The sequence below is a fragment of the Ursus arctos genome, unplaced genomic scaffold (assembly GCF_023065955.2).
Source record: "Ursus arctos isolate Adak ecotype North America unplaced genomic scaffold, UrsArc2.0 scaffold_37, whole genome shotgun sequence".
Taxonomy (NCBI): domain Eukaryota; kingdom Metazoa; phylum Chordata; class Mammalia; order Carnivora; family Ursidae; genus Ursus; species Ursus arctos.
This window is the reverse complement of record NW_026623053.1, coordinates 2,833,897-2,894,844: the sequence shown is the minus strand read 5'-3', so window position 1 is coordinate 2,894,844 and position 60,948 is coordinate 2,833,897. Positions and strand designations below refer to the sequence as shown.

The window sequence follows — 60,948 nt, the reverse complement described above, 5'->3', positions numbered from 1 at the left end:
AATTTAGTTTTTGCATACATAAGGTTAGACTTAATGCATTTATTTAATAATGAGGAATGTTTTGGGTTAAAGTAGTAATTAGGAGAGTCATTCTTTTCTCTAAACAACCTAAGACAACCCCTTTGGCTCTATCTTTCAGGTTAGATTATCCTGTGATGGTGAAGAAGAAAGGTCATAGGAGAACTTCAAATGCTGAGTAGTCACATTTACCAAATAACCAATGTTTGCCCACTGCGCTCAGTTCTGAAGTAGAGAAATCTCTCTCTCTCTCTCTCTCTCTCTCTATATATATATATATATATAAAGTACTTCATATCTATATAAAAGTACTTTCAGATACACTCACAGTGATCTTTCCCATTCCAGAGATGAGGATAGCAAGGCACATAGAGAAAGAGCATTTATCTTCGGTAAACAGTTGTATGCTGTGATCAATTACCACTGATTTACGCTTAAGTAAACATTATACTCATTAGCTTAGAAATACTTGCACAACCAATATTTTGCCCATTCAGTCATTATTCTGTATTCTCAGTCCCCAGAGAATCAGTTTTATCATTTGGTGTGATGATTCTTTTTTTTTTCTTTTTTAAAGAGTTATTTATTTGAGAGAGAGTGTGCATGCCAAGCAGTGGAAGGGACAGAGGGAGAGGGAGAATCTTCAAACAGACTCTCCCATGAGCACAGAGCCTAATGTGGAAGTCTATGCCAGGACCCTGAGATCATGACCTGAGCTGAAACCAAGAGTCGGCTGCTTAACTGACTGAGCCACCCAGGTGCCCCTGGTGTGATGATTCTAAGGGCTAGTTTAAGACCTTTAGAGACCCTAAATAACTTAAAAACAGTGCACTCCACACACATTCAAACCACGAACAGTACTAACCCATAAAATAAGTATTAGGAATTGCAATGTTTCTGATTTTTCCATAGAGACTTTTATTTTTTAAAATCATATATAAAATCATTTTCAAAAAAGATGTGGTGTTCTTCTTTTCTGAGCCCTAAGCACAACCTTGACCTATGTCTTGGGTGTTCCTGAGTGACAAAGTTTCGATTATCAACACTGCAGTAGCAGCAGACTTTAACATTTAATTTCTGTTTCCTTTCTCCCCATCTTCTTATTTTAATTAGGAATCATTTTAATAGAAACATTTGAATTACCTAATATAGTCTTTAAACAACATCCAAAAAAAAAAAAAAAAAGTCCCCCTTAAATGGATTGTCAGCTTTGCTGAGTATTCAGAGTAGCTGAGTATATGGTGCTACTCTGATTCAGCTCTTTAGTTTTCATTCAAGCATTATATTGAATAAGTTAAATATCTCTGTTCCTCATTTAAAATGGTAACGAGAAGCTGAAAATAAAAGGCAGTGCAATGAGAACTATCAGGGACATGTACATCAAATTTAATAAAAGGATTCTTTATCCTTGGTTGAGCTTTGGCTTTATTCTTTTGACCAAAAAAGAACATTGGAATCTTGATATAAAAGAGAAGACTGTAAAATGGAGTGTAATGACTTTAGAGATGAACGTATTGGTTCATGTATTACTTGGCATTGAAATTTAGAATCTCTTAGAAAACCAAATTTTCAAAACCTATTAAAAACACATAATTAATAATTTTACCTGAAACAATTTCTCCTTTTGCCATTAGTAGTAGCAGTATTATATGAAGATATGCTTTAATCAATACACTTTGAGCAAGAATTTACCTGATGGTTTTCTTTTTTTTACAACTTTACATATTTTACTATGTGGTAGGTGATGGTTATTTCTATATTTGAACATTATTTGCCAATATAAAATGGCTTATCTAACATTCCACTTGAAAAAGTGAAAGGCATTACTTCCAAATTCCCCCAGAAGACATATTCAATCCATGATGTATTAAGATATATTGTATTTAAAATGATCACTAGCATTATATAACATCTACATATTTTAGAGCCAAATTGAAACAAACACAATGGTGTAATAAAGTACAGTACCAAGGAGGTTTAATTATAGTTTGAGATGTCAGTTTCTATCTGACCGATGAAACCATTTCGACTGACGAAAACCATGAAGGGCTTCAAGTTGGGGCACAGGGAGGCGGATTATATGGCCACAAGAGGGCAGCAGATGGTATAAAACTATTCAACTGAACTGATGCATATGGAAAGATTACAGTAGTGAAGGTTTTCACTGTAAAACCAGCCTTTTATAAGTTTTGGTCTCCCAAGTAGGAAGCATGAAAACACACAAGGTGCTTTTACTGTAACAATGCCTTATTTTCTACCTTTCAATTAGGACAACAGGAAGTTTAGCAAAAGTAACCAGATATTAACAAGAATGAGTAAATGAAAGTATTTGCTTCAACCACAGAAAAGAGGGTTTCAGGTCTCACAATGTAGCTTGAGAAATTCAGTTCTCAAGTAGCTAACATAATTTCCCAGTCTTAACCTAAGCCTTTCATATCATTTCATATGATTTTCTTTACAATTTTGCCTTTGTGTTTCTAGCCAAAATCCTTAAAGCAATGGAAAGAAAATTGGACCGAGAGTCAGGATACCTGGTTCTAGAGCAAGTTATTTCACCCTATAGACCAACTAGTCAAACTCTGTCATTTGACATAAAATACATACATATTTATTTGTGTTGCTTCCTATTACATAAAATACGAGGTTGGTTCATGGGGTCTTTTTCAGCTCTAATTTTAAAAATAATTACAATCCATAAATTCCATATTATCAGTGAGATCATATGATACTTGTCTTTCTCTGATTGACTTTCAGAAACAAGGCAGAGGATCCTAGGGGAAGAGAGGAAAAAATGAAACAAGATGAAACCAGAGAGGGAGACAAACCTTAAGAGACTCTTAATCTCAGGAAGCAGACTGAGGTTGCTGGAGGGGAGGGGGCTGGGGGGGATGGGGTGGTTGGGTGATGGACATTGGGGAGGTTATGTGTTGTGGTGAGCGCTGTGTGTTGTGTAAGACTGGTGAATCACAGATCTGTACCCCTGAAACAAATAATACATTATATGTTAATAATAAAAAAAAATAAACAATCCAGCACATTGGAATACATCTTAGGTTCTTTTTTCCTCATTCCTTTTGTTATGTGCTATGCCCTGGGAGAGAGAGACAGGCTTTCATCCTCTGAGTGGCTGACCTGTCATCTGATATATCTCCACCACACAGTTGGCCCTCTTGAATAATGGCTCCAGAGGAATTATTGCTGTGTCCCAATTTCTAGCCTGTCTAGATGAACCAGCTCTTTGAGAGATGCTCTCCCTACAGTGGAAATAAAGCTTTTCAGTGTGATTTTGTGTCTGCGTGTGTGTGCATCTGCACATGTGTGCACAGGCATGTGATTCTTATTAGATCAGAGCAATGGCCTATTTCTGGTAACAATGCTGCCTTACTCCAGATTACCATGACTCCACATTTCCAAGTCATTGTCCACTGGTTCTTCACCGTAGTCTCCCACACTCAGACAATCCATCCGGCCACTTCTACCCTAAGTGTCTTAGCCCAGGATACTATAACAAATTACTGTAGACTGGGTGGCTTTAACAATGCACATTTATTTCTTACAGTTATGGAGACTGGGAAGTCCAATATCAAGGTGCCTGCAAGTTCCATGTCAAGTGAAACCCCTCTTCTTGGTTTGCAGACAGAAGTCATCCAGCTACATCCTCACATCTCTCTCACATGTCTTCTCATAAGGTCACTAACCTCATTCATCAGTGTTCCCACCTTTGTGACCTAATTATCCCCAAAGGCTCCACTTTCAATACCATCACATTAGAGATTAGGGCTCCAACATACGAATTTTAGTGGAAGACAAACATTCAATTGATAACACTCAGCAAAGTGTGCTTGTGTGTGTGTGTATTATAGACACACATATGTCTGTATCTATCTATCACCATCTCCTCTTTCTTACTACTATTGTTATCATTCTAGCGTAGACTCTTATTAGTGTTCTGGGCTGTTAAATCAACTGATAATTTATTTCCCATCATCAGGCTCTCTCTATCCTAATCCATCCTCCAGATAGCTGTCAGAGGAATCTTCCTCAGCATGACTCTGATCATATCACTTGCCTCCTCAAAAACCTTAAGTGATGACCATTTTTTACCAAATCAAATGTGAACACATGGAAAAGTGATCAGGCCTTTCTGAAATATGACCCCTGGACAGAACACTCTGAAGAAGCAAAATGGAATTTAAAAAAAAAAAAAAAAAACTAAGCTAGGCACTGGAGAGCAAACAACTTTGTTCTTCATTTTTCTCATTTATAAAATTAGGTTAGATTACATAATCTTGCAGTCACCTTCTGAAATCAGTATTTTGTTATAGCTTGCAGCTTTAACCTCTACCTCTCTACTAGACACCTACTACCACCAAAAAGAACAAAACCAATGGGCATTTTAGATTATGAGCTCTACTTCTTCCAGCATGTTTGTATTCATAATGCCATAACTCATAAACTGTCCTTCCAGCCAAGGTGTCCATCAAAACCCTGCCTGTCATTAGCATTCTGCTCAAACTACCACCCAAAAGTTTTTTCTCTTGCCTCTAAATCTCTTACAAAAGGCACTGCATTCTCCATGTTTATGTCTTAGCTCCTATCTTAGGTTTGAGCTTCTATAGTACATACCATAGGTTAAACAACATTTATTTCTTACAGTTCTAAAGGCTGAAAAATCCAAGATCAAAGTACTGACAGATGTGGTGTCTGTTGAGAGCCTACGTCCTGGCTTATAGATGGCCACTTTCTCATTGTATCCTCACATGGTGAAAGAGAAAGAGAAACAGAGTGAACTCTCGTGTATCCCATGCTGTCATGTGTCTATTCATATAAGGGCACTAATCCCATTATGAGGGCTCCATCCTCATGACCTAAGTGCATCCCAGCATTCCCATCTCCTAATACCATCATACTGGGGACTAGGAGTTCAAAAAATGAATTTGTGGGGGTATAAAAACTTTCAGTTTATAGCAGCTCCCCTATTTAAATTAAGTGTCAAATGGGCAGAAACCATGTTTCTTTCATTCTTTTACCTCCCTTGGACCTTGTTCATTATAGTAAATCGAATGATTTACTACATCATAGGATATGAAAGTTAAATAATATAAGAGATTTAAATTTCTGATAAATACTTCAAATGAAATTACTATGGCTTGATGAAATTCCAGAAGAAAATTTACCTACCCCTGATGTGATGTTTCACCGAGACCCAGAGTTCTAAGGGTCACTGGAAGTTTACAGTCACATAGAGGAAAGAAAATTTCTATGTGACTTGAACTATTTCATCAAAAGAACTCCTCTACGGCAAATAAAAACTCTAAAGAAATGTATTTAATACAGTCATCAATGAGACCTTGAACAGTAGATATTTTTTTCTTTTAGGATTTTATTTTATTTATTTGTCAGAGAGAGAGGGGGAGAGAGCACAAGCAGGGGGAGGAGCAGGCAGAGGGAGAAGCAGGCTACCCACAGAGCAAGGAGCCCAGTGCAAGTCTCAAATCCAGGACCCGAGATCATGGCCTGAGCTGAAGGCAGACATTTGACTGAGCCAACCAAGGCATCCTGAACAGTAGATATTTCAAAGAGTGAAATTTATTTCATAGAATGTTGAGAAGAGGGGCGCCTGGGTGGCACACCAGTTAAGCATCTGCCTTTGGCTCGGGGCGTGATCCCAGCTTTATGGGATCGAGCCCCACATCGGGCTCCTCTGCTATGAGCCTGCTTCTTCCTCTCCCACTCCCCCTGCTTGTGTTCCCTCTCTCGCTGGCTGTCTCTATCTCTGTCAAATAAATAAATAAAAAATCTTTAAAAAAAGAATATTGAGAAGAATTTCTCTTTACAATAATTCCATTTTAAAACTTTAAAAATGTCATTTATTAAACACACATATTTAATTAGAAAATAAATTAATTAGGCTATAGAGTCTTCAAAAAATTTAGGCGGAGAATAGATGTTTTGACTTCAGTATACGAGAAGAAATTAACATAAAAAGAAGTGATTTAGGGGTACCTGGGTGGCTCAGTCAGTTAAGCATCTGACTCTTGGTTTCCTCTCAGGTCATGATCTCAGGGTCATGAGACTGAGCCCTATATTGGGACCTGCGTTCAGCACAGAATCTGCTTGAGGTTCCTCCTCTCCCTCTCTCTCTGCACCTCCCTCCTCTCTCTCTTTCTCTTTCTCTCTAAAATAAAACAAATAAATAAAATCTTGTTTTTAAAAAAGGAAGTGACTTAGATATGTCATATAATAAACATATGCCACTTTTCTTCTTCTGACAGTAGAAATAATTAATGATCATAACTCTTGGAAATAATATCTTAATTCATAATTTGTGAAAGTTAACCAAAACAAGTCTTGGAAATACATTTTTGCCTACTTGCCTCCCCAAAAAGAGTAAAAAGTTTAACATTAAATTTAACAACAACCAATCAAAAAAAGAACAAGGTAGGCTTTGCAAAATTGTATCAAAATAGCATCTAATTTAAACAATAACATTTTGGATAAAAAATACATAGACACACAGCACAAGACCATTTTCTTCAGAATATTCTAATTCATTTTTTTGCCTTTGGGATTTCTCCTACCTTCAAACCTTGTGCTAACACAGCATCCTTCTTCATTAGCCATGGCTTTCTAGGGGCCACAGGAAAAAGCAAAGAAAGAGATAGAGACTACTCTGACTTACCATGTCTTCCCAAAATTGCTCAGGTTCATTCCAGCATCACAGGAGAATATATAATCTAAGTTTAAAGGAGTACATTTGATAGTTTTACATGAAAAGATTTAAAACTCTTTATCCAACAAGTTTAACCTCTCTCCTCATAAACATATTTTCAAATATATGAAATTATTTAAATGAAATTATAATAAGCAAAAAGAGGTAGCAAAGGCACTCTGGACAATTTAATGGTGTACTAGACCTCTTGGCTCTTTGTCCAGGTTATGCTATTCATATATTCAGGGTCATATATTCATCTTCTGACTACATATAGTTTCAGAACTCTAGATGAACCTGATGTGACCCTGTGCCATGCTCTGTGGATACACTGATATATAAAACACAACTTCCAAGTGCCTACCCTGTCTTATGTTTCATGAAAATTCTGTCATTATATCCTTGCCACCTTAACCCAGTACCCTTGTGACCAAAAGCCTGTATGTGCAGGACAGCAATAATGTGTTTCCTATGAAAAATAGGCCAGTACCAATAGGCTGAGATATGGATTTTGAATTACATTAAATTTTCTCATATGAGGGTCAAGTCACTTGCATAAATTAGAAAATTGTTATTATGTGTGAAGTGGTAAAATATCATTTGAAAGTAGATTATTATAAGTGAAAGATTTATATTGCAAAATGTGGAGCAACTCCTAAAAGATATGGTTAATAAACCAATCAGTGATTTAGAATGAGAAAATCAAAATTTCCTCAATTAATGCAAAATATGGCAGCAAAAAAAGGGGAAAAGAACAGATGGGAAAAATTGTTTTAAACAAATAGTATAGTACAGATATGAACCTAATGAAATTGATACTTAGATTAAATGTAAATGATCTAAGTACCTCAATTAAAGGGGAGAGATTGACACACTGGATAAAAAGGCAAGACCTATTTGTTCTCTCTGAGAAACGCATTTTTAATACAAAGAAATAGATAGGTTAAAAGTAAATTCTGGAAAAACAGACAGACCTTGCAAGGAATAATAGGAAAGTTGGAGTTCTGTAAATATCAGACAAGGCAGACTTCAAAACAAGGGATATTATGAATGATAGCAAAAGATAACTCATAATGACTAAAGGGTCAACTCACTAATAGAACCTAAAAGCTCTAAGTGTATATATATCCAGTAACAAATCTTCAAAATACTTGAAGCAAAATATGACAACTGAAAGGAGAAATAAACTTCCACATTGCAGCTGAAGACTTTAATACTCTTGGCAGAAAATAAGGAAACTTACAGGAAACTTAAACAACACTGCCTACTAACTTCATCTAATTGACATTATAGAATACTCCAGCTACATCATCAGAGTGCACATTAGTTCCAAGAACATAAGAAACATTGATAAAGAAAGACCATAAAGCAAGACTAAATAAATTGAAAGAGACTGAAATCATAAGAGCGTATCTTCTTTTTTTTTTTTTTTTTAAAGATTTTATTTATTTATGTGACAGAGAGACAGCCAGCGAGAGAGGGAACACAGCAGGGGGAGCAGGAGAGGAAGAAGCAGGCTCCCAGCGGAGGAGCCTGACGTGGGACTCGATCCCGTCACGCCAGGATCACGCCCTGAGCCGGAGGCAGACGCTTTAACGACTGCGCTACCCAGGCGCCCCATAAGAGCGTATCTTCTGACCAAACCGAATTAAAATAGAAATCAATAACAGAAAAATATATAGAAACCCCTAGTATCTGAAAAGTTTAAAACACAAGTTTAAATAACTCTTGATTCAAAGAAGAAACTGCAAAAGAAATTAGAAATTATTTTGCACAGAATGAAAGTGAAAATACAGTATGTCAAAAAAGCAGTGTAGGTGGGAAAAATGTAATTTTAATTTTAAATGCTTAGATTAGAAAAAAGGGGTCTCAGATCAATGATCTAAGTTTTTGCATGAACAAACTAAAAAGGAAGAGCAAACAGAATACAATAGCAAAAGGTAAAAAATGTTAAAGACATAAGATAAAACAAATGTAACAGAAAACAGAATGGAGAAAATCAATAAAACCTTGCAAAAGACCCATAAAATTGGTAAATCACTTGCTAGATTTATCAAAACCAACAAAAACAACAAAACAAAAACGGAAAGAAGACAAAAATAGCAATGTTGGGAATAAAATATAGAACACTGCACATCTTACAGATACTAAAAGAATAAGAAAAGAATTACATGAAAACTGTCAATAAATTTGAAAACTCAGATGAGACAGACTAATTAACTAAAAGACATAATACAAAACTGATTCAGAAAGAAACTGAAACTCTATTCCTATATATGCTAAAGAAATTGAATTTTAGTTAAGAACTTTTCCATAAAGAAAAAACAGGTTCTGGCTGTTCATACTAAACAATTCTATCAAACATTTAAGGAAGAATGAATGCCAGTCTTTCACAAACTTTAACGAATAATTGAGAAGAAAGGAAAAGTTGTCAGTGAAGTTTATGAAGAAAGCATTACCCAGATACCAAAATCAGGCAGACTCTACAAGAAAATAATATCTTCATGGACACAGATGCAAAAAGCCTTCACAAAATATTAGCAAATGAAAACCAGCAATGTATAAAAAGGGTATTACATCATGAAGTTTATTTCAAGAATGCAAGTTTGGTTTAAGAGTAAGAATGTCATTCAAGAATTAATAAATGATGTTGCAAATAGCAAGACTTCCTTAAATTTTTTAAATAATTTTTTAAAATATTTACTTATTTATTTGAGCAAGAGAGAAAGCAAGCAGGGGGAGGGGCAGGAGAGGGAGAGAATCTCAAGCAGACTCCCCACTGAGCACAGAGCCTGATGCAGGGCTTGATCCTATGACTCCTAGATCACAGCCTGAGCTAGAATCAAGAGTTGAATGTTTAATCCACTGTACCCCCCCGACGCACCCCAAGAATTTCCTTATTTGTAAACATCAAATAATATTCCACTGTATTTGTATACCACATTTTCTGTATCTGTTTATCTGTTGATGAAACTTGGGTTGTTTCCATATTTTGGTATTGTGAACAGTGATTCAATGAATATGAGGGAGCTGGTATCTCTTTGAGATCCTGATTTCAATTATGTCCTATATATATCCACAGTGGAATTGCTAGATCATATGGTAGGTCTATTTTTAATTTTTTGAGGGACCTCCATACTGTTTTGCAGAGTTGCTATACCATTTTACATTCTTACCAACACGGTTCCAATTTCTCCACAACCTCTCTAATATTTCTTATGCTCGGTGAAATAAGCCAGTCACAGAAGGATAAATACTGAATGATTTCACTTATATGAAGTATTTAAAATAGCCAAACCGACGGAAGGAGAGAATATAGTACTAGAGAATATACTACTCCCCCTAAGGAATGGGGGAGATGGGAAGGTGTTATTCAAAGGGTATAAAGTTTCACTTATGCCAGATGAATAAGTTCTAGAGATCTGCTGTACCGCATACTAGTGCCTAGAATTAACAATACAGTATTGTGCACTTCAAAATTTGTTTAAAATGGAACTGTCATATTGTGGTTTACTTACCCCTCTCCCCACAAAAAAATGGGATACAAGAAAACTCTGGGAGGTGTTGGATAGATCTGTTATCTCGATTATGGGGATGGTATTATAAGTGTTTGCATGTGTACAAACCCATCAAAATTGTACACGTTAAATATACGCAGTTCTTTGTACATCAATTATACCTCAATAAAGCTGTTAAAAATAATAATAGAATCTATCCCAAAAATTGTTTAATGACGGAATGAGGTAATGTTTGTTCTATGCTTAGCATAGAATCTGGCATAAATAATCATTTAAAAATCACACAATAAAATAAAATAAAATAAAGTACTTTCAATAAAAAAGAACTAATAAATAACTTTAGCTAGTTATCAAAATATTAGGTGAATATGCAGAAATTATTTTTATTTCTATATCCTGGAAAAAAATGGAAACCAAAATTAAAACAATAACATTTAGAACAGCATCCAAATTCAATGGCTAAATTAGCAATTTTTGTAAGATCTGCACACTGAAAATTATAAAAGATTTCTAAGAAAAATCTAAGATCCAAATAAACGGAGAGATATACCATGCTGATGAATTACAATATTCAATATGGTTAAAATTTAATTCTCCCCAAACTGAGCTCTAGATTCTACTTCAGTACAATAAAAATTTGAACAGTTTTTTTTTGGTAGACATTAATAAGCTGCCTCTAACATTTATATGAAAATTCAAAGGATCAAGAATAATGAAAACTGAAGATAAAGAAAAAAAGTGAAAGAATTACACTACTTGATTTCAAGACTTATTCAAAGCTACAATAATTTAAATAATGTGGTACTGGCTTAAAGATAGAGATACAGATCAATGAAACAGAAGAAGGATTCCAGAAGTAAACCCACAAATATATACTTGATTTAGCAACTCACCCAATTTAGCAACTTATTTGATTTTTTACAAGTTGCTAGGGCAATTCAATGGTGAAAAGATAAGTGTTTTTCAAGAAACAGTGATAAAATAACAATATAATTATAAGGAAAAAAAACCAAAATCTCAAACCTTATCTTACACCACACACAAAAATTAACTTGAAATGGAGCTAGAATTAAACATAAAAGTTAAAACTATAAAATTTCTAGGAAATAAATTTTTGTGACCTTACAGAAGACAAATATTTTTTAGAGTCCATAAAAAGCAATAACATAAAAGAAACAATCAATTGAGCTTCACGATTTAAAAAAAATTCTCTTCAAAAGACATGATCAGGAAAATGAAAAGGCATGACACTAACTAGGAGCAAATATTTGCAATTAATATTTCTGAAAATGAGCTCGTAGCCAGATCCAGAATATTTAAAGAAGTCATATGTACCCAAAAAGGGGAATGCAAAAGTATCAAAAATGAAGCAAAACTTCACAAAAGAAGACATACGCAAAGCCAATGTTATAGGAAAAATGTTCGTTATTAATCTCCCAGGAAATGAAAATTTAGTGAAATACGAAATGAAATGAAGTGAAGTGAAATGAAATGAGATGAAAATGCAGTGAAATACCATTTAATAGTCATTAGAAGGGGGGGATAAAATTTAAAAGGTGGTCAATACTGAATGTCAGCTAGACTACGGAACAGCTGGGATTCGTACACATTGCCAGTGGGAATGCAAACTGGTAGAGTCACATTAGCACAGTTCGGAAGTTTCTAATAAAGTTCAGCATCCTCTTACAATATGAACCAGCAATCATAGGTACTTACTCAAAAGAAATAAAAACATAAGTTCAAATAAAGATTTGTACACAAATGTTTACAGCAAGTTTATTCATTACAGTCCCAAACTGGAAACAACCTAAAAGAACATCAGCAGGTAAATGGATAAACAAATCGTCGTACATCAAAATGAACATTCCTCAGCAGTTAAAAGGAATAAGTTACAAATGATGTGGATGAATATTTCAAACATTATGCTGAGAGCAAAAGTCAGACAGAAAAGAATACATGTGATACCATTTATTTAAAGCTGCAGGGAAGAAAATCTAATACATCGATTGAAAGCAGATCAATGTCATCAAAGGCTGGGGGACAGGGAAAGGTGATTAGGAAGGGGCACAAGGAAATCTGTTGGGGTCAGAAAATGTTGTATATCTTGATTATGGTATACAAACGTAGCAAAATTTTTCACTGCACTTAAACATTTACTATGCATCTTACGGTTTGTAAATTAAGCCTCAATAAAGTTATTAAAACTGCTTCCCCAAAAAATTGTGAGCAGGAATAACCTGGCAACTCTTTTTATTATATAATACAGGTCTTACTACTTCAGAGCCCACAAAGTTAGCACCACCCAAAACTAGGCAACAATGAACTCCATCTGAAATAAGTGGACTATGGCTGAAAGCAAACCAGTTCGATTTATAAATCAACTGGTTATTGATAAAAGTTCCCTAGAAATCCAAACTAATGATGCTTCAGAATTTCATTAACCAAATGTCGACAACATCTTGCATCCTTTTCTCTCACAAAGGAGACTGTTCTCCTTAACAGTAAGCCCTGAATCATAAAGTAAAAACCCAGGGAGTTTTAGAGGTCTGGTTCAACCTAGGTAGAAGGAGCAGACAGTCAGGTTCTTTGTATATTCAGTGATACTCTTGTTGGAGACAAGGGCCATTCTCCTGTCAGCACTGAATAAATGGCAAACCACAAAAACTCTAACCTTGATAACGGCTGGGTAAATTTGAGGAAGTTTAATTTCACTCAGAAATATAAAAGGATATGTTTCCAATCTGCAGTCTGTAAGAATACGAAAAAGAGCACAAATATGTTAACAGTACACTGGCCTCACCCCTTTGTGTTCTCAATCTATCCTTTTTTTTCAACAGCTTGGCAGAAAGAAGAAATATATCACTTATTTTCTGAGCAGGAAACAGACACAGCAAGAAAGCAGCCCACGAAGCAGAGACTCTGTGAGTGCCTTGTACAGTTCATCAGTGCACACAGATCTGGCCTCTAATGAAGCCATTTACATGCAGATGCAGGCCTGGGTGTGTGGACACCAGTCTCAACTCTGGGAATTGTTGTTCCATCTAATCAAAAGAAATTTGCACATGAAAGCCACATCCGTGTTCATTAACCCCACAGCTCTCAATATTGCTTCTCTATTATTCCTAACAAAACTGCAAACCTTCATATGATTAGGTACCCCACTTCAGAGCTTTATCTTCCTCCCATCCCCAACCCAGGCCTGCATCTGAATGTAAAACTGAATGTGGGCCTGTAAAGCTGAATAATTTGTAAATACACTTACTAAAAACCAACACCAAGCACCTTTTTCACATTGATTGGCCTACGCAGACACACTTTTTCTCTCTTCCTCAACCAAGGAGAATGAATCTTCTATGCTTACAATCTTATCATCACGGAAAATATAAAAATACTCTTCAGGATGGGAATCCCAAGACAATAAGGTTAATTGCCAACTTCATTTTCATGTGCGAACAAGATAAAAGTCACAAATTTGTCTAGTGGCAAATACGAGTCACACATTACAACTGAAATACAAAGGCCGTAACAGAGGTATTGGCAGCGAGTCCTAAAAGCAAAGCTCATAAGATCAGCTGATACAGGTCCATCGCACACTTAATAAGAATTACCTCTCCTGTCAATCGGGTGGATGTTAACTGTGCAGAGCTTGTGCCAATGATCTGGCTACACTGCCTTCTCAAAAGGAGTGACGCATAATGCGTGTGCCCATTCTTATTACCAAAGATCATCCTGAGCCTGGACTTCCCAATATATGTAATGAATGTATAGTAATAAATGTACTGGAATTGTTTATTTTGCTAGTAACAGCAAATTGAGTTTCTCTTTCTACAGAATTAGAAGAGCAAGAATAACTTAGCTTTGTTAATGCAATTCAGCAGTGACCTGCCAGGAAGTCTGGGGCTGAGAAGCCAGGCAGATCTTCCTGCCCACTCAGTGTCTGGCCTTCTTGCTAAAGCTGCCAACAATAGTCTCAATTAGTGCCAATTATGATTTTTTTAAACATGTGGACACCTGCATAATGTGAATGAGATGGAGAGTCCCATTTTCTATCAACCATCAAACAGCTGTCAGAGGTTGACAATTTTTAGTTGTTATTGTTCTGGGAAAATTCAGATTACTAGCCTAGAGGTAAATTTTTTTATGTCTCATTTGTATTAATGCTCTAAATCATCTAGATCCCTATTATTTCCTCTTCCATATTTACATATCTATTTTCAGACAAAAACACAGCTTATGGGGCCTCCATTAAACAAGCACACAAGCCAAAGTATGATTCTGTGTTTTCTGTTTACCGAATGACTTTAAATATTCTATCACTTGATTATCAGCATTGAAGATTTGATCGTAACTTTGAAGCCTAGCGAGTCCTACTATAGAAGGGCAGACTTGAGATTAAAATGTCAGCTAGAGTCCTGCATTCTTTAGAAAAAAGCTAAACTTTTAGTCCAAAATACATATTGCGTTTCTAAATCATCTGAGCTTTCTATAACCTCCTATAACCAAACTTTTGCATTTATGTTCCATGGATACATCACAGAGGCCACTGCAGAGCTTAAAACAAGGTGGGAGTTCACCTCCCACTTTCCCCAATTGCCATACCGAGCAGGTCTACTTTTCTGTAACTAGAAAAATACATAAGACATTTTTAAAGAAAGTTTCTGCAGCTAAAAGAATTTGAAATCACTGGCATATGCAGAAGAACGCAAGAAAGAAGAGAGGGAGAAACAAGAAGAAATCATCTATTATCACTTATGAAAGTAAAAGGAAACAGAATACGACACTATCACATTTTCTAGTGGCAGAAGCGCTCCTGTGGAATCACTTTATTGCTCCAGTTGATGGGAGAACAGTAAAACAACTGTTGGATTTCATTTTCAATTGTTGCTTACTTAGTCTGTAAGAATGTTTAGCAAGTAAATTTGCAAAAACTTTAGAACAGCCCATCTGCTCATTTTAAAGGATGAAGGAAAGGAAGGTTATTAGAAAAAAGAAGAAAGAAGGAAGATGAAGCGTTGGGAGAAATTTCTCGTTTGATATTTGTAAAGGATAGCTTTAAATAAAAAAATTTGAATTCTGGAAAACTCACTGGCGTGGGAAAAATCCAAAGGAAGTGATTCAAAAAGTAAAAAAAAAATACATATTGCATTTCTAAATCATTTGGGCTTTCTATAACCTCCTATAACCAAACACTTTCTATAGAGTTTCAGAATTCATAAATGCACAGAAGACCCATTAATTAACTCATACTTATTCAACCATTATTAAGCAATGACTAGATCCTAGACACTACACATTTACTGATTCCAAACACATTTAGTACAAAGACGGACCAGAGAGCAGGTAACTATGATGCAGAGTGGCAAATTATTTGATATTAGTAGGCACAGAGTTCTTCTATGGGGGTTTTCGGCCTAGGAGTCATAGATATCCTTTTCATAAAATAATGTTTAGGGAACAAAAGTCAGTAAGTAGAGAAAGTGGAGAATGTTGAGCCAGTTCAGGTGTATGACTGAAAAATAGTCCATATTTGTGATGTAACAGAAAAGAAAATACTGAATGTGAGGTTAATAATTAAGTCTTGAAATTAATTTTCCTCAAATTATTGTTAAACTATTTACTACAGCCAAATGATAGCTCTTCTTAAAGGAAAGAACTGGAATGCTAAATATCATCAAAGATCAAAAATCACATTTTACTTTTTTCAAGAAGAGCAGCAACTATTTGGTCTTATGTCAGCTGCAGTTACCTTCTGAAGAATATTTTACTAAGTAATTCTAAATAAAAACTGTGAAAGATGAGGAGAAGTTCCATAAACATACTGTAATTAGCATCTCTGTTGTTCTGAACTTGAAGAGCTCAAAACTGAAGTTGTAGGATAGGTGATCCTTGGGAATGGGGAGAGTTGCCAAACTTCTCACTGCAGTAGGTCTGTCATTATTTCCCACTATCAGGTCCACAGAAAATTAGTCTAGGAGGTGCTCCATGAAAAAAGAATTCTATGCTCAGTGAATTGTGGAAATTGTTTTGTTCCAAAACCCCTCTGTGGACATTCACAGTATATATAAAAACCGTAAGTTACATGAAGTCTTTCTTTAAAGAAACCTTCTTAGTTTTGTGTAATTCCGTATTTTCCCAAATCACTTTACTCCAGGATACTATTTATTTAACTCTCACACTAGTAAAATCCTATGGAATTGAAGTTTTAGGAAAACGCTTTGTAAAATTCTCAATTCTACCTAAGGTAGTTGCCTGAAATAAAAATAGTAGAGAAAGCATCAGACACTTCATTCATGGACATCATTGTGCACATGGACTCGAGGTAGGAAACAAATGACAATGTCCAAATATTCACAGCTTCATCACGTTATACCAGATTTTTAAACAACAGCTTCTAATCCAACTTTAAGTCTGTAGTTACTAAGGATGCACACAAGCCTCCCCTCTGTCCATCCCCTTATTAACGTTCTATGTTGGTGATGTTCTTTTGCAACACATTTTTTTTCAGAACACTACCATATTTGACAACACTAACAAATGTCACATTGAAACACTCCTTTCCTTTTATCGTTTTCCAGTGACATTGTAGATTACTCCATTCTCCAACTTCCTGCTCCTTGACCACTTTTCTTTATGCTATTTGCTGTTTTATCCTCCTCCATTTATAGATTTTATTCTCCAAGGTTCAAGTTGGGTTTCCCTTCATTCTGCTGTCTTTTTATTTCTAGCTGATCATCTCTAACAGCTTAAAATACTACTTGATGATCCTTAAATGCATATTTTGTACTTCCTCTTTTTCATATAAGCTCCATTCTCATATTCTGGGTACCTAGTATGGTCCTAAAATATAATAATTCAATACCAAAATCATCACTGATTTTATCATTGAAAGCAGTGATTTTCATTTCAATTCTCAGGCTTGACATTTTGACAATATTTTTCCTTCACACCTTACATCCGAGCAGATATCAAATCCTGATCATATTTCTTTCACTCACCTATTCTTTCCATTCTAATCATCCTTTCAAGCATATACAGATATATATGCCTCCTGCCTCCCCATATCTTATCACTATAGTCTCACACGTTGCTCTTCCCAAAATATAGACATCTTTAGGTCAGTATCTTGTCACAAATTACTTTATGATTATTTATTTTTTGGAAATATTTTGTACTACAAAGTTATAGAAACTCCATGTTATAAAGTTTGTAAGTCCAGAAAAGGACAAAAGAATCACCCAGAATATTCCTCACCCATTGATAACCAGAGCTAATATTTTTGTGTATTCTTCATTACTATATCAGTATCTGTTTTTAGCCTAATTTACTAAATAGATTACATTTTGGGGTCATAGATTTTCTTTCAGAACTTGGGGTTCAATGAGCATATCATGTTCCAAGAGGTATCATAATTCATTTAACTGTATCCTTATTGTTGGACACTTAGGCAAAGTTCAGTTTCTCGATGTTATTAATAGCACTGTAGAATATTCATTTTTAAGTCACCTCTGATTGTCTCCCCTCAGGATAGAGTCCCAAAATTGTCAAGGTTGAGTCAAAGAATACAAAAATTTTCAGAAATATTCAACCAATTTTCACTACCATCAGCAGGGTAGGGCTTCTTCCAAAACTTCTCATAATTCCTTAGTGCTCATTGTATAAATTTTAAAAACTCAGCTTGGCTTTCAAAATTCTGTCTAACCTTATTTCACACTACTATAAATATTCCATTGAGATCTTTATAGTTTCCTGACTGTCTCTTAAATACAACACACTCTTTTTTGATCTCATGCTTCTATTTATGTTACCTTTATTTCAAAATGTTTTTTAAATCTTCTTTCTCTGTCTATCTATACAAATCATGCCCATTCTCCTCAACACTTGTTTATATGGCACATCTTTAACTGGTTTTCCTTCATAAATCACTTTCCCCTTTCTCTGAACTCCTGTGTCATTATCAAATACTTTTGCTTTGATTTGAATTGTTCATTAGTTTGTATAAATTATTATCTGAGTTTTAATTTGAGGTTACCGCCCCTTTAAGTGTTTGAACATTTAACAAGATACTACACATCTGATAATGCTCAGTGAATGTGTGTTGAATGAATACTAAATAAGAGTTATTAAGATAGTAACCTATACATTAGTGAAACATCTAACTAATGTTATTTTCATTTCATTGGTTAATTATTCCTTGACAGCTGAAATTTTACCAAGACATTATAAGAGATCAACAAGTTAAACTTTATTTTCAGAATGTTTTCTCAATTATGTTTCTTAGCCTTTGTATGTTATGACAAGTTAAATCAGTTAAATTTCAATCAGCTTCCATCCTAAACCAACCCCCAAAGTAAGTCTTAGAGTGTACATTCTAAAGTTACTTCCCCAAAACATGGTGCACCTCAGAAACTGAGAACATTATTAGAGAGAAAATAAAAATAATAATGTATTCTTGGAAATTAAGATGATTTGTTTCATTGCAATGTTTGGTAAAGAACCAGAATATTTTCCCTGAGATTTATAATTTCATGACCATAGTCAACCTTGGCAGTAATTTAACTGTAAAAAAAGTCTTTTGAGAGTCCCTACAAAATTAGAAAAAGGAATAGAATTTGATTCATAAGGACATTTGGAAAATCATTAGGATATGAAAGTAAGATTTGTTTCTACAAACCTCTACCAAGTAAGTTTTGCACACTTTGATTATTTATGTACATTTTTGATTCCTTCCATATGTATAACCTCAAAGCAATCTTGGAAAGATGATTCTAAAATTACACTGTTGACTAAAATTATATTGTTACATTCTTTATTTCAGTAGACTATTTATAGATGAAATTTCATTTAGTTGTGTAAGACCCCTAGTAACCATTAAAAGAAAATTAGGTCATCTTGGGTTTTCTGATACAATGGAATTTTAGGAAGCATTAAGCTTACTCATAATAATATTAAATATTATATTAATAGCAGGGAAAGGATTGTTCCTACATCAAAATGATATAACTGGATATATTTTTCAAGATAAATTTTGAGATAAAGACTTTTGACCACACTCTGCTTCATGTTCCACAAGTCTGATTGTCTTAAAATGTCTAACTATGCAAAAAAAAAAAATTTAAGATCTCAAGTACATTCCAACTTTTAACTAATCAGAACATTTGTTTTATGTTTTTTTTCCTACTGATTATTAAAACAGACTATGAGTTTACACATGTAAAAACACTTGGTTCCACCTTTAAATGATTCCCCATGACCATAAAGGAATTTGGAAGTATTAGCAAGGAGCCGGATGAGGGGCTCAATCCCAGGACCCTGAGATCATGACCTAAGCCAAAGGCAGACTCTTAACCGACTGAACCACCCAGGCACCCCACATTTTTATCTTTAATAGTTATCTACCAGAAACAGTTGAAGAATGAGAACAAAATACTTAGGAGGGCTAAACCTCTGATTTCTGTGTTTGGAAGAGGACTGACTTTCTATGTCCCAGAGATTTTGTCATAGTTTTCCATGTGTTCTCTCTTTAATCCTGGAAATATCACTGTGGATTAGGTTATAGTATCCTCATGTTTATGGACGAAGACAGCAAAGCTGAAAAAAGATAGTTCAGTAATGTCACAAAGAGAAATGAAACAGTTAATAAGTCAGGATCTAAGGCAGTAATTTGACTATGAATTTTAGGAAAATAAATAGAATTTACACTTAAAAAGGATCATGGGAAACCAACTGGAAAACAAAACAGGAAAATGCTTGCTTTGTTTTTGATCCTGGACTGGAATTCTTTAACATCTCACTGATTATCTGAATAGGCTATAATCCCAGGTCCAGAGGCTGAATCCAGCCAGCACCTGTGCATGACGCTGAGTCATCTGTGTGATACTTCTTGCTGCCTTGAAAAGACTCCATGCCTAGAACAGAAAGTACTTTCAGGGAAATAATGACATTGACTTGACCTATTCCCCAGCTGCCTGAAGAGTAGTTCACACACAGGTCTAAGACTGTTTGCCTATCCAGAGGAAGCTCTGGATGAATTGCTCATTCATCATCCCAACGTCTATAATTCAGGGTTGCTCTTGTGAGGTTGCTCTATTACTCCTCAGTAATAGCAAAAAGGCTAAAGTTATACAAACAAGACAACTTTGTCCTCCACCCTATCATGCAAGAAAGCTTACAATGTCTGTCTGTCTCTTTCTAGGTTGCTATGAATCTCTGTTAATGAAAAGATGAATAAGGGCATATGTTAATGAGGAGTCAAGTGCAAAATGAATGGAAATAGAAGGGAGGCCTTCTAGCCATGAAAAATATTTGAAAGTGATTTATTTCTCTTCTCCTATCTTTCCTTCAGAATTCACTTGCTCATGTCAACATTCCTTTCTCTCTTTAACAGAGTTGTTGAGAGAATAAATCATTGATATTGAAGTTATTTTGTGTCTACATTTATGTGAAAAGAAAAAGAAACAAACTGGGTATGCTTAAGTTGTTATGAATATCCAATTTGTTAGTATCCTCACTTATTGTTTCATATGTTTGACCAGAACTTCCAGATTTTTAATAATAAATTATTAGTTCTCATGAATATATTAAAAAGTTTTATTTTTTGACTTAGAAGCTCTCCTATAAAAAAGATTAGATATTTTCTAGGAATGTAAGAAAGGTTTAAAATAATATTGCTTTCTAGTTGTGAGTCTCTTGATACATTCAATTCACCAATTCAAAGTGAAAAAATCCTCTTTCATAAATTTTTTGTTTGAATTTGACAAAAGATTTAAAAAAATAAATTTCAGATGGCTGTGTAATGAGCAGCATGGCTCTTAAATCCTTTCCCCACAAGATTCCTAGTAACATATCACTTACAAATATGAATCCTATACTGATCATCTTTATATTAATCCATCTAACAGAGCAAATGTATTAATATGGCATGGGAATATACCACAATTAGTTTCTAGGTATTTTAAATTTCCAACGGTATATTATTTACAAGCAAATATATAGACAAACACGAACAGATGAAAATTTGGTATCTATCTCTTACCTGAAGTGTTCCAAGAATAGCACTGAAAAGAAAATACATGATACCGCCTAGCAAACTGTACAAAACCACCTACAATCAATTCAAGGTAATACAGAAAGTCAAAGCCATGAGGAAACATTTGTCAGTAGTCAACCTCTTCCTCACAATGCCAAAGCCATGCTCTCAGACAGGTAATGATCTCTGAATAACGGCTGGACACACTACAGGAAATGAGCTGTCCAGAGATGCTGCCTACTAACCTACAGAACACTATGTAGTGACTTCTTACTCCTACCTTGTCTCTGCTACCAGAGCCCTAGGACTGCACGAGACCACTACCTGGATAAAATTCTGCACATCACAGAATGTCCATTTTCTGGTTTGAGATGGGAGTTACAGTTGCCATACTGATATATCGTGCTTTGGATTCTGTTGATACACAAGGGCTGTGCATTTTAGTATAACAAAAAACAATAGCTTGTCATCTATGTGATTTACATAGAAAAGCTAGGGACAGGAGGTCACACTGACAGCTCCTATTTGGTGAACCTACCGTACAGTCCTTTTGGTAACGTTAGTTCCTTACCACTGCTTGCCCAGAGCTAGTTGAGCTATCCTTTTCTTGTAACAACAAATCTAAGACATGGTTTTTGTCTGGAAAATTGAGTGCACCGGGGGTAGCTACTGTTTAGGCCTGGCTCTACCTCCTTAAGTGTTCATCACACCCACTCCCCTCTTCCTATTCATGAGAGCCAGGCCTATTCAATTAGTCACAAACTCCCATAACCAGCTCCTATGTTTTCCACTTTCAAGTCCCTTAAAAATAAGTTATTGGCAATCCATATAAATAAAGAATAGAATTATTATTTAAAAATTAAAGTATTTAAGTTGAAATTAGAAATTTTTCATGCTTGCCTAAAATATTTTCAGAATACTAAAAATATAAATGCTGGTTTAAAAGAAGAACTGACAACTTCATGAATGCCATTTATTTTCTTTTGACTCCTATCTAATTCTCAATTTGTATCTTCTGACTCTACCCTTGTTACACCCCACTCACCTTATTCTTGCCTCATGCAAAATGTACCTTCATGCATTAGAACATTACCTCATCATTCCTTCTACCCTAAAGGCTCACTTCTCTCTTCCCTCCCTTCAACCCTCTGATAGGCAATCTCTCCTACTTCTGGTTTCAGCTTAAATGATGTTTCCTCATAGATACCTTCCTTAATCTACTTTATCCTCCTCCTAATCCTCCCCCATCCCTGACAAGGTTAAGATTCCCTTACAACCTCTCCAGTAGCAACCATCATTTTTTATAGTTGTATTTGCCATTTGCCATTATTTGTGAAATTATCTTTTTAACATCTATCTTCAATGCCATCCTGTAAACCACATGAAAACTAGTACTATGTACACACACTAGATAGATAGCATATAAATAATAAATAATCACTGAATGAATGAGAAAATAAATGAATGGACATGTAAATGAGTAAGTTAATGTCTTGAAGACAATAAAGAGAATACTTTTGTTAGCATATCTATCTGCTTTGCTTTAATTGTGGAATATCTATAACAAAAACACTTTTAATAATGCTTAACTGCTTTCCTAACATCAGACAGTGAATTTACTTATAAAGAGTATCTTTATTATAACACTTATAAATGACAAGCTTAAGTTATTTTCAGTTGAGAACATGACCTGCTTTAAAGATGAGTGACTCATTATAGTACTCACTCAAGGCTCACTACAGATAGCACTTGTATTTGTGCCCTGAGAAGACCAAGTAAAGCAAGTTCCTTGCCCTGTGGATGCTTGCAATTTATTCCCCCGGCCCCACCCCCACTGAGGGAAGCTCTACTGCTCTCCAAACAAAATAAACAAAAAAAGAACTTGAAAGCACATTTTATTTATTTTTAAAATATTGACTGATTGATTTTAGAGAGAGTGCACATGTGTGAGTACGAGGAAGGGTAGACAGGGAGGGAGAGAGAGAGAGAATCTCAAGCAGGCTCCCTGCTGAGAGTGGAGCCCAGTGAGGGGCTCCATCTCAGGATCCTGAGATCATGACCCCAGCTGAAACCAAGAGTCCGCTGCTCAATGGACAGCTACCTAGGCAACCCCAATGCACACTTAAATAGAAACTTCTCTACCACTTTGCCTGTATGTCCATGGACCATTTTATCATATGTCAGATATGGTTTGAGACATAATCCCTGCCCTCACAAAGCACATATTTCAGTCAGGAACACAGACTGGAAGAGAGATAATTCCTACACAACAGAACCATGGTTCTAGGGGAACTGGGGACAAATGAAAGGACTTCTGAGGAAAAGGGCTAATTTGCATAGACAGACAATGGCTTTATGCAACAGGCCACAAAAAAAGTTAGGTATTCTTGAAGGATTAGTAGGTTTTGTCAAGTATACCAACCAGGGTAGAGTATTATTAGAAGAAAAATAAAACCTCATGGGGAAAAGGTTAGGCACACTTTACAGGATCTATTTTAAAGTAAGTGTGGCAGTCAGGGTTGAATCTTATTCTAACGGACAGAATTGTTATAACCGAAAATACCAAAGGATGAATCGGAATTTCTAAATTTTCTTCTGTATTTTTTATAACTCATAATAATCCTATTGATCACAATGCTAAATGTTTTCACCATAGAAGAGTTTTACCAGAGTAACCATTGTAATAAACAGGCTGATACTAATATTCATGCCAATTGCTTTTTGACATTGTTGAAGTTAGTATCTTCGTCTGTTTTAGTTGCTTTACAGGCAGCACTGCTGGAGTGATCTGTGAACAAAATACTAGGAAATATTCCATCTGATTACATATCTTGAAGACAATGTAATAGCCTAGAAACCAAACAATGTAAGATTTCCAGTATTATTATGAGCTCTATGGAATATGGAAAGATAGTCTGTGGAAAGTCTATCATAGTCTATCTATGGAATGAAAGTCTGAACTAATGTCCTAACAGACTGAAGGATGAGAATTGTTCTTTATTAAATGCTACCATCAAGGGAAATTTCTATTTGGAATAAAACTTAGAAGAATATTTTCTTAGTCAGAAACTGAAGAAATTAAAGTTCTTATAGGAAACTCAATACAAAAGCATTATTTTATGTGTGTGTGTGTGTATATATATATATATCTGAACACTGGTATCTTTCTTAGAATACTGGGATAGTGTCTGAGTTAATAATACAGACTGTGTGATCTTATATATCTTTTTCTTACAGCATTTATTTTTTTATTTTTATTTTTTTTTAAGATTTTATTTATTTATTTGACAGAGATAGAGACAGCCAGCGAGAGACGGAACACAAGCAGGGGGAGTGGGAGAGGAAGAAGCAGGCTCATAGCAGAGGAGCCTGATGTGGGGCTCGATCCCATAACGCCGGGATCACGCCCTGAGCCGAAGGCAGGCGCTTAACCGCTGTGCCACCCAGGCGCCCCTTCTTACAGCATTTAAATAAACCTGTTAATTTCATTTTCTTTTTTTTTTCTTTTTTTTTTTTTAATGATTTTTTATTGTATTATGTTAGTCACCATACAGTACATCCCCGGTTTCCGATGTAAGGCTCGATGATTCATTAGTTGTGTATAACACCCAGTGCACCGTGCAATACGTGCCCTCCTTACTACCCATCACCGGTCTATCCCATTCCCCCACCCCCCTCCCCTCTGAAGTCCTCAGTTTGTTTCTCATAGTCCATAGTCTCTCATGTTTCATTCCCCCTTCTGATTACCCCCCCTTTCTTTATTCCTTTCTTCCCCTACTGATCATCCTAGTTCTTATGTTCCATAGATGAGAGAAATCATATGATAGTTGTCTTTCTCTGCTTGACTTATTTCACTTAGCATTATCTCCTCCAGTGCTGTCCATGTTGTAGCAAATGTTGAGAACTCGTTCTTTCTGATAGCTGAGTAATATTCCATTGTATATATGGACCACAACTTCTTAATCCAGTCATCTGTAGAAGGGCATCTCGGCTCCTTCCACGATTTAGCTATTGTGGACATTGCTGCTATGAACATTGGGGTGCATATGGCCCTTCTCTTCACTACGTCTGTATCTTTGGGGTAAATACCCAGTAGTGCAATGGCTGGATCATAAGGTAGCTCAATTTTTAACTTTTGAAGGGACCTCCACACTGTTTTCCAGAGTGGCTGTACCAACTTGCATTCCCACCAACAATGTAGGAGGGATCCCCTTTCTCCACATCCTCTCCAACAATTGTTGTTTCTTGCCTTGTCTATTTTTGCCATTCTAACTGGCGTAAGGTGGTATCTCAGTGTGGTTTTGATTTGAATTTCCTTGATGGCTAATGATTTTGAACATTTTTTCATGTGTGTGTTAGCCATTTGTATGTCTTCATTGGAAAAGTGTCTGTTCATATCTTCTGCCCATTTTTTGATTTGTTTATTTGTTTCTCGTGTATTGAGTTTGAGAAGTTCTTTGTAGATCTTGGATACCAGTCCTTTATCTGTAGTGTCATTTGCAAATATCTTCTCCCATTCCGTGGGCTGCCTCTTAGTTTTTCTGACTGTTTCCTTGGCTGTGCAGAAACTTTTAATCTTGATGAAGTCCCATAAATTCATTTTATCTTTTGTTTCTCTTGCCTTTGGGGATGTGTATTCTGAGTATTTAATTTAAAATGAATTTGGGGTCATTTCTAATGAAAAATATTAAAACATTTAGATCAGAAATTCTAGCCTCTGTGAATACTGTTTATGAACATATGATCCCACAACCAGATTGGGAAATGGGGAATTTGGACAATGGAATATCTTCTTTACCTTGTTTTAGAAGGAATAAAGCAATAAGTGGTACTATGGTTATATCATCATAAAAATTTGAAACACAAGGGTAATTTTTTTATATTTCTCAAGTTTCCAAAAAAGGTTTCCTAGCATTAAATTTTGCAATACTCATATTCTAATGTATTAAGGTTCCAGAAATGATTTGCTAACTTCATAATGTTTGCATACCCAAATAACAATTTAACTATAGCTCTCTTAGAAAATGTTTAGATGTTCTGAATATTAGTTTGTGAAGACAAGACGATTCAGAATAAAATTACCTTGTAGGAACCTTAAGCAATCTGTAAATTCTAATCAGATCTCTTATCTTTCTGTATCCACCCCAAAATAGTTGTGATTTGATGGCCTTAGAAAAGATAGTCAGTGTGTTTAGAAGGTTTTTGTTTTTGCTTTTTTCCAGAGAGCTAACTGTGCATAAAGGAGTTAGTTGTATTTACATTTAAAACATTTATCTCATTTACTGACTTTCAGAGATGAGTCACTGAAAAACATATGCATAAAATAAAATAGCCATGCCAGTTTAGGACCTATGCACAGTTGTGGGTGTGTACAAAAATATATTAATATTGTCATCCCTACAGTTATCCTTACCTACCTTACAGCATGGTCTGTGTGTGTTATTGAACCAACTTCCCATATGGACATATAGAAAATAGTTTATAAATACATAAATAAGTGTATATATATTTACATGGGTGCAATCCATTCTTATTCTAGTGAACTCCACAGGACATTACAGTTTTCATCTCCTTTTTTTCCCCTGCAACAACAAGATTTCATTGTATACTGCTAGAAATCATATTCCCAGTTGTGGCTGAGAGTAAACAAACTCAAAACAGGATCTCCAGGTCTCTTTATTGATACTGCCCTGGGAGGAGGCAGTGCATTAACAAGTGGGAAAAAAGGTAGGGGAGGAAGGGCTCTAAATTCAATGCACTGAAAAGAAGGAAAGAAACCCTCAAAGGAAAGCCATTTACTTTCCAACACTACCTGATAAACAAATTAATTTCCTCTTTCTTCCTCCAGGCTCCAAATGCCTGTTTTGGGGGCTAAGGGGGATGGGACTGTGGAAAGGAGGAAAAAGGGCATTAGAGATGGAGTTTTTTAGACTAGATGTTTGTAATTATTTAAGGTGACCATGTATGAGGGACTTAAGGGTGCCTTATTACAGATAGATTTCTTTTCAGAATAAAAGATTCTGTTCTAAATCTGCTTGTTTAGCTCTAACAATGGAAAGAGACTAACGAACAACTGGTACTTATATGCACTCAACACATAAGTCTGCCATTAGGCACTTTCTTTAGAGTTAGAGAATGATAATAATAGCAATTTCTATGCAAAGCATTATTTGCTGTGAATATTTACACAGAAAATATACTTGTAACTGAATTAATAAAGCAGCACTCTACAGATTATAAATGGAGACAAGGAAATTTAAATAGCTCTTATAATAGTTTTTGTTACAGGGAACTTTCCTCATATAGACACTTTTCAAAATCCCAATCTGCATTTTGTTGATGAGGTATAAGTATAAGATCATACCCTTCTGGACTAACAAAATGTTCATCTAAATGATTAGAAACAGGAATAAGGGTTCTGAAAACAAGATTACATGGTCATACCCACTAGATATACTTCCTTTCCAGCTGCTCTACGTGTTAGTTGGGGAAATGGATCCAATTGGTCTGTTGACACCATTTTTATTTGGGAGACTTAAACTCACTACCTTGTAGCACTGTTCCCCACCACAGGTGACTGCCCTTCCTTTTTGTTTACTTCACCACAATTAGTTTCTTACACAGTGGAAGCAAACGGGAGATTTCAACTGTTGGTAAATAAAGGGCTGTGCATGAGTGCCTCTTAATAGCTTATCATCGTGTGTAATCAAACTGAATAATTGCCGGAGAGGAGAGCTCCTACGCATTGGCAGATGCCCGTGGGCTGAGCTCTGCTCTGGAATGTCACCATGCAACAAAGCCCTGGATGGATAATGCATCAGCAGCACTGGGGCTCTAGGCATGTCACGCAGGTGGGAAGAAATCAGCGAGGTGAGGCAAATGTAAGTGTGCCAATGACACAGGAATGGTATTAGATGGATAGGGGGCAAGTAAAAAGACAAAGAAGCCAAGAAATTGAAGAAAACAGCTTTCACCACTAAATGGAAATTACCTTGAATGCTGCATTGCACCAGTGACTTTGACAGCTGAAACAGCAGCAAAGAGAACTTGACTAAGATATTGGCCATGCTGTTTGCTTTGCAAGGGGCTAAGTGTGGTTGACTTTCTCCTGACAAGATCAATCCCCGTTCATATAACACAATGAGCCACATTCAAGAATATTTTCTTGGGGGCATTCATAAAAAGACTGAAAAGCAGCAAGCTGTTCCTATGCCTGAATCCACAGGGACACAGAAATACATTCTCCAAATGCCATTTACCTAAGATTTTTCTTAGGTATTATATAAAATCATACTTTATAAATGCTTACTATTTTGTCATATAATTAAACTTTAATGTCATTTATCAATCAGCAAATAGATTCTCAGATTCCAGATAATCTTAAATCCACACTTATTTTGCCCCATTTTAAACTAAATTTCACAGACTAGAGCCTTGTTTCCTTGCTCTCTCTGTTTCTGTTGTTCTCCTACAGAACAAGCTATGTATATGGCAGATTGACTGGTGCTTACTGTTGGGTTTTGCAATGAGTTAGCTTTGTCATACACACATCATCATACACACATGACATGTATGTCATGCACATACATACACACACCAAGTTAAGTGAGCCTCATTATAGACTGGCATTCTCTATGACAGACAAGTAACATCTGTGCTGCTTTGTCTGCAAACAGTGTGTCTGCTGGGGAACCTTACTCACAAATCCTTTTAAACACACAAGCTCCCCCTTCTCTCTTCTTTTTGCACAAGGATGTGAATACGAATTGAAATTCCAAATTAACTATTCCAGATAAAGCTTAAGGTTTTCATTAATATTTAAATTGAACTATCAGATGTGATGTTGTGATATTTCATACCAACAGCTTTGCACAGAGAGGCTTTTAAATATTAAGGTTTCATCATTTTCAAAAGAAAGAAGGAATTGTTCTTTCCTTTCAAACACTGATACAGTGGAAACTAATGTGAGCCATGTAAGAAACAACAAAAAATGAAGCTGAAATTAGACAAGGAAATGTAGGTACCATCTCTGCATCGCACATCACCTTGAATATCAGAGCTCTGTGCTAGAGAGCTCATCCCAGCACTCAAAAGGGAAGCAACTGTAGTAGTTCAACCAGCAGCTGTTTGTTTGGCTCTTTCCAGGGCCTGCCTAGTAATAGCTATTCAATATCTATTTAACATTGAACAAATAGAGATGTGAGCTAGATGTTGTGAGGGACACAAACACGTAATAAACAGCCTCCGTCCTTGATTATGTTAGAGTATTGACAAATTATTCTCATGGTTCTCAGCATAAAAATCGGAAGACTATCTAGAAGAGGAATGACAAGCATTGGTCTGACATTGATTGAATGAAGAGGGACTTCCAAAAAACGGAATGATATAAGCACAGGGAAAAAAAAATGGAATATTCCAGGCTATTAAAGGGACACTTAATGGCCAGATGGCCGGGAGCAGAAGGTTCATCTAGGGGAGCGGTAGAGGTCATACTTGAAAACAAAAGTGAAGACGGAGTCACGGAGCACACTGAATGTCAGTCCTTTGAGCATTCTACTCCATTTCATGAGAAAGAAGCCACTGAAGGATGTTTTAGAAAGGGAATGAGACGGAAATTAGTTGTTTGGGGAGATTAGCATAGCTATCCCAGAAGCCTGTTCATCTTTCTAATGGGAAAATATAAATATTCAATTCAGGCAATTTCAAAGTTTTCTAAGAAAGAAGGAGTACATCCTTAAAGCACTGGTGTTATGATCAACTTTCTCTGAGCTACTGATCTTTTAATCATCTCATAATGTCTTCGTCAGTCCTTGATATACCCTATCTAATTAACTATGCCTTGTGTTTCCTTGAAAGAATCATCTTTATCTAGATAGCAAATGTTGGGACATCTCAATGCTAGGATTTTAGACTGGTTCTTCTCACTCTGTACTTACTTCATAAGCTCCTTTTTATACTCATGATTAACACAGCTCCCTATCAACGGATGACCTTCGAAATTCTATTGTGAGCCCAGCTATTTCCTCTGAACTCTTGACCCTTATGGCCAACTGCTTAACTAACATTTTCTTCTGTAATATCAAAAAACTCCTCACCAGGGCACCTGGGTGGCTCAATTGGTTAAGCCCCTGACTCTTGATTTCAGCTCAGATCATGGTATCAGGGTTGTGAGATCAAACCCTGAATGGGGCTCCATGCTGAGCACGGAGTCTGCTTAGGATTCTTTCTCTCCCTCTCCCTCTGCTTCTCTCCCTCTCTGCTCCTCTCCCTGCTCATGTGCGCGTGCACGTACACACACACACACTCTCTCTCTCTCAAATAAATTAAATAAATAAATAAAATAAAAAAAATAAATATCATCACCTGAGATGCTAGATGTTTATTTACTATTGTTAATCTCCCTTGCAAAAATGTAGGTTCCTTATGGGCAGAAATTTTTATCGTTTTGTTCATCCATGCATTCCCATGTCTGCAATAGTGCCTGGCACATAGATGATATTCAAAAATATTTTTGAATGAATAAATGGCTGACTCTCTGGTTAGCCATTATCTATCATTTCCAGTGGTATACTAACTGAGCAGACTATTTTAATCACCAATATTGTTTAGAAATACTGGCACATAGTGATAATAAAAAATGGTTGAACTTTTTATTGCCTACAGTATTCTTTTTAAATTCTCTATAGACAGTGTACTCCTTTATTACCCAGACCTAAGGAAAACAGCTTCTACTACCTCTCCCTTGGTAAATTATTGACAATCCTTCTCTTAGACTACTTCGATCATCACTTTTCCCTATTTCAAACTCCATGCTGTAGTCATACCCATCTTCTTAAAACATACATCTGATCATGACATCACCCTGCTTAAAATGCCAAAAAGGCTTTCTGTTGTGGTTAAGATTAAAACAGCACATGATTAACATAGACAACAAAGTCTTGGGGGATCCAGATCCTACTTACCTTTCCACCTCTCCTTGTATAATACTCTTCTACTCCTGCTCACTTCTGCTCTCTCTGCTCCAGCCACATGGACCTTTTTGCTTTAGAGTCTCATACTTGGCGTGCTCCTGAACTACTCAAAAGACTTCCACTTCTCTCTTCACCTAGTAAATTGCATTGCCCCCTTTGGTCCTAGGCTTGGAGATGCTCCTCCTCAGAAAAGCTTTTCCTGATCTCCTTGACTCAGTCAAGTGTCCTTTATAGAACTTAGAGTTACAATTTGATATTTGTTTGTGTCTGCTTTTGTTCACATTTGCAAATATTTAATTACTTCATTACATAAGTTATTTAAGCATTTAATACTTACATCTGTGAGTCATTCACTATACCGAACACTTGAAATACAGCAGCAGACAATTGCAATTGTTGAGCTAACATTCCAGTGGAAAGGTAGATAATAACTAGTATACTACACATCACAACGCTAAGCAGTACTAAGAGATAAAAGACAAATAAAGCAGAATAACTGGTAAGGGAACACAGAGATTATTATATCAGGTAAGGTGGCCAGGGAAATTATTTCCACAGAAAGGATATTTGAACAAATAACAGAGAAAAGTGAAAGAGAAAGTATTACAAATATTTGGGCAAAGATAACCCTAAGCAGAAGGAATAATAAGGGCAAAGGACTCGAGGCCAAAATCCAGCCACAGCACCAGTGATGCTAGAAGTGAGTGAGCAAGTAGGAAATGAGATGCGAACACACAGAGCTGTTGAGATCATATTGAATATCACAGACCAAGAAAAAGAGTTTAAAATTTGGATTTTATTTTGAGTGTGCTAGGAAGGTGTTTCAGAACAGGAATGTAATAATCGAATTTTAGTTTTAAAAGATTTCCTCTGGCTGACATGTGGGGGATAGGTTATGGTAGCAAAAGAGCAGGAGCTGAAACCAATTAGGATGTTATTTTCAGTAGTATGGACAATGAAATAGAAGGATAACGAAAGATCATGAGTAGATGTCAGATTCTGAATAAATTTTGAGAGTAGAGCCAAAAAGATGGCTTGGATGGGGTATGAAAAAAAGAAAAAATCAAGGAAGACTCCAAGATTTTTGGCCTGAGCAACCGAATGTATGGTGTTACCATGTACTGAAGTAAGAAAGATTGGGAAAGAGAGGAGTTGATAAATGGGCTTTGGACACGTTAATTTTGCTATGCCTATTAAAAATCCAAGTAGAGATGTCAAGTATACAGCTGGATATAAGCCAGACTTAAAGTTTTAGGACGTTATGTTGCTGATTTTAAAAACATCAAAATGAACAGAACTGAAGACTGGAATTCCTTCATAATAATTTAAAATCATTATTTTCTTTATAACATTCAAGATAGAGCCAAAATATTTCACTTGCATATGTGCTACCACTGGAGAAGACTATGGACATGAATATGCCTTATATATCCTTGCTAGCTTAAAAATTGAAGGGCCCAAAGAAGGTACTAAATAAACACTGACTGTTTTATTTTTATTTTCTTTTGATAACCCAGATAAGCAGAGAAAGAAAATAATAGCAACACAGCCTCTGGCATAATGGAGCCCTAAAGAGGGTTTACAGAACAAAATTGGATAAACTGTCTAAAAGCAAAGAATAAGGAAAGGGGACAGAATACACGTAATAAAAAGAGCAGGAATGGGGAATTAGTATTTGAGTTCTAGCTCTTTCTAGAACATACTTGTTAACCTTGGGCCAATATTCTCATCTCTCTGGTCTTCAATAAAATCTGCTCAAAAAAAGCTACACAGTATTAGTATTCTTCTGAATTCAGAGGAAATCAGCCTCATTTTCTTGATCACTTAGCTTTCAAAACGGCCTGATTTTTGTTTGCAGGTTTACTTTATTGTGGACTGCAATATTACTAACCATTTCAGAAACTCCTGAATCTGAGCCATATACGTTTAGTGCAATGCTGTTCTACTAACCAATATTAACATATCTTCTTTAGCTACATACTTAATAGGAACTGTCAGCTTATATAAGTTTTTACACCTTGGTTAGCCATTTTGTGGGGCATAAATTAACTCAACCACCAAGGGAAATGTGTAAACAACTGAAAATCCTAGGAAGGAAGGGGACACTGTTAGTGTTCAAAGGACACTTTCACGATTATTCTCATCCACATGGGCTTAACAACAACAGAGAAAAAAAAACTTTGAAAATATACTATGGGCACCACTATTTAATTAATAATGAAAGGACAATCTAGTTAAAAATGTAAAAATACATCCAATAGAGTCTTCCTCTGACTTGCCACCCTGGATATATTTGAGGACACTCATCTAAGTAGAAGAGGCTCGAAATAATATGAGGACTGTAGGACCTCTTGAATATTGCTTTTCAGTAAAATAAATGCTTGAAAATTTTTAAAAGATCTTATTTATCTGAGGGAGAGAGAGTGCAAGTGCATGAGTGGGAGGGGGTGGAGGGGCAGAGGGAGAGGGAGAAGCAGACTCTGTGCTGAGCAAGGAGACTAACACAGGACTTGATTCCAGGACCCTGGGATCGTGACCTGAGCTGAAGGCAGATGTTTAACGGACTGAGCGACCCAGGCACCCCACTATATAGTGCTTGGATTTTGGCAGTAGAAACTAGATGCACTACTACAGTAAAGAGATTTTTTTTCTCATCTGAGAAGCAGCCTTAATATAAAGAAAATATTCTACAGGGACCAGTCTAATTTCTATTTAACAGATATAATATACAATAAAATTAAATAATATGGAACTTATGAATAAAATAAGATTATATACTTTCATTAAAATGCATATTTATAACTTAATTTATCTATTATTAACTGTCTTTTTTTAGTTTTCCATGAACTCTTTTCTTACTCCAGAAAATGGCTGACTGACTTCTTTACTGTGTTTTCCAGCACAGTTTTCTAAACTGTGCTCAGCAGAACATTAGCGTTCAAGAAGATATTAATAGGTGCTCTACAAAATAAATAGTAAATAATAGTACTAAATCATAATAATAAATAAATAAACAAACCATGGAGAAATGCTGCATGACATATGAAAGGCTCTGGAAAGTTCCACAGCAAAAAAATAACTGATTTTGTTTAAACCAGCAATTCCCAGACTTATTAACCAAAAAGCTTTTTTTTTCCCCGCAGCACCTATGAACAATTCCCGAGACTCTCATGTTACATAGAATACAGTTCGGAAAACAGTCCCTTAGTAGTTGACAGATAACTTCTACATAGCACTTCCTACACTGTATTGTACTTACTAGGCAATGACCTGTGTATACACGGGACCTTGTTTTATTCCTACTTCTCTACATTCTTTGCTAAGTTTTGATCTACAGTGGTTACTAATGTTAATTTTTTAAAAATATTATTTAAATATATTATATAGAGAAACCCATTAGTTTATTACTGATCTTCAAGAAAATGTTTTGGCTAAATCTGAGTATATTCCCTGTGTGGGCTTGCAGCACTCTTCCAGCGTGGTGTGATTGTGCTTGCTATTTGAGCTTGTTAAAATCATATCCATTCTCCAAAGCACTGATAGATAGTCCAGTATCATTTCCTCTGTGAAATTCTCCCCAATCCCCCCACTAAAAATTATGTCTTTTCTCCCCTCATGATTTCTCACAGTACTCCCATGCATCTTGATTCTCAACAGACTTTCAACTGTGTAGTGCACTTTACTTGTGGACATGCCTCATCTACCATATATCTGCTCCATATTTGCATCCACCCATGCACCTTGCTCTGGGCCTTGTACAAACAAGTATTTAAAAAATTACTTCTTAAAAATATGAAAAGACTATCCTAATAAGACAAGGTACAACTGCATAAGATTTCCTGTTTGATTTCTTGAGCAGCACTTACGAAATTATTGAATCATATAACAGAGTAGAGAGGAAAGAAGTTGGAAAGGATTTAGCTCAGTTGTTTTCAAACCTGCCTAATTACCAGAATCATACTGAACCCTTTCAAAGCTTTGCAAAAACTAAAATAAAACCTTATTCCAGACCTGAACTCTAATCTCCAAGAATGGTTTTAGAACCCAGATTACGCAGATTGCTCCTAACCCTGTCTCTGTTCCACCAAAGAAGCCACATCCTACAACCCCTTCTCTGCCACTACGTCATCATAAGAGGCTGACCCTGGAGACCAAGAGCCTGAAAGCACAGCATAGAGAAACAATGATCCCCTTCCTTGCCATCTCTGTTGCAAACACAGAGGACTGCCAACAGAAGTCATTTGCAGATACTACACCAGGAAGGAGGACCAACAAGCAGCTGGAAATAGCATGGTATTACTTAAAGTACCTAACTGGCCAACAGCATCAGAACCACTGGAAAAGGTGATACGATGTGGATAACTCAGGCCCAGCAAACCATAAACTCAGGTGCAAGGTCAGAAAAATCTGCATTTCTGACATATTTTAATGTCCACTAAAATTTGAAACTAAATGGAATAGTGGTAAGGATATACAAACTTTGAAGTCAAAAAGCCCTGTTTTCAAATCCTAGATCTGCCACTTTTCATTGGTTGCACAATACTGGGCAACTGTATAATGGGAATTTTGTAATAATTAGATGGGATGTGCCACACTGAATCTAACAGATAGTCAGGATTTAGTGAATAAAAGCTACCCTTGTGTTGATGTTGCTGCTGGTGGTGGTGGGTTGGTGGTGGATACACAAGAGGAACATCTGTCATAGTCCTGAGTGCACTGTGGCGCATTATGTGCTATGTGACACTTACACTCACCCTACTGTCTACTCTTGAGACCATTCCCTACGAGTCTGTAAGATTCTGTTTTTTGGTATGTATTTAGCAGCTCACATAGTATAACTCCTTTGCACTCCTTGTTCACATAGCAAAAACCAATAACGTCTATTATTATGAATATTTATGCTTCAAAGCAAACTTTCAACAATTTTTACTTTACACAATTTTTATATGCAAAAATCTTATAAATATTTTTGATTTATAAAAAGTGGTTTTAACTATTATTCTAATTTTGCAGGTGAGAAAATAGAGGTTTAGAGGTACTCACTTTCTGAAGACCACATGGGAGGTACATATGTAGCACACCTTAGACTGAATCCTTATTTCTGCCACTGTACCAAAGCAGGCTGCTTGAAACATTTTCTGGAAAGTTAAAGAAATACTTATTAAGTTAATTTTATTTTAGCCCATTAAATATTTGTAATGCCAACAAGATACCTCTATACATCTGAACGTTTTATTAACTATGCTATGAGATTATAATCTCATATTAATAAAGAAAAATCACCCAGCTCACAGTGACCATGAAAAAACTGCCTGTTTTATACAGGAAATATTTATGCATAGGTAAAAAAAATATGTAGTTCAAATATCAAAACATATTAAAACGTATGTAAAGCATAGGGCACCTGGGTGGCTCAGTCAGTTGAGCCTCTGACTCTTCATTTCATTTTTTTAATTGATATATTTAACTGATGTACTGTTCAATGATGGGCATTAAGGAGGGCATGTGATGTGATGAGCACTGGGTGTTATATGCAATGGATGAATCACTGAACATGAATCTTGATTTCAGCTCAGGTCGTGATCTCGGGGTCTTGAGATCAAGCCCTGCACCTGGCTTTGGGCTCAGTGGGTAATCTGCTTGAGATTCTCACTCTCCCCCTCTCTCTGTCCCTCCACCTACTCACATATCCGCTGTCTCTCTCTTTAAAATCAATAAATCCTAAAAAAAAAATATGTAATGCAAATTCCCTCCCACATCCACCTCTGGGCCCTATCTACACAGGTGCCCTCCCCTGCAAGGGTCATGTATTTCCCAATTCCATGTGAATCTCACCTCCAAATGTTATGTCCATATGCAGAAGCTCTGACCCACCTCCTCCCGAAAGCTAACCACTAGGACAATTTTTAAGGTTTTTTATGCTTACACAACTTAAATATAACAGGTACTTCTAACTTCCCTCATTTGCACAAAAAATAAACTATATAGTACAAACCGTTAAAAATCTTGTTTGTATTTCTCAACAACATATATTGGCAATCTTTACATAGGGCTATGAACAGATTGTCCTAATTATTTTCATGTTACTACTTTGCCTTAATGCGACATAATTTATTGAACCACATCCTATTAATGTACATTTTCTTCAATTATTTGCTATTATAGACCAAACCATATGAAACTGCTAATATTCAACTATTTTTGATAAATGTAGATTTCATATAGTTCAAACTAACATAAACACTACCGGAATAAATTGCCTTGCATATTTGCGCTTTTGGACAGAGGTAAGTAGAACCCAAGTACAAATTTCCAGAAGTGGAAGTACTAGGTTAAAGGGAATATAATTTAAATATATTTTTCTGCAATCTTAATAAGTTTTTCAATTTACCCACCAGAAGAATTACACAAACTTGTACTTTCAACAGCTGTTTTTTAAGTGCCTATTCTCCTCTAGTTCCTCCATCAGAGTATTATTAAACTTCGGGAAATGTGTCAATGCAATGATTGCAATTTATTTTGCTCTTACTCTATCTCACTCTCTGTCTCTGTCTTTTGCTGTCTTGCTATCTCTTCGCATTTAACAATCATCTTCTTCATGCCCTTTGGAATTTGAGCCAACATCCCAAAGTTCTTTGCACCCCAAACTCATAAATGAATCACTTCATGTTTTGTCCTAGCATTTTTACTATTTATTCCTCATATTTAAATATTTTACCTATTTGAAATATATCCTATTGCACATTGAGATATTGGCCAAAATTCATGTTCTTCAGATGTCTTCCCAGTTGTCCTAATACCACTCACTAAGTACTCTCTTTCTCCTACAGCTGACTTCAGACACTACCTTTAACATATATTTTACACTCATATGTATTTTTTATATTTCTGAAATATCTAGTCTTTTTCTTTGATATGTCTCCCTTTTGTACTATTGTTATAACATTTAAATTTTCAATGCATTGAATTTTCATATTTATTAGACTAATTTTTCCTCACACTCGTCTTTTTCAGAATTTTTCTAGTTATCATTTTTTATTCGTATTTTTATTAAAAAATCAATATACAGTTTATGACTAGGAATACATACACATGTTTCAAATATAAAAATCAAACAAGGGGTGCCTGGGTGACTCAGTCAGTTGTATGTCTAACTCTTGATTTTGGCTCAGGTTATGACTTCAGGGTTGTGAGCATTGGGCTCTGGGCTGGGTGTGGAGATTCTCTCTCTCCCTCTCCCTCTGCCAATCTCTCTCTCTCTCTCACTCTAATAAATAAATAAATAAATAAATACAGACAGACATACATACATAAATAAAATGGTTGACCACGTCACTCATTTAAATAAATAAAGAAGTGAATGAACGAAAATGGTTGACCATGTTGTTCATTTAGATAAATAAATAAATAAATAAATAAATAAATAAATAAGTGAATGAATGAAATGGTTGACCATGTCGTTCATTTAAATAAATAAATAAATAAATAAATAAATAAATAAATAAATAAAACAAAATGCATTCATTGCTGCCTCCACTCTGCCCAGTTACTCCCTTATCATCACAATAACTATTGCTGACAGGTTTTTTGTATCATTTCAGTTATTACTTATTCATATAAAGTAAAATGAACATAATTCCTTCCCTCTATTTTATACACAGCAGCATACTATACACCCTGCTCTATGCCTCTTGCAAGCACTCCTTATCCAAAGAGAATATCATGGAAGTAAAAGGTATATATCAATTTAACCCTCATAACAAACCTCTGCATTATATAATAATGAAAAAACTAAGGCAAGAAGAGGTAAAGTAAAATGACCCAAGGTCACACAATTTTAAGCGAGAAAACTGGGATTCGAATCCAGTTAGCCTAACAATTTTCATCATTGGTCATCTTAAATGTTTCCAACCATTGTTTCTTTTGTGTTTTCCCCATTTCCTTGTGGAATTGTTCTCCCATTTAGGTCATACTTAAAATGGTTTAGTTCTCTTTTGTACTAAAATTCTAGTGAATAACGTCTTGTTTCTGAGCATTAATTTAACTCTTTAAAGAAACACAAGTACTCTATCTGTCAAGCATTTGCAACCTGAAAAATGTTTGAGTCATGTTGGTGATGGTGGTTGGAGAGTGGGATGAGGAGGGATTGATGGCTAGCTGGATAATCACTGTGCAATGTGGAGAAGTGCAAATGAGCTGGTAAAGAAAGACTCAATTTATTCGGTGTTAGCTACAGACACAGAAACTGGGACTGATGCATGACAACATCTTGTATACATAAACCTTCCAAATCCATCTCCAGGGGATACTTGAAGTAGACTTTTTCCCCTTTCTTTTTGGCTGTTCCTATTCTAAATCTTTCTATATTTGGGTAATCTTCCATTTTAGGATTCCTGGTGGGAGGTATAACCCACCTCTTACCCAAAAATCTGAAAGTGGTAGATTTTTATATTCACAGCCTATCTTATGCCTAGGGAGTATGTCGTCCAATCAGATGAGTCTGCACCAGACTTTAGATGTGAGCTAGGGAGTCTGCTCTGCCCCCATGCTCTTTGCACATATCTCTGGGCAATAGGAACAGATGGTGGTAAAAGTGGCATCCAATTCTTTTATCAGATGTGTTGAGGGGTAAGCTGCAATGAATAATGTTCCCACTGGTGGCATAACGTTCTCCTAAGGCCAGGCCTACTTTGTTATTTTTGCCTTTGTTCCTGATCCTGTCATCTCAGAATTGGTTTTCTAGCCTTACAAACAACACTTTGAGTAACCTAAAGGGAATGTAATAAATTCGTTTTCTGCCTAAATTAGATAGCATGTAATTCTGTTGTTTGTAATAAGTACCTGACTAACATAGCACTCTCTACATAGGAAAGAGAAGTAAACATTCCCACTCATTCATTTACTAAACTAAGTGCCTATCTTGAACCATATGACAAACTATCTTCCAAGGCTACAAAGATAGCAAACCATAATCTCTGCCCTATCACAGAAACTCGTATCACATCTGGCATCATGTATGAGATACCATAAACCCCACTTACCAGTTTTTCATGATATCTGAAATTCTCACCTCTCTAACAGAGATTCTTGATTAAGGTATCACACATCTAAGTGACTTTAGTCGCTAGTATTGCTCCAGAAATTGTACCAATTATTTATTGCATTTTAATCCTATTGATAGTGATTAGTTTGGTGGATCCATTATTACCTTGGAAACTAAAATTGAGAAAAACTGAGTATATTTTAATTGGAGAGAAATTATCCACAACACCTACATCCCCAAACTGCTCACATTTCTCCCCAGTGTTTGTCTTGTCTACGTCCATCCCAGCCAGGGGGATCCTGTTACTGCATATTCTCATAAACTCCATGGAACAACTTGGAAAACAGTGTATTTTCTGCTTTTCCCTTCCTCACGTCTGTAAATTTTACTTTGGTTGAGTAGTTACACTTTTGCTGAGCAAGTTGGATCCACTGTGATTTTATTGAGATCCTATTCTTAACATTTTCTAAAAATGCCGACTCCATTCTTCTGTACAATCACTTAGCCTCCCATTCACCTTGAAATGTGTTATAGCTTAGAAGTTACAGTACTTTGGTGAAGTATATTCAAATGACAAAAGTGTAAGTAAGAGTTTTTAAAGAAGACATATCACATTATCACAAAACATGTTGTTGGTGGTGGTGTTCCTTCCAGCAGCCCAATCAGCAACTGCCAAAGAGAACTTCCTGTGTTATAACTGTGTTATATAGAACTCTTTCCTGTGGGAGTAATAGAAAATGCATTGAGCTATTCTGTATTCTAAGAATATTGTATTCTAAGAATATTTAGTGTCTTATGGAACCCAAGGGCAGGGATGCAGCTGAACCTTAAAAATGGACTAAAATCAGGCATGGGAGTACTCTAGAGAACACAGGAAGGACCCTCCCCCCATTGTTTATCTCTGCTTCTCTCTACAGATGTGTGGTATTCTTCCACTGGCGTTGGGCAGGTTTTTCTAATTCCTAAGCTACCTGGACTCAAATGTTCATTGACAATAGATTCCAAGTCTCTACTTCTTGCTCAAGAGATTCTGAAAGAGATGGAATATATTATTCTGTATTATACGTTCTCAAAGAAGAAATCTATTAAGTGCAACATGAAGATATTGACTTCCAATGGAAAATCATTTAATTCTGTCTGGGTGCAGGTTCATACTGACAACGGGCACCTCTACAGCTCTTCACTACACAGTATTCTCCCATGCTGACCATCACTGTTTGGATATGACAGTGTCTCTTCTGAGAAACATTCTTAAGCCTGAAACCCCCTGGGCTGAATGACATACCCCTCCAACCTTTTCCCACAATACACTGGGCATCTTTGCTTTATTGTGTGATATGGATGAAGGTCAGAGAAAGTTCCCAGAGCGGGATTGTGGAAGGAGCAGAGAAAAAGCAGCCAGATAAATGAATAAATCTGGTGAGCACCATACTGTACAATGACATATTTGAATAATGTTACTTGTTTTTATTTTGTTTTGTCTTATTTTTTCTCTTCAGAGGGGACTAAGCACAAAATATAAATGCATCCAAATCTTCCAACACTAGAATAAGAAAAAATATTTTAATATATTTTAAAAATATATTCTGAAGGTAAATTTTATATGTACACACACACACACACTTACTCATAAACACACAGATCCCCAAACTATAAATTTAGCAACTGTCCTTAGAATGTAACTTCAGAAAAAATAAGGATATCATTGGGTTGTGTGTAATGTAAGTGCTGTAAACTTAAATGCTGCTGCTAAAACAAAGAAACCTCTCTTAATGGTTAGACTTTTTACCAAGTGCTAAGAGTTTTATCTGTTACCAGATAGCCTTAGGGCTTTGAGATTAAAACAAAAACATAATATTATCTTATATTCTCTCCTACCCATCTGCATTCACATTTGTAAAAACAGAGCCAGTGAGGCTACTCAATTAGCAAATTTCATTATGTTTTACCATTAAAATCTCTTAGTTCTTTGTACCCCTGAAAAAATGTTGGTAATATACTTATGAGAGCACAGATAGTAAACATACAAGAAACAAGTAATTACAATTGATGGAGTATGTTAAGTGTTATTTTAGAGCTAAGTACAAAGTATAAGATATCTTGATGACTAATGTTCTCTCTCTGCCTTAACCCCACATTCAATAATTTACCATATCTCCCTAAACCTTTCTACTTATCTTATAAATTGTACCGTCCTTTCTTTTTAAAGATTTTATTTATTTATTTGAGAGACAGCAAGACAGAGAGCATGAGCAGTGGGGTGGGGCAGAGGGAGAGGGAGAAGCAGATTCACTGCTGAGCAGGGAGCCCCACGACAATGACGACGATGATGACTGGGGCTGGATCCCAGGACCCTGAGATCATCACCTGAGCCGAAGACAGACACTTAACCTACTGAGCCATCCAGGCGCCCCTGTACCGTCTGAATATTTCTTGAAAATGCTCCCTCTCCACTTACATTTGTTCTTATCTAGATTTCCATAAACTTTTAAAGTTTCTCCTGCTTCCTACCCTGACCCTACCTGTTTCCCACATATATACCAAGAGGTATCAGGGATGACCATGTTACTCCCCTCATTAAGTCCAGCAAAGACTCCACACTCCCATTTCCAGCAAAGTTTGAACTTCTTAACATAATGTATAACACTTCTGTGAACTGGCTCCTACCTACCTGCGTCTCCAATTTCCTTCTTATCATGTTCTTATCAAGTTCTTTTTTGAACAGTCTGTATTCCTAGATGTCTTCGCATATCAAATCTTCCCTGGGCCTGAAATGCTATGAACCCCCTTCCCCCATAGACCATCATGGCCACTGCAAATCTTCATTATCTGGTGCTTTTCTATATTGAAAAGTCAGGTACCATAGTTCCTCTTCCGGGAACACTTCCCAAGCTTTCCATCCCCCTAAGCTAAGTGAGGGTCTGTCCAGTATTTCTCATGGTATCCTATGCTTCTTTGCTTCACTATATTCACTTACTGTATTTAATATGCTCCATTGTCATGAGTTCTTTAAAAAGTCTCTCTTTCCCAATAGGCTATTATTATCATATAATGCTCTGCTTTATCGTGTTTAGATAATTTTAGAATTCAGAAATATATAAATATATAAATATGTAAAGGAAGCTGACCTACCATTTGCCCATATCTTTACTTCAGCCTGTAAAATAGGAGTTCCTAAGAAATATTGGGAGACAGCTTCTGCTCTTCCCTTTCATTCTCCAACCTTCCATACCCATCACTTACTCAGTCCTCCCTGATCACCCCAAATGGAAGAGCAATGAGATGATCTAATGTGAAGCTTTAGGAAAAGGGTCTGTAAGCATGCATAGCCTCTCTTGGACCTGCCTACCTGGAATTAATGTACCATCCTCTGCCCCCAGTTTATGATCATTGAGACAGACCCTGCCCCTTGAAGAGATGGGGTTGAGCTACTGGGTTCCTGTGCAATGAAGAGGTGAGTGAAGTCAATTCAGAGCTAAACCTGATCTAGCTTTAAATCTAAGCCAGATGCCACATTCTGACTTTACTGGTCCTAATGATAGTAGTTCAGTCTCTGACTCAGTTATTTCTCAATTGGTTTAGAATCTGGAGGGAATAGTGAGATGTGAATAATTTAGTCCTGTCAGAGACCCTCAAAGTAATATGAAGGTTAACACTTAAAATTGCACTGAAACCAACCTTTAAGGGAATCTTTTCAGTAGGAAAATGTAACTAGAAAAACACTGATAAAAATAAAGTTATTTAAAAATTTGTCTTCAATAGCTGGTTATAGATTTGTAATTTGTGCTTAAAAATAACTGAACTCCCTACTAACAGAAGCATAGATTTGGAAATTTACAACTCTTTAGATGCTGTTGAAAGAAATTAGAGAGATCTTATTATTCACCACAGTCAATTCTTAACTTCTACAGCTTTGATTTAAAGAGTTAATTTATCTTTGCCGAGGAAAATTATCAATACAAAATATAAAATTAATTGAATGTTGAGTTAGAGGAGACTTGAGTAAAGTATTTTAAAATAACCATTCCCTTGAACAGTGAACTCTATGTGACCTTTACTAGAGCCATATGATGTTTAAAAAATTAAGTGAGTAGAAAATTAAAAGGAAAATGTTCTACCATTTTTCTTCGGTCTCACTGACACCATTGCCCTCTATTTATCTACAACCAAGAGGCACTTAGTACTTCCAATAAATACGAAGTAAAATCATTTCAGGGCTGACTGTAGAGTAGCAAAATCAAAGGGATTCTAACTGCTACATAAATATGAGGCAGCTCTCTACAGTGGACGGAGAAGTTGAGAGAGGGGGACCTGAATTCTAGATAACCTAGGCTAAGTTACTTATGTCTGTAAGCCTCCACTTCTTCACATATAAAATGGGGATGATAATAATACGATGATCTGATAGGGTTATATAAGGATTTGAATGAGAATTACATAAGGTTCATATATGTAAAATACTTACAAGAGCATCAAGCATATAATTAGTAAATAGTAATAATAGCAAAGACAAAGTACTTGATACTTCCAGGCACTGTCCAAGTGTTCTACATACGTTAGTTCATTTAATCCTCATATCTCTATGAGGTATGTATTAAATATTAGTTGATATTATTGCTTACATTACTAGAATTTCTAAAATGTTTATACATCTCTTGTGCCCCATTTACACATTATTCTTTTGCACTGCCATCCCCATTTATTTTGAAGGCACCTCAAGGGCCAGAGTCATGTTTTTCATTATATTCCATAGCTCCCAAGATCTCGCTGTTTAATAACACACAGCAGCTGAAACAGCCAACAAAGGAAAGAATGTGGTAGGGCAAAGGCATACCTCAGAAATCTACAGACAAACAATGGGTGTTGTCCTGCACAAGCAATGACAGTTCTCTGTGGCTCCAGTGCTGGTGATTGTTCCTGGTATCTAGCAGTTACGACAGAGATGGTGACTACATGAAAGAATGAGTCTACATGAGGTCCACTAACAAGTGTCATATATAGATTCTTTCAGGCACAGACTTGAAGCAGAAACAAAACAATTGAGAACTCCATATATAACACAGAGTGTACTTATTACCCAGGGTTAGATTGTGGCTAGCAGAAACAAAGCCACTGGGGTCTGGAATACATATACTCTCCAATATGCAGAGAGAAAGAATAGATTTGCACATGCACAATTTAGTCTTGGACAGGTTCATAGAGAACCTGAAGAGAACTATCTGTAGGGCCACCTACATAACAACATATCTGAAAATATTGTTTTCAAAGGCACAAGCAAACTAATTTCCTTCCTTCATCCCTGTCCTCAAGGAGCTCACAGCTGCGGGAACAAATTGAACATTAAAACATAGCACTGCAACTCACAGAGAAAGGGAATCTGCTTTAGAACAGGGTCAAGGATGGCTTAATGGGGAGAACGAGCCTGAGCTAAGTCTGGAAGGTAGAGAAGACAACAGTCAAGTGAAAACAGAGGAAAGACATTCCAAGCAGAAAGAGGAGCTTGTTACTTCAGCTGGTTCAGTATGAATGGAGAAGTTGTGGGTTAGACGAGATTGGAATGAGAAACGGGAAGGTGAGGCAGGGGTAGATGATGGAGGACCTATTGTGCCATACTTAGGGGATTTTAGCTTTAGTTCCAGAAGTAATAGGACTGGTTGAGGTGTTTTAAGCAGAGACATAACCTAATCAGATTATATAAAATAAAATCTGTGTTAGCTATTTGAGAGTTTAGGATATAATACATAAAATAAAATGATGGGAACTTAAAATTTTATCTTCACCATTCATGAATATGAGGCTCATTAGTTTTTAAATAATACGTCTAAAAAATTCAAGTCTGCATTTCTGAACATGAGTAAATAATGCTCCAGCAGTGGTCATTACATTCTCAGTGTAAGTGCTATTCTAAATAGTAATGAGATTCATGGATATTAACCACATGAATGAAAGAAGAACACCCAGTATGGGAGCCTCCAAACCTCCAAGAGGAGAGGATGAGTAGAAGGGAGTGACTGGTGAACAGAGGAGGAGCTGCTTTCAACACCTGCTTAAAAATAATATGAATTTCTTTAATTGCTTTGTTCAGAATGATGCATGTTCCTTTAGAGATCATCTCTAACTAAAGGTAATACATAAGAGAGGATCCAAGAAAGTTGCTTTCAAAAAAGTGATAATTAGAAATGATGTAGTGCATAGGATGTTAGAGAAAATGCTGAGATGACATAGAAAAATATTTAATAATATTATTTAGTGGAAAGAAATGCATGTGATACTTTGTACAAATAAAGTATGGTAATAAAATAAAAAATCTGGATGGACTAGTAAAAGTACTTTAGACGATTAGGATTATAGGTGCTTTTTGTTCTTTTTGCTTACTTGTATTTTTACAATATTCTACAATAGATATATATTTCCTGGGTAGACAAAAATTAAGCATTCATTTAGACAAACAAATTTGTAACAAAGAGCTACCCTATGAAATCAAAGAGCTCTAAAAAGAGAGGGTTTATTTTTATCAATAAAAAATTAAAAGCATAGTGCCCATATGCTTCAATAAATTTTGTAAATTTTAAAATATTTATTTCCCTTTTTATTTTTTTTTAAGATTTTATTTATTTATTTGAGAGAGAGAGAATGTGAGAGAGAGAGAGAGCATGAGAGGGGGGAGGGTCAGAGGGAGAAGCAGACGCTCTGCTGAGCAGGGAGCCAGATGAGGGACTGGATCCTCGGACTCGGGGATAATGACTGAACCAAAGGCAGTCACTTAACCAACTGAGCCATCCAGAAGTCCAAAATATTTCCCTTTTTAAAAGTGCACCAGTGTCTTATATTCAAAGACAATTTATTCTTAGGCCAATATTTTTTTTTATTATTTTTACTGCTTACTGCTTTACTGTTTTGGAGTAAATGCTCTCATAATCCTTGTTATATCTTTCAGTGATCTCCAACTCACAGTGTTGAATAACTTAAAAAATGTAGTAACTCCAAAGAAAAAACAAGAAGATAGCCACAAAAAATACAAATTAGCTCGAAGAATGAACAATAAGCAAATCTACAAGGATTTTTAATTTAATTTTTAAAACGCTCATTTTATCGATAATTTGGTTTTATCTGAGTTCTTTAAATGCACAGAATAAAGCTGCAAAATGTGTTCTAACTACATCTTTTGATATGAGAACTATATAAGCACGAGCTAAGTGTACTTTGCATATATTCAGGTAATGTTTCTGAGCATATTACACCTACATATGCTATGCAAAATGTTGCAGAAGATTAAATTATCCTAGCCACATTTGGGAAGCGGCAGTATGTCTGTCATTGCATGTAAACATATGCAGATTTATGCAAAAGATTCTCAAATATGTGTACCTAAAGTCCCAAACTCCATACAGACATGCAAAGCCAGAAGGTTTTGTTTATTTTCAAATTATTGGAAAACCTATAAATGGGACTAAAGAAATAGATACGCTTATGTTGTATGTTCAAATTTGGGGCATCTGTGTGTGTGTGTGTGTGTGTGTGTGTGTGTTTCCCCTTCATTTCTTTGTTAAGTCATTTGGCCAAGATTTTAAATTCATCTGCAGTAATCTTTACGGTAGACTTAATGCAGGCACAAAATTTCCACTTGCTTCAAAATGTCCTCCCAGAGTTAGGGGAGAGAGTTCATGCACCATTTTACATAATGAATCCGATTTTTCAGCACCTAAGACCCTTCCTGATAGTGATTGTTTGTTAGCCTTTCAAAGGGGTGCATTAACTCTTTCAGATCATTGCAATAGAATATGAAATATCGCTAACGTGGTTTGCAGGGTGAAGTCAGTTTCCAGAATGGGTCATTTATCACAGCACAATGAATTAACCTTTGTTTTGATAAACCAAGTAGAAATCACAACAGTGGCTCTGATGGTGTTAGGAATAATGTAGTATCAGTAATGAGAAATAAACAATAACAGGAATATTTTCTAAAGGAGTCATACTAGATTTTAAACAGTAGACAGTTTCTGTAAAGCTTCTGACATTGAATTCTCTTTTACATCAAGTAGTAGATTTCACCAAGGGAGTTTTTTCAAAGATCTATGTAGTATTTTGAATATGGATCCCAAATTCTTAACTCCTTTCCAATTAAGATTGAGATTATACCTTTCTTCTTTCTGAACCTGGGCTCTGTGATTGCTTGACTAGTAAACTAAGAAGGAAGTAACACTCTTTCTTACTCTGAACTCATGCCTCAGCAAACTTCCTGAGTCTGGCTGGGGTACTTACTTTTGGGACCCAGTCACCAGGATGCCCAGAGTAAGCCAGGTGGCCTACAGAGAGAACCTGGTGAAGATGAACTGAAGTCCTTGACCCTTAGTCCCAGCTGAGCTCTTCACCAACAAACAGTGCCACTTTACCAGACATCTGAGTGAGCCCTATTAGAAGTGGATTGCTCAGCCTTGTGGAACAGAAAGGAGCATTACCTCACTAAACCTAGACAAAATTGCAGATTCATAAACTAAACAAATTATTATAGATTTAAGTCATGGTTTTGAGGTTCTTTGTCATGCCACAATAGTAAACCAGAACGGGATTTTTTTGTTGTACCTTCTCTTTATGTGTGTGTGTGTGTGTGTGTGTGTGTGTGTGTGTGTGCGCGCACATGCGTGTGCATGTTAAATACATTTACATTTGCTCACATTGTGGCTTTTTGGGGTAATGCATGCCTCCCAAGATTTGATTCCTACTTAAGGAATCTGAGATTTATTGTTGTCATGTCTAGTAAGGATTCCGAACTACACAGAAACATATAAGCAGGTTCTAGTGTAAAAGATACAAGAACCAAGGAAGAAAGTGCGTTCCAGAACCTATAGAGTTACTGTATTATTTACCTGAGTTGAAGGCACTTCTCTTGATTAATCAAATCACATTAACTTTATCAAGAGTTTTCCTATTTTCTTCCTTGCCAATTACATGATAAAATAAGAAACTGTGATTCTGGTCACAATATTTAACCAACTTTTGTCTGATTATATAGGTTTAGTAAATGTATTACTGGCACACATTGGAGGAGGGGTACCTCAAGGTTGTTTTTCACTCTATGTTGAACTTTCCTTTCCTTTAAGCACATGCAGACAAATTCAAATTAGAATTCTCCTGCAAAGTACCTCCCTACCAGTCTCGATAGGATGTTGAGAGTCAATAGCAACTCAAGTTTGCAACCACCTGGCAAGACTCTAGGTGGATGCCTGTGCAGAGTGATTCAGGGCTACCTTCAAAAATACTTTCCTAGGAGCTCAGCCCAGATGCCTGCAATCTTCCTCTTGGAAAAAAGGACAAATTAAACAGCTGTATCACTAAATCCTTAATGTGAACTGGTTTCTTTTATCAGTTCCCAGTATATGTAACAGCTAGGTCAAAGTTTGTTTGGATAACAAGGAAGGAGGCAATGTATAGCTACTGTCCTCAGAAAATCAGATATTCAGCTGAGAATGAGAGTTATTGAAGTTGAATTTCATAGTTTTGTCTGTCTGACCGTGTGCTGTAAAGTTGAGTCAAAGAAAACACATAACACGTGTGCAATGAGATTTTTATCTTCCAATCTTTGTTGGTGACATTTTACATTCAGGGAAGCATATTCAGGTTTTTATCCCATTGGAGGACACTTAGCACCATACTGCTTCCGTGTCCTCCTAGTCTCCAAGAGTGAATAAGCATCTCCATACTGACTTACTACCCGAGAGTGACTTAAGCAAGGGAAATCAGGTTATACTCTTAAGGTTCCTTAAAACTCTCATTACTATTTAAAAGTGAAGTTTGCATGGCTATACAGACTGTTAAAACGAAGACCATTTTCTGTTCCAACAGTTGCTTTATCAACCACTGGCCTGTGCTGTTTTAAAAATACACACTGTTGGTGGCCATTGTTCTGCTCCAATCTGAGTCAGTGTCAGCATTATTCTGCAATCGCTTATGATCAATGTCCTACAGTTTTTATAGGCATCTCTCCTCTGCATAAATATTTCCTGATCTGCCTCCCTGCTCTGCCCTGGAGGTCTATAACCATTTCCTAAAACGGCTTTAAAAAAGAAAAGTATTTCTTTCACCTCTATTAAGATGTCTCTGTGGCAGTACAGAGGAGGTAGGAGCTGTTTCTGTCATCATTATTTCCTTCAATCTGCTATGCACATACACATGTCCCTACTCCATAGAGTCTTTCCTGTTTATTAATAGCCTCTTGACAATCCAGAGTGAAATGAACTTATATTTGCCAAAGTAAAGAGGTATAAAACTGTGTTTTCTAATTAAATGATGATATGTCAAGTACTTACCACTGTGTTCTTTCCCACTGGGGTTGTGTTCTCTACTTTGCAGTGTATTTACATATATTCGTATATTTTCACTAATTTTATCTTGATATAATAATAATATCCTAGTATTTATTTCCCCTGTAATTGCTTTCTTCTACTTGTTGATGTTACTGTTGGGAAAATGTCAATTCAAGACTTTTGAAGGAACTTCAAAAAAGATGTCCCAAATGAGCAGACCAATTGAAAGAAGTCCTCCTTTTTAAGTAAACTTATTTTACAGAATTTTAAATGTTTTAGATTATGTAACATACTGACAAAAACAAAACATCAGGCTGCATAGCCATATTCTATTGTAAGTTTTTAGCTGAGGAAGGGAACCCAGTGAAGAAAGAAGGAGAAAAGCACTTATAGCCTTGCTATTGCCAGTAGTATCCTTAGCCCTTTCTACACATTCTTTCACTTGCTACCTACAACCATATAGTTATTGATTTTTCCATTTTACAGATAAGAAAACTGAAAATCAGCAAGGTTAAGAAACTTGCCCAAGTTCAAATAGCTGATATATTTCAGATCTGCAACTTCAATCCTAATCTCTCATCACCACCTGAGGTTTTTCAATAATGCCATTCAAATGGCTAGGCTGAAACAATAAAGAATAAACAAACATTGCAGAATTTAAAGTTAGGAATTACAAGTTTTAAACACATGTGCAAAACATTCTAAGGTTTAGTAAAATGGCAAGTGATTGAGATAAGATCCTAGGACTGGGAAAATGTAGTGACTTTTGCTTAAAAAGATACACTAAGACAAGGAACAATCAAACCAGGAAATAAATAGCACCAAAAGCTGAAAGGTCAGATTGTGGACTGCTTTGAGATAATGCTAAAATTGTTGCAGACTAGACGGTGATCTCATACTGCCTTCTTCCAAATGTTTTCAAATCTGTGAATTTTGGCATCTTTCTCCCTAAGAGTATCACACCTTTAAAAAAAATAAGTTGTAATTGAATTGAAAAATACGTTTTTCTTGAAATTGGAATGTGGAGTCCATCAAACAGAATCTCATATTTTTCAAAAAGAAGAATTTTTAAGAAGTGTTTTTGGGGGGGTGCCTGGGTGGCACAGCGGTTAAGCATCTGCCTTCGGCTCAGGGCGTGATCCCGGCGTTATGGGATCGAGCCCCACATCAGGCTCCTCTGCTATGAGCCTGCTTCTTCCTGTCCCACTCCCCCTGCTTGTGTTCCCTCTCTCGCTGGCTGTCTCTATCTCTGTTGAATAAATAAATAAAATCTTTAAAAAAAAAAAGAAGTGTTTTGGGGGGAGTTCAATCTTTCATATTTTGTCTTAAAATAGGATCAATAAAGATAATTTCAAAATCAATTAAATTCCTAGGCTGATAATTTCTTTTCTTTTTTTTTTTTTTGATAACTTATTTAGTTTTCTTTTGAGGGGTGGGGTAAAAGGTAAATAAGAAGATCACATTAAAAACAAACCAAGAACGAAATGAAACACTGTGTACTTAAAAGTGAGAAAAGCATCATATCTAAATAGGTAGCATTCACTTGGTTTTCTAAAGCATATTGCATCTAGTACTGGCCTCCAATTTGAAGAGGCTTTGAAAAAGTTCAGATAGTTTTTAAGAGTTTTGGGAACTAGATGGGCCTTTAAAGAAAGGCTAGAAGATACAATTTTATTAAGTCATTTTTCTAAAGAATGAGTTAATAATGGTTGTCAAGAAGAAAAGAAAAAAAACTCATGACTTATGGTTTACAGTTGTTTCCCTATTCCAATGAATAATAATAAAACAAAGGATGAGTTTGCAGAGGAGCAGAAGAATTTCCGGATATGAATACAAACTTCCAGACCATTAGAGTGTAAGATATTGTAGTTCCTTTAGAAACCTGGCAGTCTCTTGTATGCCGCATAATAAACACGAAGAAGCACTGAGTATTTAAACAACTCCCTCAAGAGAAAATGGTTAATAAAATGAATGAATAAGAATAATGTTGTGTCAGAATAAACACTTTTTCCAGATGTGTACGCCAGTGCCCCATGAAAAGATGGAACTTATATCACTTCCTAAGTAAATAGTTCCATTTGAAACTTTAACCTCAAAAGGTCCCTAGAAGTGATATATTTTTTTTCTTTTTCAAAGTGTCTAAGTAATTATTTACTTGCTGCTTTAATTCTATTTAATGAGTTAGACCTATCCCTTGATTGATTTTCTACTTATAACTTCTTTATAGTTCTTCATGCTTGTCAGAAGTTTGTCATTGGAACTTTATCTCTTCCCTTCATATAATTTCTCAATCCTACACATCACTTTGAATTCTCTTTGTAATAAAATTTTCCAGAATGGAACATCCTTGAACCTAGGATGCCCCCATATCAAAATGGCATCAGCATTCCTATAGATTTAACCATGAAATTTCATTATAGAAAGTGGTCCTTGAGCCTCTTCCTATGTTTCAGGTCCTGGTGATAATCAAAATAGAATGATGCTGCCACGTCTTTCTAGCACCCCTTCAGTTCAATTTTGGGACTCCTCCACCCAAGGGGTTTTCATCCATGAAAAAAAAAAAAAAGGTGGAATCAAGAAGGGGTGAAGTACTGTGGTTTCCTTATACTAATTACAAGAGCATCTACAGGAGTCCAGGCAAGTCTAAGGAACTGGGAAGCACCCCAGATTACAAGCTCAAAGCAATATATTTTATTTATAACCAAGGACATTCCCTTATGTTCTGCAAAACCTCTCATAATTTCTTCCGAAAAGGTTATTCCAAGGTGAAGTGAGTATGACCTCTTGGCACTCGACACTTTACTACAATTTACTTCATTTGAAAGAAGCATTTTCATCTTAATATTATGGTCATAAGGTTGGGGTCTCATAGCCAGACCAACTCTGATTGGACCTGCACAGGTTACTCTAGTTTTGCCTCAATTGCCTCAGACTCACTTGTTCTTTTCATGGAATTACTAGAAGATGTGTTCCAGATAAACAAAGGAACAAACCAAGAAACAGGGAATAAATTTTAACAGAAGAGGGGGAGAAAAGGAAATCTCCAAAACACAAAAATTCCACAAAAACAAGTAGCTCTAAAAAGCAAATGGCCTAGGCTGGGACAATAGGATGAAAGATGGTCTTCAGGAGTGAAAACGATAAAATCTCTAGTGGATTAGAAGTTTTGGAAAATAATACTTTTGACAGATTGATAATGAATAAAATAGGTACATAGAAAACTAAGTAAATGGAAAATGAGTCAAATACTAATCAGGGAAAATAAATGATGTAAGTGATAAAATATACATTTTATACAACTTTGCTTAGCAGTGGATAATATATATATGTCATATCATATAAAGACTCACAATTAATTTAATCAGAAAATTTGACTGAAATCAAAATATTAAAGGATGTGGGTGGGATTCAGAAAGGGTAGTATGGAAGTGAAATCTGGATCTTTTATAAAAGGAAATCAATAAATAATGATTAAAATGGATGCATCAAGAAATAGCATTATATGCATATGGTTTTGTACAATAGAGAGAAATAACCAAAGACAAGGCTGAAAGAGTAAAGTCAGAACCCCCGGGGAACTTAAGAGTGGGGCAAAGAATAATAGAAAAGTGCTATTTACTTTAATTAGTACAACTTGACTTTCTAAAAAGTGACTACTTCATGTATTATAATAAAAACTGATGAAGTGTTAATGTGACAAAAATAAAGTATGTGTATTATAACATAAGCCTTTAAAACTCAGAAAGATGTAAAGAGGAAAGAGTCTTATAAATCCCACAATGTAAAAACAATAACTATTACTTCCCACAAAATATTTTCATATGTGTTTGAACATAATTAATAGTATACTTAATATGGAAAAAATTTATACATATCAATTACTTCCCACCCAATTTACTGTTTATAAAGAGGACAATAAATAGGGCTATGATATTTAATACAGGTATATAACATCTCTACTCCAATGTTAATACTATGAACTCAAGCTACTTAAATTTTTTTGAGAATGTAAATGTGTATGTATATAAACACATATATTCAAAGTATATAGGTATGGCAAGTGAAGGACAGATGTCCCTATTCCAAGATTGATTGATTGATTTTAGAGAGAGAGAGAGAGTGAAAGTAGGGGAAGGGGTAGGGAGAGAGAATCTTCAAGCAGATTCCCCACTAAGCACAGAGCCTGATCTCACTACCCTCAAAATCATGACCTGAGTTGAAACCAAAGTCAGACACTTAACTGACTGAGCCACCCAGGGACCCCGAGATGTCCGTGTTCTAAACTGAGTAAAAGTCTGTCTATTGCAGTTGCCTGAGAGGAAAGTGTTTCTGGCAGAGGGACAAGCAAGGTCGAAAATCTGTGAGGTGGGAGGAAACTGAAACATTTGAGAAACAAATCAAGAGGCTGATGTAGGTGGAGCAAAGACTGAGGGAAAGAAGAGTTGATAGTGAAGTCAGATGAGTAATGCCTTCTTTTGTCACACTGAAAAGACTTCGGCATTTTTTCTGATTGACTTGGGACACCATTACAGTTTTGAGGAAGGGAATGACCAGGTCACATTTACACTTCACCAGGTTCAGTCTGGTTGTTTGACTAGGTTCAGTATTCCAAGTCAGAGGTAGTAAGAGCTTCATCCAGAGTATTAAAGGTAGAAAGGTAAGAAGTAGTCAGATTCTGGATATATTAATGAAAGGGAGGGTTGTCCGGACTTCCTGTGCATTGAAAGTCAGTATCTTTTACCTTCCTCTTATCTCCAGATCATCAGATTTTTAAAAATGGTCAAAAGACAGTTTACAGCCAAAATTCAGGGTTCCAGATATTTTCACCCTTTGCCCTGCAGTCATTGAGGTTTTATGTGATGAGTATTATGTGTTGGTTGTTGGTTCTATCCTTCCCCACCCCCCCCCCGCAAACACATACACAGCACAACAATGAAAAATGCTATTTGACAGCATATAACTGGGAAGGCATTAACTCACACCTAACAGCCATGGAAGCCAAATGACACAGAGAAGATCTGGCAGTGACCCTCAGAGGATTGCAAATTGATATAAACACAAGTTTCTGATTAGGAACATCATGTTACCTAGTTTTATACACAATTATCTGTATTTACCAGTGTTAAAGACTTTGAAACATAAATTATGTTTAAAACCTACAGGCCTTATTTGATTCTCAGAGGTTATATATAAAACTTCAACTTTAAAAATGGGAAAATAATTTCCTATATCCATGCCTGTCCACAGCTCCACCCCTTGAACTGCAGTAAGCAATTGGATCTTCCAGGGATAAGTAGTAAAGGGCTTTTGAAGGGTCCTGGGTAGGTTGTGTGGAGTCACGTAAGACAAACAAGGCACGAGCAGGTTTCCAGTTACGCTTTGCTGTGGCTTCCCCTAACACACTCAGTACAGTGAACAACTAAAATGGGAAACAGTGTTCCGGAACTTAGCTGGATTAGAATAAAAACAAAACTCTTCAGATTTCCAAACAATTCTATGTGCATGTTCTATGTATCCCAATTTTTTGATGAAGAGAGGTGGAGACTGAATAATCTAACCAGGATCACATAGTACATGAATGTACATCACTACATGAAGAATACTGGTCTAGTTATTCCAATTCTATAAATTTTCTTCTATAAAATAGAGAAATTCATGGTATCTACCTCAGAGTTGAGCTGGGAGGATGAAATGAGTAAAAATGTGTAAAACACTTAATAGAGTTCCTGGGCATAAAGTCACTGAGTAACTGTTTACATTCTGATTAAGAAGTTCATCGAACTGAACTGACAATAAGAAGTTCTCTTTGTTATACTCATTGCAATCTGATTCTGCGCATAGTTTCCTGCTGTTGAAGAAAAGCAATGTTTTAAAGTCAGAAAATAAGGCAAAACACGGCAAAGTGCTTGGTGGCTGATGTGCGCCCCGGAGGTGCTGAGGTTGGTTGTATTATAAATAATACTGTTCACGTCATCCCTCCTGAGTTTCCGCAGCATGGTAAAGGTAATAATGTGTAACTGATGGAATTTCAAATAAAGCATTATTAAAATATTTGTTCAGTGACCTTTTTGCTCTTTACCTTTTGTCTTCTTCTGGCTGTTAACATTCTGGTACAATCTCCATCCATCTTATACATTTCTTTCAGTTCTACTCACAATGTACCCTTAATTGGTTCAAGACATCTATTCTATTTTCTTTTTGGAATTGAGAAAAGATATGTGATGGTACTTGTTAAGAAGTTTATAGCCTATGTTAGGAGATCCAGGTCTGAAGAAAGACACAGTTATGAGTAGGTCTCTTATTAAAAAAGGGAATAAAACATCAGTCAGCTTCTCATGGTGTATGGATTATAATAAGTACTTTGGAGGACCTTTCGCGTTCCACAACCCAGCGGGGTGCCAGATGGTAAAATCCTTCCTTGGTACTAAAGGATGCTTTTGCCTGTGTGGGGTGCTAAATCTGTCAGTGGTATTTTATTCCTGACAATCGAGAATGCTGAGATAGTCTATAAACCTATTTACATATTTACGATATTCTCAGGATATAATTCACAGATTGGAAAATTTTAGATGAAAACAGCAGAGGAGGGCAGAAACAAGAAAGCATAATTTTTCAGGAAAAAAATGCTTAAAAGAACAAGAAAAAATATCTTCTCAGGATCCATGGATTAGGGTTGACTCAGAACATGCTCACAAGAACAGTCTGTTTCCACGAGGCATAAAGTTCAAGGTAGCTCAGAGAACTGAAACCTTGCTTTGTCAGGAGCTATGTCAAGGAACATTGACAGGGATAAGTGGGTACCCGTTAAGTTTACCAGGCACGTGAATATTCCACAGTCTAGGTTTGTGATGTAAAAAATCAGATTCATTAAAAGCCTTCTAAGCAAATACTTTCTTTAGAATACCGTTAGATTAATAAAATTAAGAATAACAGTTCTAGAAGTTTCAGTTTCCTATAGAAGACAGATATACAAAAATAATGAAACATACCTTAATTCCAAGTTGATACCACCTGTGAATTAACTTTTTCTGAACAAAGGGGTAAACAGCATATAACGTTTGGTACTTCATGACCAGAGGAGTGCAATGGAAAGGAAAACATAGTTCAAAAGAAACAGACCTAAAGGAAGGTAGGGGACTCAGAAAGTTGTATGATTAAAAAATATGTAACTGGATGAAAATCTGCAAAACCCGAGATTCAGTAAAGAATTTGTATGTTATAAAAAGAGGAAAGCTCTTCTGGATCCAACAATGAGGCAGATTAGTTAATACTGCAACCTCTTCCCCTGCGAATACTTGGAAATTCAGAATAAAACAAAGCAACAATGATAAATGAATACTGAATTAAGTTTAAGGAAAAAAAAAATCAAATCAGCAAGCGTTGGAATGAAGAGGGATCACAAATCCAGAAATAAGGGTACAAATAAAGGTACAAATAAGGGTCTTTGTGTTAAACAACAGAGATGTCTGAAGTAGCCAGCTATAGTTCTTGGACTGTAGGTACATAATTTAATAATAACCCAGCAAAAGGAGGTTTGGTCCCATAACATGAGATTTTAAAAACTAATAAAATAAAAAAAAATCATTGAAAGTGTTTCAAAAACACAAGGCCAAGATTCTGTAAAACCTTTTTCAATCCCTTCTACAAGAAATATTAAAATCAACTTTCGCAAAAGGATAAAATAAAATACATATTATGGCACTATGACATACAAAACTCATTGTATTTCCCACTCTTGGTGGAAGAGGGTTTGGCTTTATGGCAAAACTCTTGTACCAAATAATAGAACTCTAATTACAAAATTTTTGATATTAGGTAGCAGAAAAATGAGGTAATTTACAAATGGATTACATTTCCTTTGCATCAGTGATAAAACATCACATATCCTTTTTATGCTAAATATTTGATAATGTGTTTTACCTTTATACTTCCCCTTGTTCATGCAATTCTTCCTCAGTCCACTGCAATCTCGCTGTGCCTCCACTATAACTATTCCTAATCCACACATTACTTACTCCTAAATACAACAGATATTTTCAGTCTTAATTTTTGTTAGTTGATTTCTCTGCTCTTTTTAATATTGTGGGATCACTTCCTATTGCTTAAAACGTTCTACTCCCCTTATTTTATAACACGATACTCGTGTAATTGTCTTCTAAATAATGTTCTTCTCTCTTTCATCTCATAAATTCTGGTACACTCAATTCTTTCCTCTCCATCAAACGAATTTTCTTATACTAAGTTTCTCTTTGAATTATCTCTACCACTTTTGTGATTTTTAACTACTATCTATGCTCTTATAATATCAAAAGTAACATGATTAACCATGATCTCTCCTAACACTAAACATGTATATGTATGTATCTAACTTTTGGACCTCTCCACTTGATATCTCAGGGGTCTTTTAAAGTCCAGATGCCTAAAAAGGAACTCATATTCCTTCCAAATCTGGTTTCTCTCCTAAATTCCATATGTCAATTTATAGCTCTACCAACAATCCAGACCCTTAGCCAGAAACTCTGGGTTTTACTATTGTTATTTTTAGTAGTCCTCAGCCTTACTCCTAATCTATACCACTAATCTATGTTCTGCTGGACAAATTTACCTAGCAATTATTTACTGAATCTGGACAAACACTTTTATTTATGGGTCTACTCTGCCCACTTAGCCCTTTATCCTCTCTCTCTCTTTTTTTAAGATTTTATTTATTTATTTGACAGAAAGAGAGACAGCTAGAGAGGGAACACAAGCAGGGGCAGAGGGAGAGGGAGAAGCAGACTCCCCACTGAGCAGGGAGCCCAACGCGAGGCTTGATCCCAGGACCCTGGGATCATGACCTGAGCCCAAGGCAGATGCTTAACAACTGAGCCACCCAGGTGCCCTGACCTTCATCCTCTTTGGCCTAAAATAATCAAATATACTATCCATCTTATATTCCAGGTCCCTCAAACCCATCCCCCACACTACCAATAGACTGATTTATCTAAGGCATATAGCTGATGCCACCCATCTCCCCAAAATCCTCCAAAGTCTCCTGTTTATCTAAAAATCTAAATTTTTATACATATATACAACAATCTACATGGCCTTGCCCCACATGCTACTCTAGTTTCATTTCCTCCTCTGTGCCTTGCACTTAAGCAACAATTACCTAAAAAGCACTTAATAGGTTATGCTAATCCATGATTACATCATTTGCCCAAACTCTTCCTGGAAAGTGCCATGTATTTTCTCTTTAGTGCTCTTCTTCTCTGATTAGACTTTATAAAAACTTACCAAAGAAACTTGTGATTAATGACAGTTAGAACTTATTGGACTTGAAGGACAAATACTTGCTTCACCAGTCAAGAGAATGAGCTAATCAAAATGAAGAAGTGCAGGGTAAGGGAGAACAGGGAGAGAAACGAACACAGTGAATCTGAATGGATTCGCTCGAAGTGATGAGCTGAACTGTTAACTTTTCATTTACTGCATCACAAACTTGACTCAACCTTTGTCTGTATTAAGAATAATGGAGCAGTTCTTATAAAAAAAGTATAAAATTTCTCAAAATAAGCCTCCCCCCTTTTATTTTTATAGCTACTGGTTGGTATTATTTCAGCTTCTTCACAGTAACTATTTCACAGTATCTTTCAGAGTGGAAAAACTCTTCCACCTCCACAGTTACAAATCCTACTATAACTAACCAAACTGGCTTTCTCTTCAGAGACTATACTTCATACTTCAGCGTGAAATTGAGACTGAACTTTTTATTTGCTGAGAAGATGCCACAATTTTCTTTTATATGGTGTGATCTCATTCTTTGCCTTTCCAGTGACCTCAAAGGAGTAGATGCCTTAAATATTTCAATACCAGATTGTTTGTGAACTAGACGAATCAGTCTTGAAAAGGAGGCAGAAATCCTTTTTGGTGGAAGGGTGCCAGGTAACAATTCAGAGTTCGCTGTGTTGATGCTTGCTATGTGTTTCATCAAAAAAGTGCACTATTGGTAGACAGGCATCTAGCGATATAATGTATGTGTTCTCCCTTTAAAATTAATCTCTACAAAATAAGAGAGAAAAGGGTTATAGAAAAACAGGGATCAAGTTTAGTGTTGTCCGAATATTTTTGTACATGTACAATGGTACTAATGGAGGGGGGAAATAGTGTGTTTCCTACATGATAAGGAAAAAAAATTACCAATCAAAAAATTATACCTATGCTGATTTTCATAATTTGTGTGATGATGTGATACATTAGGACAGAAAACAAAAAAGGTTTACTGTACTTGAAAAATTAAAGAACCTAGGAGTTTATTTTCCTTTTGTCACTTTTGGTTCTCCAGAGAATATTCATTTGCAACTTTCTTTAAAATAT

The 60,948-nt window shown here is 35.9% G+C and overlaps 1 long non-coding RNA gene across 1 annotated transcript; it reads right to left on the bottom strand.

Moving 5' to 3' along the window:
• Window positions 1–2,968: 2,968 nt before the first annotated feature.
• On the bottom strand, window positions 2,969–36,309 carry LOC130542568 (uncharacterized). Its single transcript, XR_008957220.1, has 3 exons — window positions 36,289–36,309; window positions 6,701–6,755; window positions 2,969–2,998 (listed from the first exon to the last, which is right to left on the bottom strand). It is a non-coding gene; the product is annotated as an uncharacterized LOC130542568 (long non-coding RNA).
• Window positions 36,310–60,948: the final 24,639 nt, after the last annotated feature.